Raw genomic sequence first — 72,089 nt, forward strand, 5'->3', positions numbered from 1 at the left:
TTTGGGGGGGTTGGAAATGAAGGGAACTCACTATAGTTTTTCCTGCTACTCTACCATTTTGTATCTGTTGTCCATATACACCCATCTAAACCAGACCTCCAGAGGCCATAGTCTAGAGGAGCTAGGCTACTCAGTTTTGAATCTTCCTAGAGGGTGCCATCATGTCCTGATGGGTGAGAGTCCATTATACCTTTTTTTTTTTTGTGAGGCAGTTGGGATTAAGTGATGTGCTAGGGTCACACAGCTAGTAAGTGTCAAATGTGTGGTCTGAGATCGAATTTGAACTCAGGTCCTCCTGAATCCAGGGCCAGTGCTCTATCTACTGTGCCACCTAGCTGCCCCCCCCCCTTTTTTTGAGACCATTATATCTTGCCAGACCCATATTCAACTATGGTTCACCCTGGTTATCTTCTTGTCATGGGCCTTGCTAACACATGTTTTCTCTGTTTCTACACTCCTGTTTGTCTTACTTTGGGAACTAAAAGGAAATCAATACTCCTATTGCTTATGGAAAGGGTATGTCAATTAACTGCCCAGTTTTTCTGCTAACCATTCCTGTGACTTCCTAGATAAAAAAAAATACCATTACTTAGCCACGACTTTTCTGTTAGAATTTGAGATCCTGGAAGGCAGAGACCATCACACTTTTCATTTGTATTCCTTGTACTTAGTACTCTGGCTTCCAAATTGTAAGTGCTTAATGAATACTTTTGTATTCATTCATTAAAAAGAAGCAGAATCCATAAAAGTGATGCTGGAATAGAATTGTACCCTAAACCAACCACTAGGAGGTGCAGTCCCCCTTTTGTGGCACCTTACCCATTTGACAGAGCTTAGCTAGCAACCCATTGCCTTTGTGAAGAGTAGTTTTCTCTTGAAGAGTCCAGGGAAATAGGTGAAAAGAAAGGAACTTCTCAGATCCGAAGCTGCTTATCACATCCATCCTGCAGACTGCTTTTGGCTCATCATTTCCTTTGTTCAAAGACAAGGAAGATTTCTATCAATATCTCAGCTTTTGATAATTTGGGTATTTTTTTCGTTATTAATTTATTTTAAACTTAAATACACAGTAAGAAAAGAAAAAGAAACTAAAACTTAAATACACAGTAAGAAAAGAACAAGAAACATTATGAACTTAAATATAAAATAAGAAAAGAAAAAAAGACATTACCATGTGCACAGCAGAATGTAAGAGAAGATTCAAAATGTACAGCAATAAATTGCCATTTCAAGAAAGCCTGTATAATAAATACTATGCATTGTGTTGAGAGCTGTCCATTCTTTTTTTGCTTCCTTGTAAGTTTTCTTTTGTTCTCTACCGTGTACTTTTTACTTTGTTCTTTTTCCCCCTTCTAATCCTCTACCAAGGCTACAATTAAGTGTGGATATATACAGATATACACATACATGTACATATATGCACATATGCACACACATGCATAAATATTTGGACACACACAAAGATAAACATATACATACACATACCCATACATACATACACATACGTACATATACATATACTTAGATATCTATAATCATACTCATATATAGACACATACATTTCTATGCATCTATGTAAGACCTCACTATAATTATTTGTCTTCTGTTTCTCTGAGGGTGGATAACCTCTTCCTTTATAAGTCCAAGTCTTTCCATATTTTTCCAAGTCCACCAACTCGTCATTTCCTACATCATAGCAATATTCCAGTCTTATACTATCCAGTTATTTTAAATAGTCCAAAACAACATTGAATGTGGCAGACACATAGTGTAGTTTCCCTGTTTTTCTCTTTTGATTAAATCTATTAGCCTTAACTTTGTCCAAGATCATGATTACCGCCCCTACTCCTTTTTCCCTAACAAATTCTGTTCCTGATCTTTGTTTATATTTGTGTGTATCTCTTATTTCCAATCCCTCCTGACTCCTCTACTTCCACTCACTACCTTGCCCTCCTATTACTTGACCTGCCCCCACCTCCCAAGGATCCCTCCCTTATCTTCCCATTCCCATTCATTTAAACACCCTTATATACCCCCCTTTATCTTATTCCCTCACCCTCCCCTCTAAAAATCCCTCCCTTATCTTCTCCACCCTCCCCATCCCACTTTTTCTTTCTGAATTTAGAAGACTTCTTATCATATATCTATATCTATCTATCTGTATGTATGTATGTATGTATTGTACCCTATTGAACCCATTTCCTGTAAAAGTAGGTTTCCAGAACTACAAGCACTCCTCCCCCATCTAATTCCTCTGTGTTGGCTCTTCCTCTCCCACCTTAATTGTGTAATTACTCCTTTTAACTGTTCTTAAATGGTTTTACTTTTCAAAACCATTCCATACTCAGCTCTACCTCAATCTTTCTTACGAAGTACCCAGTTACTAATAACCATCTTAAACATACATTTTACATTTCCTCATATAAAAGGTAAACAGTCTGTCCTTACTGAGTCCCTTGTAATTAGTCTTTCATATGTATCTTGTATTCTCTTGGATCTTATATGTCAAATCTTCATTTAAAGGGGCAGCTAGGTGGTGCAGTGGGTAGAGCACCAGCCCTGGAGTCAGGAGGACCTGAGTTCAAATCTGGCCTCAGACACAAAACACTCACTAGCTGTGTGACCCTGGGCAAGTCACTTAACCCCATTGCCTAGACAAAAACAAAACAAAACACATCTTTAAGTTTTTTTTAAAACAAGATCCTAAAAATCTGACAATTCATTAAATATCCTTTTTTTTTTTCATTCAGGATTATGCTTAGCTTTGCTGGGTATGATATTTTTGACTGGGACCCCAGTTCTTTTGCTCTTCTATATATGATGTTCCAATACCTGCAGTCTTTTAGTGTTGCTGCTGCTAGGTCTTGTGTGATTCTAATTGTGGCACTGCCATATTTAAGTTGCTTTTTTTCTTGTTGCACATAATATTTTTTCCTTGAGCTGGGGATTTCAGAATTTGATTATGATATTCCTTTGGGTTTTTCTTGTAGCATGTCTTGCAGGTGGTGATTGGTAGATTTTTTTTTTACTGTTTCTACTTTCCCATCTTGTTCTAATGCTTCAGGACATTTTTCTCTATTTCTTGGATTATTTTATCAAGATTCTTTTTTTTTTGATCATAGCTTTCAGGTAGTCTGATTATTCTTATATTTTTTCTTGATCTGTTCTTGATCGGTTGTTTTTCTTATGAGATGTTTCACATTCTCTTCTATTTTTTTCATTCTTTATATTTTGTTTTATTGTTTCTTGGTCTCATGACTTCACTGGCTTCTCCTTGCTCAATTCTAGTTTTCAAGGAGTTATTTTCTTTCTTAAGATTCTGGATCTCTGGAAAAAAAAGGGGTGGAGTCAAGATGGAGGAGTAAAAGCAGTGATTTGCTTGAGCTCTTCCTCAGACTCCTCCAATACCTGTAAAAAATGGCTCTAAACAAATTCTAAAGCAGCAGAACCCACAAAAAGACAGAGTGAAACAAATTTCCAGCCCAAGATAACCTGAATGGTTGATTGGAAAGGTATATCACGCCAGGCTGGGAGAGGAATGCAGTTTGGCGGGGGCACACAGGCAAAACAGGTCTCAGCGAACCTGGAGCAGCCCTCAAAGGACTGAATCATGGGCAATGGTGGCGGTTTCTAGACTTCTCAACCTACAAATGCCAAAGACAACTTAGAAGGTCAGTAGGAAAAGTCTGTGACCTTGGTGGGAGTCCCTGTGCATGACCCTGGGGTGGTAGCTGCTTCTAGAAGTTTGGGCCCACAGACTGAAGGGGAATCCAGTGGCTGATCAGAGGGAGATTGCAAGGATCTCTTTGCAAGTGCTGAGGCAATATTCTCTTGCTTTGCCCAGCCTTGGATCTGGGTCACAGTTCTGGGTGGTGGTCTTGTGGTGAGGAGGAGTGCTGGCATGGTAGAGCTTGTAGTGGGAGTGAAGAGAAAATCCTCCCCACAGTTCCAAGGCAGAAGAGTGCTTGTGGTCACTCATAGACCAGAGCACAGGCCAGGAAAGGAGTAAACACTTCGTTCTTGATCATACCATCTTGGGAAAACTGAAAATTTACAGGTCCCTAGAAGTATCTCTGAAAACAGCTATACAAAACCCCTGAAGCTTGGGACAGTACATTCTCCACACTGGAAGCAGACCCCTACCTTAACAAAGAGTTTATAACTCAAGTAATTGGCTGGGATCATGAGCAAACAAAGACGCAAAAAAAGTCGGACCATAGAATCTTTCTTTGCTAACAAAGAAAATCAAAACATATAACCAGAAGAAGACAACAAAGTCAAAGCTCCTGCATTCAAAGCCTCCAAGAGAAGTGTGAATTGATCACAGGCCATGGGAGAACTCAAAAAGGATTTTGAGAAGCAAGTAAGGGAAGTAGAGGAAAAACGAAGAGAAATGAGAGTGATGAAAGAACATCATGAAAAACAAGTCAACAGCTTGCTAAAGGAGACCCAAAAAAATCCTGAAGAAAAAAAGATTCTGGATCTCCTTTTCTAATTGGTTGACTTTCTTTTTATAATCTTCTTGTTTTTCTTGGATTGTTTTTTTTTTTTTAGTTTTTCCTCAGTCTTTCTCATTTGATTTTTAAAGTCTTTTAAAAGTTCTTCTATGAATACTTTTGGGGCAGGTGACCATTTGACATTACTCTTTGGGGGTAGGAGAGGATTTCTTTGCTTCAGTATCCTCCTCTGAAGATGAACCCCAGTCTTCTCTGTTCCCATAGTAACTTTTCTGTGGTTGGATTCTTTCTCCATTGCCTGCTCTTTCTTTTGTAGCAGCTTATTTTTTGTTATCACTTTTTGTCCTAGGGCATGGGAGATGGTACCTTTGGCTTCAGATCCTCCTTCAGTTCTCCCCTCTGGCCTGCTACTGAAACCAAGACCTCCAGCCTCCTGTACATGCCCACAGGGAGTGGTGTCCCCACCCCTATGCTTCTGCACTCACCAGGTGTGTGGTGCTTCCTTCTTGCCCAGGACCACATCTCCACAGCACAGCTGGGTCTGGCATTTCTTGTCAGTACAGGTTCCCTCAATCTTCCCCCTGCTCAGATGCCCAATTCCCCTTAAGTTCCTGTGGCTGGGGCTGAGGTGGCCTCCCAACCCACTTAACCCCAGGGATTGCCGCTTGTTGTTTAAGTGGAACTAGTCTGGAGGTGTTTATTCTTCACAGAGATGAGACCTCATCCTGGGATTTTTCTTCAGGTCTTCTCCAGTTGTCCTAGGAGGACCACTGTTCTTCCCTTACTCTTATTTATTTTTACTGCTCAATGTTTGAGCTTCAGGTACTATTTATTCTTGTTTGTGGGGGAAATTTGGAGAGCTTGGAATTTTTTTTTTACCTACTACACAGTATCCTTCCCAGTATCCTTTCCAACTTGGGTACTTTTTGCCAGACTTATGACAGTCCAACACCAATCCCCCCACTTTGCATTATTCACTCCAATCCCCAGTTTCAGCCCCACTGCACTTGAACCAAATGTCTTGTCTCTAAAACAAGGAAAGTCCTTCCTTCTCATACCACATACATGAACATCAAATAAAACCATAACAATTTTTTAAGAGTTCTTATAGCTTTATTGACATCTTTTTTTAAACATCATCTGTATTTTCTTTTTTTCTTCTTTAGGCAATTGGGGTTAAGTGACTTGCCCAGGGTCACACAGCTAGTAAGTGTCAAGTGTTTGGTCTGAGGCCGGATTTGAACTCAGATCCTCCTGACTTCAGGGCCAGTGCTCTATCCACTGTGCCACCTAGCTGCCCCAATCATCTGTATTTTCCAATGTATCCCCATCCTATTAAAATTTAAAATAATAATTCATTTTTTCCTAATTAAATGTAAAAACAATTTTAACATTTGTTTTTCAAAATTTTGAACTCCAAACTCTCTTCCCCTTCTCAAGATGGCAAGCAATTTGATATAGTCTATACATGTGCTATCATGGAAAACATACTTCTGTGTTGTGAAAGAAAACACAGACCAAGAAAAAAACCATGAAAAAAATAAAGTGAAATATAGTATATTTTGATCTGCATTAAGACTCCATCCGTTCTTTCTCTGGAGGTGGATAGCACTTTTCATTATGACTCCTTTGAAATTATCTTGGATCATTGTATTGCTGAGAATAGCTGAGTTATTCACAGTTAATCATTATATAATATTGCCGTTACTGTGTACACTGTTTTCCTGGTTGTGTGCATTTCCTGGCTCTGCTCACAGCCAAGAGTTTTATCAATAGTTTTTATCACATTTAATAACTTAAAAAGGAAAGAGCATTTATGACAAAGATTGAAGCAGTTTGAACCTCAGAAGGAAGCAAAGAGTTTAATGTTAGTAGCTAGTTCACTATATATTTGACTTTCTCCCTGAGAGATGGGAAAAAGGAGGGGAAATGTGTTTTATTCTTTCTCTTCTCAAATCTGGTCCAGGACATAGTTGTATACAGATTGTTGTCATCATCTCAGCTTAAAGATTACATTAAAAAAATACTCAAGTGAAGAAATCTGGGAATCAGATGGAATAAAACTTACAAGGAACACTTGGGAGAGAATCAAAAGAGGGCGATATTCAAGTAACATTTTTGTGAGGATACACTATAGGCAACTTGGAAAAAAGGAGGAATTAGAGGGGTAGTTCAGAAGGTAGATCTCAGTCCCCAAAATAAGGCATGATACTGTAGTAATGGGAAACTTCAACCCTTGGACATTTACTGGAGCTTTCTCATTACCAAAAGCACAACAGCTGAAAAATTCATAAGCATAACAAAACCAAAGAAGCAATAATAGGAAAATCTCATTCTGAATAATTACAAAATTCACAAACTATCTGGATATTCACCTGTTGAAACACACAAAAGACATATGGATTATATAACAAAGCACTTCTTAAAGAAATAGAGAACTTATATAGCTGGAGTCAGTGCTCATGGCTGGGCCATGTTAATATAATAAAGATTGACAATACTATCAAAGTTAATTTATACTTTTTCATGCTACAGCATCAATCAAATTACCATTGGGATACTTCATAAAAGTTGATTAAAAAATAAAAAATTCATTTGGAAAAACAGAAGATCTAGAATATCAAGGGAAATAATGAGTAGGGATGAAGGGGGAATAGCACTTCCTAAATTATGTTATAAGGCAACGGTACTCAAAACCATCTGCTATTAGTTAAAAAATAGAGTGCTAGATCAATAGAATAGATGAAGCAAGGATGAATCAGAAAAAGTGGAACTCAGTAACCCATTGCTTCGTAAAATGGAAAACATAAATTACCTAGGAAAAAAGTACTTATTTTATTTTTAAAAATGGGGAAACTAGAAAGCAGTCTGGCAGAATGCAGACTTAGACCAACACCTTATACCACATTAGAAACAGCTAGGTGATGCAGTGAGTAGAGCACTGGGCCTGGAGTCAGGAAGAACAGAGTTCAAATCTAGCTTCAGACATTTACTTGCTATGTAACCCTGGGCAAGTCACTGAGCCTCTGTCTCAATTTCCTCAACTACAAAATAGAGCTAATAACACCTACCTTGCAGAGTTATTGTGAGGATCAAATGAGACAATGTTTGTAAAGTGCTTGGCACTAAGTAGATGCCTTATAAATGCTTTCTTTTGTTATATCATCATCATAATTATTATTATTGTGTTTGACAATATATTCTAAATCGATGTGCAACCTCAATATTAAAGATCATATGTTTTAAAAAAAATTGGAAGTAGATCACATATCTCACACAGTTATGAGTATTACAAATGTTTTGTTAACTAAACAAGAGATGTACACAATTACAAAAGATAAAGTAGATAACTTTGATTAAATGATATTAAGAGGTATTTGCATAGATAATTCACCTAGGATAAGAAGAGAAACTATTGCATGGGAAAAAATAAAATTTCTGTGATAAGAGTTTGATGTCCAAGACATATAAACAATTAATATATGTAAGACTGATATCCAATACCCAGTAGATAAAGTGGTCAAAGGATATGAACAAACAATTCTTAAAAGATCAGTTGCAAAATATTCACAACCACATGAAAGAGTGCTCTAAATCACTAAATATAAGAAAAATGCAAATAAAAACAACCCTGAGGTTTCAACTCACAAACTGGCAAATTGGCAAATTGACAAAAAAGGCAATAAACCTTCTCCCTTTCTTTTTCTCTATGCTTGTGTCACTGAAATTTTTGTGTGTGTATATATATATATAACATAGGTTAGGGGGTAGGAGAGGAGAAGTCCTTGAATGATGTGCAGTTATTTTCTTCTCGAGTCTGGTCTGTTCAGTTAGAAACCTGATGACCATTTCTTGAGGTTGTTGTAATGGAAATTTGTGTTCAGGTATGGTTAGGGCTAGATTTTATGAGGGTTCTCTGGGATTTCTGAAGTATCAGAAAGTTAAGAGTGCTCAGAGCCCTGAGGTGGCTGATGGGACTCTGAACTTAAGGAATCATTGGTTTAAAGATTTAGGGTCTCAGGGACCTCATTAGCTTCCAGTGACTCAGAGGGAAAAGGGAGTGGTTCAGAGGACCTGGGATTCAGTGAGGCCTCAAGAGATTCAGTGAGTTGTGGGTGTGCTCTGGAAGACGTGGCTGACTCCTAGATTCAATTCAATTCAACAATAATTTGTTAAGTGACTGCTGCTATGTAGCAAAGAACACCTTGCATTCTACTGAAAAATCAAGACCAATCCCCCTTTGCTTCCCCTCTATCTCTAGCTCTATTCTCCCTTATCCACCCCCTTCCCCCAGTGATGCTTAGGAGAATCATCTCTGTCCATGATTAGCTGAGTTTTTCATACAATCACAGCATTTGAGATGTGGAAGTGGCCCTCAGGGTTCATACACAAAAGGAATTCCCATTCTAATACACCCAATAATGGATTGTCCAGCCTCTGCTTGGAGACCTCCAAGTAGGAAATAAACCAGCCCTCCAGGAAGTTCATTCCACTTTTTTTCCTTTCCACATAATCTCATTAATTTCTCCTGATACCATTTTTGCATTATCTGGAAGTCAAGTTCCTTGAGCATCTAGAGTTAAATGTTGCTGATGTGATGATTCTGGGAAAGAGAGATCTATGAAATGAAACAGGAAGTCTGTTTATTAGGTGTCTGATGGGGGAAGAGAAAGTATAGTATGTCTATATGTAAGCCTATGTGTTCCTCTCTGGGTTTACTCCTCTAAGTCCCATGGAATCAGACCCCATACCTATGTCCCCTACTTCTGGCACAAACCCTTCCTTCCTTCTCCCTGTCTCTGCCTGTTCTCATGTTGAATTTTGTGTATTTCAACGTTAAAATCTTTATGTGCATGTATTCAGCCTTTTTTATCCCAATTCAGGCAAAAGTGAGATACATGAGATACATGAGATATTTTTCCTTCTGATATTAAATCCCAGGCACAGTATCCACAGCAGTTGAGCCACCAGGGTTCAGGGGAGATTCAAGAGAAGCACTGGGTGACTGTGAAGGAGGGACAAGAGTGGGCACAGTCAGCCTAGACAGAACTGAGGTAGATGCAGGCAGCAGGCAAAAGCTACCAGGAAGAGACTGTGAGGAGAAAAGGAGAGCTGAGGCAGATCCTGGATATCCCACCAAAGTACTGGCCATTCCCTGAGAAACCCCTAACAAAGGTCATAGAAAACATGAAGAGACACCTCAGTCTCATGGAAGGCACATTCTTTCATAGGGAGACTCTTCCTGACAGGGAGCTCCTCAAAGGGTGTCAGCTAGTCTTGTCCTGCAGGGGATTTACCAAACCAACCACCCTGAGACTCTTTTGGAGAGGAGAGAACTGCTCAGCCTCCCAGAGAACTTCCTGCTCAACTTAGAAAAGGGAACAAGGATGGAAACAATGGAGTTTTTGTCTTCTCATGAAGAGTTTATGTTTACCCAAAGCTTGGAGAAATTGGGCTTCAGTGTTAGCTTCTTGGCTAAGGGTGGAGGTAGGGGTTTTAACCTGGAGGCCAGTGCCAATAACACCAAATCTTCTGACTCTAGAGAGGTCCATAAGTCACACTCTGAGCAGACTTACAGCTGCACCACCAAGTTCAGCTACATCCCATTGACCCCTTGCTGCTTTATACAAGCTAGTCTCCACCTTTGCAGGTTAGCTTTGCAAGAGTTAAAGCAACTGGAGGGACTTCTGAGCCTCTACAAGGGTGCAGAAACCTTCCAAGTACTGAGGCAGAAATGTGAGGTGTTTTCCCAAAGGTTTGGCTCTCATGTGAACCAGGGCCTACTGCAGTTGGGAAGAGTATTCTTGTGGAAAGCTATAGCTGAGGGCTTCAGGCCAGAGGAGATGCATGATGTGAAGTGACAAGCTTCAGAGGCATTTGATGTATACATTGGAGGCAGCTATAGGGGGGTGACAGTTGCAGCCAGGGTGAATCCATCAAACTCTTAGTCCTAAATGAAATAGCAGCCACTGCTATAGAACAGGAACACACACACACACACACACACACACACACACACACACACACACACACACACACACGTATGTGTATATATACATGTATATGTTTGTGTGTGTGTGTGTGTGTATATATATATATGTATATATATATTTATATATATATTTATATATATATATGAGACAGTGCTCATATGTTACCTGCTACAGTGATGTCATTTGGTTTGATGTAAACACCCATGTCCATTACTTTGCTCACCTCTAGGAGTGGGATCCTCCAATGATCCCCCCAAACCCCAGTTATACCTACAACATCCAGGAACTGAAAAGAGGAATTTTCTTGATTTCCAAAGAAGAATCCAAGGGCAGAATCCTGAAGATGTCTGAGGTGAAGGTCCAGATCCAGGATATGTGGAAAGCCTTGCTGAATGAAAACTTCATCTTCAGTTTTAGGAATACCTGGGAGATCATGGCCATGATCAAGCTTGAGACAATGCATAACAACTGGACCTGGAATCTAAGAAACCATATGTTGAATTTGCAGAACCAAATACATCAGATTCAGAATGATGAAACCCAGGATCTCACAAGTTCTCTTGAGACTAGCATTGCAGAAAATATGAAGCCATCAGGCAAGAGCTTCAAAATATTTTGATGAAGACCAAGAGAATGAAATCCTGATACAGTGGAAGGGAAACTTTGAGAACAAATTGAGCAATCTTCAAGAGGCACTTGTTTCAGAAAGCTACAGACTGTCCAATGATCCCCTCAGTTTAAAGAAAAGTCAAGATAAACTGGATAAAAAGAAATTAGAATATGAAAAAGCTGTTGTTAAGAAGCAGAGATGTGGCTCTGTCGCTAATGGGCAAAGAATTAAGTGAGGAGGAGCTGAGAGAGACATTCAGTCTACTTTGGTCAAAGTGAGCCTGTGAAGTATTCTCAAGTTGCCCTGTTGCTGAAGACCCCAACTTTTTTTTTTTGTGAGAGGCAATGGGGTTAAGTGACTTGCCCAGGGTCACACAGCTAGTAAGTGTTATGTGTATGAGGCTGGATTAGAACTCTGGTCCTTCTGACTCCAGGGCTAGTATTCTATCTAGAGTGATAAGACCATAATGCAAACTACTGAAACTATCATCTCACTGGTCACTGAAACCATTGAATCCAAGTCAAGAATTGGGAGGGATTATAATATGATATATAATATTAATATAATATAAGTTACTTCTGTGAAATACTGTATTTGATAGAAAAGAATGTTGAATCTTCATCCAATGAGGCTAGGTATATATCTGCAAATGAATACACTAGGTCTCTGTGCCAAAGAGTAGCAACTAGGTTTTGGGAAACACACAGCATTTAAGAGAGTGAATGGTCCTGTCACATATTTAGAAAACAAGAGGTAGGACTGCTTCATGAACTTTAAGATTTCCTGCCAAAGTGCAACTTCCATCACAACATTTGCCAGTTTGCTGTGGGGCAGGCTTATTGTTACCCTTCCTATAGCTATCTGGAAGAAGGTGGCCCTTGAACTGTCTGGGCGTCTTAGGGCTAACTGTCCCTCCTTCATTGGCAGTTGAGCCAAAATGATTCTGTGCCTTGCGAAATCACCTGGGGAGTCATTTGACTCTTGCAAGAGGAGACTTAAGACGCATTGAACACCAGGAGATGACTGACACTGACTTCCTCAAAGAAGCCATGAATGAATTATTGGAGTAGTTTGCATTATGGTCTTATCACTCTAGATAGAATACTAGCCCTGGAGTCAGAAGGACCAGAGTTCTAATCCAGCCTCATACACATAACACTTACTAGCTGTGTGACCCTGGGCAAACTGAGGAGGTAGGAAAGATCTGTGAAATGAAATTCATGGAGAAAATTGTACCTGAGATTTAGACCGTGATCTCTGACCAACTTGGTGGCTGCTGGAAGCAGTGTCTTATATCCCACCTCCTCTCCCCTGCTGGAAAATTATCCCTAAAAAAAAGTTTTAAGGAGGTAGGTTTTCAGTGTTTGCATTGGTTTTGTGACATTTTTCTCTCTTTTTCTTTCTCTTTTGCAGGGCAGTCTGTACAAGCACAATCCCAAATCATGATGGGGAACACAGTGTTCCCTTCCATTTTCTCAGGGCTGTCAGTGGTGAAAATGGTACCAGACTGGGGAATTTTCACTTGATTTCTGTACCAGCACCATAGCAAGTGATATTCTCTGTGTTCTTCCAGATGGCAGGCATATTCCATTTAAGTGTTGCTGTCAGGCAGGTGGTGAATGTTCCACATGGAACATCACTCCAGATACATCAGCCCAGCCATACTGGAAATGGGTGTTCTGCATGTCACTTCAGATTAGAACAAAATTAGAATTAGACACAATTAGAACAAAAATTTTATCTCAGATTCAAGGGCAAATTCAAGAGTAGAATCACCAAGCAATATTTGTTGAGTAACCTGAGTAGACAGTTTTTAGTGATACCAAGAAGCCCAAACCTAGAGCATTTTAGGAAAATATCCTTTTAGATAAATATTTTTAAATAGAAATGAAATAGAAATGATACCACCATAATTCAAATTATATGATAAAGTAGTCATCATCAAAATTGTAAGTCATGGGTTAAAAAAAGGAAGTATGATTACTAGAATGGACTAGACAACAGAGTCAGAAACAAACTGATCTTGATAACCTAGTCTTCATTATACCAAGAGCGTGAATTATTTGTAGAAGAAGTCCCATTTGCAAGAATTGTGGGATATTTTGAAAGGAATTTCACAGAAATTAGGTTGAGATGAACAGGTGATGCTTGTTACCATAATAAACTAAAAATAGGTATATAACCTCAATAATAAATACTCTTAATATTAAAAGATCAAAAGAGAAACTGATCAGGTACCTTAATATCCATGCTTAAGGGTACATTTTCTTAAATAAACAGGGAATAGATAAAATCACGAAATATAAAATAAATAATTTGATTATCTGAAGTTGAAAATATTTTACACGAGCACAATTAACATACCAAACATAAGAAGAGATGGGGAGGGGATGGGGAACAACTTTGCATCAAATATCTCTGATAGGCAACTAACCAATATAGAACAACAAAAGCAATTCCCTAATGGATAAATACCCAAAGAGTATGAAAAAACAGTTTCCAAAAGAATCATTGTAAACTCTTAATGATCGTTAGAAATGATGTACAACATCATTGTTAATAAGTGACATGGAAATCAAAACAACCCTGAAATTTTATCTCATACCCATTCAACTGGCCAACATGACAGAAGATGGGAATAGTCTGTGTTCAGTGCTACCTGTGGGAAGGCAGGTACATGGAAGCTTTGGGGTTGAAGCTGTGAGCACTTTCCAGCTTTTAGAAAGAAATGTGGAATTTTACAAATAAAGTGGTTAAAATATCTAGACTATTTGACCCAGAGTTTCCATTGCTAGTAATATATTCTAAGGAGGTGGGTTTTCAATGTATTCATTGGTTTTGTGACATTTTTCCCCTCTTTTTCTTTTGAGGGATAATTTTCTGGGAAGAGGGAGGATTTGGGATATAGAAGGAAAATCCAAATGACATAAAATAGAAAATATCAATAAGAATCTTCCTTTTAAAAATAAGCAAAACGCTAATCACAACAATTCTCACTTTTTGCCACATGCTGAGCAAATTGGGAATGATAGCAAAGGATAGGAAAAATCAATGCTAGATATACTGTGGAAAGAGGAAAACCAATACATTGTAGGTGGAGCTGTGAATTGGTCTAATCATTCTTGATAACAATTTGGAATTATGTTAAGAAAGTAACTAATACGTTCGAAAGTCTTTGACCCACACATCGCACAGCTAGACATATGCCAAAACAAAGTTAAAAAGATATACCATATCCCATGCATATCAAGCTATTTCTAATAGTACTCTTTGTAGTGGTAAAGAACTAGAAAAAGTAAATGTATTAATTGTTCAATGGTTACACAGACTTTTTAACACAAATGTAATGGGATACGATTGAGATATGAATAGCTATAATGAATAGAGATGCAGTGATAAATATGAACTTAATCTTCCAGAGCCAGATCAGCTACATCTCCCCTTCAGGGTTTGGGATGTCTTTCTATAATGCTATTGCCTCAAGTCCTCATTCTGGTGTATTTTTCTCCCTCCCCCTACTGTTAGCCTCCCACAATAAGTGCACCACTGATATTCATAACAACAATGATAAAATTCACATTGCAGATATACCAAGAAACAGAAGTACAAGGATTTCCCTATGGGTTGCTCTCTACCCTATTCCACCTTGGTAACTGGGGAGAATGTGCTCAGACTTAGTTTGTACATTTCTTTCTGTGATGAATGAAAAGTTTGAGATACATAATTTCTGGGCAATTAACAATCATTTTATTTGTTATGGCTAGTGAATAATTAATAAAAGCATGGTCATTTGGCTTTCTCTTGTAAACCAAAGATGATGATTCATGGAGGTGAACCAATGCTTCTATGCTCTTCCTTGGAAGAGTGAGTATTCCTGACAGTTGGAAATCAGCTCTGACTAGTTAACAATTAATGAGAGATTGAATAATATAATAAGAGGTGGGTTTATTCTAATGAGGGGCTGGGGATGTGATTTTGATTATGTCACTCTTCCTCATCTCTACCCAGAATACCTCCTTCTCAGGCAATCTAGAAAAAGGGATCTACTTCCATCCAAGCCTGCCAGAATAGAACACAATGGGTTGGAATTCACCTAGATTAGATTCTCTTTGTGAGATTTTCTAGCTGGGTAGGGTATAACCCAAGTATATAGCCCAGGATTTGGGCAATCTGATCTATCAGCAATGTCCTTCTGAAACTGGGCCTTCCTATTGGAAGGGAAAAAACCCTGGTTCCTCTCCCCCCATATATTAGTAATTGGTTATTAATATAAGAAATAATAATTTCTTTAAATTTACTGCACCAAGTTGACTTCAAAATGTTAGATATATAGATGAGCCTTTCCTCTGCTACTGCTTGGCTAAGGTCAAGTCAGGAGCTTGGGGTCTCATGCCTCACCATAGAGCTTCTAGCAAATCCTCGTATGAATTCCAGTTTTCAGCCTGTGGTATTCTACATTCCTGACCTTTTTAAACTTCATAATGTTATACCCTCTCCAGTTTCCATGTAAAACAAGAAAAGGCAAATGCATAGAGAAAAAGAACTAAGGCCCATAGTCACAGGCCAAATGTTGGCTTTGAACAGGGAGGGCCTAAGAAGGCTTCTAAATTTGCAGTACTGTCTCTCTTAGCATAATACAATGTGGTAGAAATGAGTTAGAACAGGACCAAGGCACAGGGTGACTAGTGCCTTTGAAAGGTACCACAGATTTGGCTATGCAACCAATCAATGATCATTATCCTCATTACATTAGTTTTAGTGTTCTTTACCTTTTTGTGTTAATCATAACATATATTTATTACAAGAATTTGTATGATTGTTAATTGGTTTAATAAAGGGGGGGGAAGAGAAGATGAAATGAGACCAACAGAGAAGGAAGACAAAGTTGGAGAGGGGAGAGACACAAACATAGAAAGACAGCAGAAGAATGACAGAGAGGAAAAACAGGAGAATGACCAAGAATGGCAGACAGGGAAGAAAGAGAGAGGGTAATGAAGATAGTGATAAGGACAGAGAAAGGGAAACTAGAGAAAGAGAAGAGAGAAACAGAGATAGAGATATACAAATGGGCAGTAAGGGAGAGAAAAAGGGGAGAGAGATGAAAAAGAGATAGCAACAGAGAAAATAGAGGTGAAAAGATGAGAAAAAGGAGATAAATTCAGAGGGGGAGAAAGACAAAAGGAAGAGAGAGGGAAGAGAGAGAGGAGAAATGAGACTGAAAGGGGGATGAAGAAAACAGAGATGGGAACAAAGGAGAGAGAGACAAAATAGAATGAGACAGAGATGGGGAAGAAAGAAAGGAGACAGCAAGGAAGGATGGAAATAGAAAAAGAGTAAGAGAAGGGAGAGAGAAGCAGAGAGAAGAGACAGGCAGATGTGAGAAAAAGACAGATATACAGAGAGACAAAGACAGAGAGAAGAAAGAATGAGCTGGGAGGAAGCATAGAGTTATTCTACTTTGGTGGTTTCCCAACCTTTTCAAAAATGACTCCTATTTGGTTAAAAAAAATTACTGAGCCCTGCACAATAGTAGTTGTGTTTTTAATATCTACTAATTAAGAAAATACATGATGGTAAATAGCTATAATGAATTCAACATTGCTGCCAACCAAATTTGTATCATACTGATGATAACAAGATCTAAATATTTTTTACAAATAGTAATACAGGTGCTTAACATTATTTGGGCTACAGAAAATTTATTTGCAGATCCATTATACTTAGTCATTTAATGGACAGTAACAAGAATGATAACTGCCTGACAATTATCTGGGGATTTAAATTCTGCATGTTGTGGTAATATGTTCTTTCATCTGATTTGAGAAAGAGCTACAGCAGTAGCTCCATGTGTGTGCTTCATGAGTCACAGAGGGAGTGGATAACCAACCTGTTCTAATCCCCTGAAAGGAGAGAAGCTCTAAGGGAGAAAATGACTCAATGATGGAGCAGGACTCAAAGAGAGGCAGAGATAGAAAGAGACAAAAAGCAAGACAGGACATCAGTGACATAGACAGGAGAATAGTGAGAAACCGAATCAGTGAGCATGAGAGTGGAACAGAGATAAAAAGTAATAAAGGTATAGAGAGAACTGGTAAAAGATACAGAAAAGGAAGGACAAATGTAGCCAAGTGGAGAGAGTGCCAGACATGGAATCAGGAAGACCTGAACTCAAAGCCTATTTCAGACTCTTTCTATCTCTGTGATGACCTTGGTCAAGTTATTTAATCTTTCTTTGCTTCTATTCCTTCATCTAGAAAATGTGGATAATAAATAACATCTACCCCACAGGGTTGTTGTTGTAAGGATCCATTGAGTTGACATATTAAAAGCACTTTACAAGCCTGGTGGTTTGGGGACCACATCCCCCTTCATGCCCCACGTGAGGACATTTGGTTGATTGAGTTATGACTAATCATGCAGCTGAGCCACACTCTTGTATTTGCACTTGACCTTTAGAAAGTTATTGTATTTATAGACAAGGATATGGAGAGAATTAGAATGAAGAACTTCCATTCAATAAACATTTATTAAGTGCCTGTTATGTTACAGGCACTGTACTAAGCCCTGGGGATACCAAAAGAGGAAAGACAGTCCCGGTTCTCATGGAACTTATATTCTAATGGGGAAGACAACATGCAAACAAATATGTATATACATATGTAAAGAAAGCTATATACAGGATAACTAGGAAATAATTAAAAGTGGTATTTTAGTTGAGACTTAAAGAAAGTCAGGGAGGTGAGTAGTCAAACCAGGGGTCTAGCAGCTTACCTAATGCTGAGCTGTGGTCCAGGTACTGGTGTCTGGCATGTTCTGAGGCCCATGGAGTGTTTCTGCTTGTCCCCAGGGCTACACTGAAGCACATCTGGCTGCTGGAGGTTGTCTGTTTGCCTGGGGCTATGCTGAAGCACTTGGAGGTTCTTTGAGCTGGAGTCTGTCCATTTACCTGGCTATGTTGAGGCATGCGGGGGGGGGGGGGAGTCATGGTGTTGGCATTTCCCTGCCCCACTGCACTGGGCTCAGGATCTCCCACTGGTTTTCTGAGGTGGGGCTTACTGCTAGCTTGCTGGGATGCTTCCTGTCCTGGACTGGGCTCCCTCTTTACACAAGTGAGACAGTCCTTTCTTCCCAATCTTCCAACTTTCTGGGACTAAAAGATTGTTTCATCCCATCTTTTTGCAGGTTATGCTGTTCTAGGATTTGTTTGGAGGTGCTATTTTATGGTTGGTTGGAGGTAAATATGGGAGAGTTACGGTGATTTACTGCTTACTCTGTCATCTTCCAAAGAAAAAGGAAAGGACCTGTATGTACAAAAATATTTATATAACAGTTCTTTTTGTGGTGGAAAAGAATTAGAAATTGGGAGGATGTCTATCAATTGCGGAATGGCTCAACATGTTGTGACATGAGTTTGTGATGGAGTACTATTATACTTTAAAAAATGATGAGGGCAATGAAAAACCTAGGAAGACTTATATGAATTGTTGCAAAGTTAAGTGAGCAGAACCAGAAGAACATTGTACCCAGTAACAGCAATATTGTAACATTGATCAATTGTGAAAGACTCAGCTACTCTATTCAGTACCATGATTGAAGACATTTCCAAAGGGCTCATGAAGAAAAATGCTATATACAGCCAAAGAGAGAATTGATGATCTCTGAGTGCAGATAGAGGTGTATTTTTACTTTATTTTTCTTGCTTTAAAAAAAATAATGTAGCTGATAGGGAAATATGTTTTGTACGACTTCATATATATATAACTGATATAATTTTGCTTACCTTCTCAATGAGTGAAAAGGGGGAGAGAGAGAAGGAGAAAATTGGGAACTCAAAATTTTAAAAAATTAATGTTAAAATAAAGTATAATTACATTTTTAAAAAAGGAATGCTTCCTCCTACATCTGGCACTGATCATCTGTTCTCAACCAAGCCCACTCTTAGGGTGTATGATTTTGACACCTGAACCCCAGCTTTGAGCACGTTCCCTCCCCAACATGTCACTTATCCTTGAGCATAGGTGAGTTTCTTGCATGCAGGAAAAAACTGTCTCTGTCTGTATTGCCATTGCATGTATGTATGTTTTGTTTGCCTGCTGCTGTGCCTTATAACAGTAAAGTTTGCAATTGTATCATTTTTCCAAGTACTAATTTTCTAGAAATTCTTCAACCCAAGTATTTGCTTTAACCCCAGGTGAGAGGCCAAATAGTACAACAGTGTTTTTTAATAGTTAAAACCATTTGCTGAAAGGAAGGTCTGGTCTTAAAGCTGAGAGGACCCAAGATTAAATCCTGCTTCTGGCTATATACTGGCAATGTAACCTTGGGTAAGTCATTTAGTCTCTCATTGTTCTCTGGCAACTCGCTAAGAATAAATTGAAATTTTATGTATCCTTTTTTAAAAGTGGAAATATTTATGGAAGATTAAGATAAATTTCACTTTCAGGAATAAAAAAGAATAATAAGGAAGTAACAAAAAACATATCAAATTTATTAGCTAGAACAATAGATTTAAGTAATGTGAATTCTTCCATTAAAGGAAAAATTGTAATAGAATGAAATAAGAAACAAAACACATCAATGTTGCTTATAGGAAACACATTTTTAAAAATGTGGCTAATTTAAAATTAAAAGCTGGTATAAAATATACCATGTAACTGCAAGTGCAGAAAAGCAGGAGGGATCATAATAGATAAAGCAAAATTCACTTTAAAAAAATTCAAAAGAGACAAACCAGGGCGCTATATAAAAGCAAATGTAAAAATGAATAACAAAAAATGTAGCCACTTTAAAGTTATATTCACCAAGTAGTTCAACAGTTAAATTAATAAAAGAAAGATTGGCATGAGCATTAAAAGGAGTAAAAATACCAAAATGATGGTTTGCTTTAACAACATATTATGGTTATGACATATTAAAAGAAAAAATTAACAATAAAGAAGTAAAAATCCTAAACACTGTCAACTATTACTGAGTTCATTCTAAGAAAGACAAACAAAATTAAGCTGCATATGTATGTTTATTTTTCTCAAAGCTTGTGGAACATGCATATAGAGATACGCATGGGAATTCATTGTAGACAATGAACCAAGGATGAACAGACAAAGGGGATTTTATATCTTCAGAGCAATTCCCTCTCACCTCTCCCTCCCTTCCTGGCTCAGGATGCCTATGTCAGCCAAAATTATAGTCTTCATATGTGTTAAACATAGTATGAGATAGGAATTTTTTAAGTGAATAGATTATAAATACAGTAAGATAGGAGAATGTCAAAGTATCAGTTAAAATGATAGATCCAAGATCTCTGTGTTTCTTCCATCATTAACGTGATATAACATAACATAACATAACAGACATAATGTCTCTATAGAATACCAAGATAAGAAAAGTCCCATTATTCAAGGTAGTGTCTGATTCAAGGCATCTTGTCCTTGGAAGTCATAAACAGAAGAATGCTCCTGGTCAGCTTCATCTGGTCTTGTTGCTGACACAGGAAGGTACATTTTGAGTTCACTCAGAAAGCAAAGCAAAGCATGTCTGTTATTATGCCAGAGCATGCAAAGCATTATGGTAGGTTAAGCTCAGAGTGGGCCAAAATGTCTCTCCTGGTGGGCCAATCCAGGTTTTAAGCCTTTCTCAGGTCCTGAGAGGTTCAAAATGGTTTGGGGAGGGGTCCACAACATCTACCTGTTTCTGGAAATGCCTGATGACATATGAGGAAGGTGACTTGCTTTCCACTTTGGAACATATATAGACCAGTAGCTGGCTCTAGTCTACTACCCTTTGATGAGGACACAGACCACTGATTGGCTGTGTTATCAGATCTAGGGTATCCAAAAGCACTAGTCAACTGGGCCTTGCTCTTTGTCCATCTTCTTCCCACCTGGCTTCATGACATTGAGAGAGACAATGCTGTAAGGGTAGAACTCTCAGGCCCACCTCATCTGAGATGAATATTTGTCCTATGGTACAGGCCTTGGTTCTTTGTCTCTCTGTGTTTGTCCTTTCCTATTTTTAATGGAGATTAGAAATAGCTATGAACTTGTGATCTGAAAAAGGTCAGGCATATTAAACATCTGATTTTGGAAATTGGAATCCATACCAGAACATACCAGGTGAGGTGTGTACTCCTAACCAACTTAATTGACCTAGGTCAACAGGAGCACAGATCTGTATCTCATCCATTAGTCATACCACATCTGGCATCTGGAAACTTGCTACTATGATTGATATAAAAAATTAGTTAAGTCTGATCCCTCTCTCCCCACATTTCAAGGTGGTTTAGGTAATGTGTGTCCCCAGTTTGGGGGAGGGGGTTGGTGAGAGGAGGAATGTTTGTACTTCTGTTTTTCCTGTTATCTACAAAGTGAATATCCCTTTGCAAAAGCAATTCTGTGCTAATTGGAGCAATTGGTGTGCTTATCACTGCCCACTAACTGTAGGAGTGGGATAGACCCAGAATGAGGACTTGAGACAACAGCATTACTGAAAGTCATGCCTAAATGTGAGATATAGCTGGCCACCCCATAGAATCATGAAGGGGAAGTATAACTTATCTCATTCTGGGACAGGAAGTCCAAAGTATCATCACAATTTTATTCATCATAGTTATTGGTTTTGGGATTTGTTTGTTTGTTTGTTTGTTTTTATGGCTATCCCATTCTATCATATACCACAATTTGTTGCCGTTCCCTAATTAATGTGCATTTTCCTTTTTGAAGTTCTTTGCTACTACAAAAAAGAATTACTATAAATAATTTGATAATATGTAGGGTACATTATATCTTATCTTTGCCTGTCTTATGGTGTATGCCTAGCAATAAGAGCTCTGGGCCATAGGATATGGTAAGAAATGTTTGTTCATTTCTCATCATAATTCCAAATTGTTTTCCAGAATGGTTAGACCATTTCAAAACTCTACCCACAGTGTATTAGTTTTCCTCTTTCCACAGTACATCTAGCATTGACTTTTCCCATCTCTTATAATCGTTGTCAATTTGCTTGGTTTAAGGTAAAATGTAAGAGTTGTTCTGACTAGCGTTTAGCTTATTTTTAAGTATAGATTTTTTATAGTTTTTTTTTTCAAAATCACCTAGATTTCTGCTTTGTATATTACCTTGTCTCACCTCTCAGAGGATCATTTCTTGTAACAAATTTTTTAAGAAAAAGGGGAGAGAAAAAATTCAAAATAACCAATGAATATATTGAAAGTATCTGAAATTATATACCTGTGGATCCCCACCCACCTCTCCTAAGGATTGGGTAGAGGCATATCTTTTCTTGGAGCCTTGTAATTTTAATATTCATTTTAGTTTTTTTATGGTTGTTTTTTCCATTTACATTGTCATAATCATTATATATATGCATATATATACACATATGTAGTTTTCAACACTCAACTTCACATTACATCAGTTCATACAACTCTTTCCATGCTTCTCTGTATTCAGCATGATTGTCATTTTTACAGCATTATAATGTCATGATTGAAATATGTGAATAAAGGAAATTGAGGCAAAAAAAATTTCAAGCACAATCAGTTTATTAGCCATAGCTAGCAATTTGCTAATAAAATGGGTCCAAGATCATCTCGGTTGGTACAAGGACCGTTTACTGAATTTACAGAGCACTTTTATAGACATAAATAAGAAACATTAGAATGGGGGAACATAATAAATGAGGAACATTAATCCCAAATTGAGGGACATGATATTGATTCTGACAGGGGTTTACACCTTCTAATTGGTTGTGGGTATTTTGGGACTTTCCATTATCACCATGGAAGCCTATCTCTTGTAACTATCTTTGACAAGGATAGTGAATTTTCATGAGAATGGGACACTTTGACAGGTGAACAATACTTGGGGTGTTTTCGGTCCTCATATGACTTGTATTTTGATCACTGAGTCACTATAACTTTTCCTTGAACTGAGGAAATCTTTGGACTTTCTAACGCTTTCTGAAACAAGTGCCTCTTTAAGATTTCTCAGTTTGTTCTCAAAATTTCCCTTCCACTGGATCAGGATTTCATTCTCTTGGTCTTCATCAAAGTATCTTTGAAGCTCTTTCCTGATGGCATCATATTTTTCTGCAATGTTAGCCTCAGTAGAACTTCTTTGGAGATTCTGAATTTCCCCATTCTGAATCTGATTGGTCAGTTGGTTCTGCAAACCCAACACATGACTTCTTAGATTCCAGGTCCAGTTGTTATACATTGTTTCAAGCTTGATCATGGCCATGATCTCCCAGGTATTCCTAAAGCTGAAGATGAAGTTTTCATTCAGCAAGGCTTTCCACAAATCATGGATCCAGACTTTGACCTCAGACATCTTCAGGATGCTGCCTTTGGATTCTTTTTTGGCAGCCAAGAGAATTCTTCTTTTTAGTTCCTGGATGTTGTGGCCTGGGATTGGGAGGGGCCACTGGAGGATCCCCTTCCCATAGATGAGCAAAGTAATGGACATGAGTGTTGACATCAAACTGAATGACATCACTTAAGCTGGTAATATCTGAGCACTGTTCCTGTTCTGCAGCTGTGGCTGCCATTTCATCCAGTCTCTGCTGCAGTCACCTTCTTGCTTCCGTGTTTTGATCTTTGGCAGTGATTTCTCCCACATTCTGATGCACAAAGAGACAGCCTGGGGAAATGTTCACTTGTTTCATTCTCAGAAAGGCCTGGACAGCAATTTGCAAGATATCTTGCATTTCTGAAGGATTCTCTCCAAATATATTGATCAAGGTTAGGTTTGCAAGTCCAATAACAAAAGTTGCCAGCTCATTGTCCCTATTTTGTGATTTAACAGTAAGTTCTGGGGCCCAGAGTCCTTCAGTGTCAACCACAAGGACAAAGCCAAAGCCCAGCTCTTCCCAGAGAGTTTCTTCCACCTTCAGCAACTGCATGTAAGCTCCTCGTGTGCATCGCCCTACACTGACATTGAATTGAAGGCCAAACATAGCATTGAGCAGAGTTGATTTCCCTGTGCTTTGGAGGCCAAGAACAGAGAGAACAAAGAGCTTTTGGTCTCCAATTTTCTCAATCTGTCAAAAACTGCTGCTACCCACTTCAGGGGGACATAGGAAGCATCCCCATCCATCAGCTCAAGGGGGTACCCAGAAACCATCAGGTCAGCAGCAATTTGAGGAAGGGAGAAGAACGCAGTGTCCATTTGGGATGAAACTTCTTCCAAAGCTTCATAGATCTGGCCAACCTCTCTCAGGAGATGTTCAGTACCCAAGGAAGAATCCCTGATCTCCTTAGAGACAGTTTCGAGTTCTTTTTGGTGGCACTTAAAGGAAGCACGCTTTGACCTTTTTTGTCTTTCTGCCAGCACCAGGGACCACAACTGGTTGTACCTCTTGTGGAGTTTTTCCAGGTGAACTCTGGTAAGGTTGTCCATAAATGTACTTAGCCACTCCAGCAAGTACAGCTCAGTGGTATTGTCTTTCTCTGAGTGAGACTGGAGGATTTTAAGCACAGATCACATCAAGTCATTGAGAGGAAATGCTTTCTTTAGCTGTGTTTGTCTTATTATTTGCTTTTCTGTCTCAATCTCACTCTTGTGCTGTTCAAGGCTGCAGTTCCCCTTCTCTCACAGGTGACAAAGCTCCTTGTCCTTCTTACACCACTGGTGCCAAAGTTCTCCTTGAAGGGGCAGTAATCTCTCCTTCATTTCAGACAATTTCATCTCTTTCATGAGGGCCAGCAAAGCCTGGGCCTTTCCCTTTGCCTCCTGACACTCTTTCTTGTCCACATCTACAAGAAAGCCATGGCGGCAAGCAACTTCAGCACAGTCTTCTAGACTGAGAAAGGGACCTGAAGACTTCAGCAAGTGATTGATGACCCTTGTGAGTTCATCCATTAATTCAGCCTCATTTCTAGTCCTAATCCCAATCCTCACTTTCTGTCCAGAATCATTGAACACATTCTCATCTTTGTCATCAAACAAATAGACCAAAGGTTTTTTGACTTCCACAGGTCCCAGACCATTTTGACAGTCCTCTCACTTTTCTCAGAAGAAGACATAAGGACCACTGTGACTGAAGCAATTTCTTGTAGAAATCTGAGCTGTGTCTCATAATCTTTGGCATCTCCATGGAGATTGGTGAAGGCAACACACCTTTGAAATGTGTCATCATCTCTCCCACCAGGGCAGAACCAGGAGATCTCTACCATACCTCCCATTAAGAGGCAGGATTTGCTGCTTCCTCAGTAGTGATGGTGGAAAAAAACATCATGTTTGTGCTTACTGAGCAGAGAGTTCAACATCTAAGATTTGGAAGAAGCAGAATTCACAACTCTTATGAAGGACACGATGGGGATGGGTGCCTGGGAGATGAGTTGGTTATTAAAATTAATGACTGTGTCTTCTCCTGATGATTTCTCCACCTGTCTCCAGCTTCTCTTAATTTGGCTAAGAGACCAGAGGGGGAATTCTATTATAGAAGTACAGGGATTGGGCACCACAAGGGGGAGGGCAAATTGACAAATGGAAAGTTTGTTTGAAATGTATTGTCTCATGAAATCATCTGCACAGTGAAAAATCATCATCTGGGTATCCATTGGGTGGATGTGAGGTGGGCCTGTGGACAAGAGGGGAGAGGGTATCTTCCTGTCATCAAACAAATCATCATAAGGATCTGAATTGTCATCCTCAAAATTTGTCAGAGTTAGTGTCCCACTGCCTATTGTGTCTCCATCATCTTTACAGACCAAGTATCTCTGTTTGTAATCCAGCATCAACAGCTTCTGCAGGAAATAAAATGGCAGTTGCTTCTCTGAGTCTTGCTGACTGTCATGCACAGAGGCCTTGTAAATCAGATGGAAATCTGCTCGGCCCATCTTCCTTGGATAGTAATGCTCCAGACCAAGTCTCTTAGCTAAGTCTAGAAAGTTAGAATTTTTTATCACTTCATAGTGAGTGATGGTACTTGCTTCTGGTTCACATGTCTTTTTCTTTCTCTGAGAGACACTTTCTAGTTCTCTTTTCCCCTGGTCCATCTGTATACAGTTCTCAGTAGCTTCATGTTCTCCACTCATGAGGAAATTCAGGTCTTTCTCCAGAGTTTCCCAATCATGACCAGCTCTAGGTTTCAAAAGGACACAAAGCACTTCCTTGGACCATGACTGTCCCATGTGAGATTGCATAAGCTTCAAACATTGCATCTTTTCTTCTGCAGACACAACAGTAGGTCCAGGAGTTACTGTGAGCCCTGTGACCAGTAGGAATGCTTCAGCTCTATAGTCACATTCCTTATTAAGGTATTGATATTTTTCATGGGCTTCTTTCATTTCACATAACAGGAAATTTAATTCTTCACATCCTAGAAGACAGCAGAAAGTTTGGTTTTCCTCCTTGTATCCTGCACCAGCTGCAATGGAAAATAGCAGCAGGTGTGTCCCTGACTCCTCTGCCTTTTTCATTGCCTTCAGAAAGGAGCTGAGAGATGCGCTGATCTTTCTTTGAGCTTCTTCTACCTTTCCTAAGGACTCTGAGTTGTGATTTATTTCCAGAAGGTCATTCTTTGCCTTTTCTGAGACCTGAATGAAATCAGCAAACTCCATGACATGAATATCCTGTTGCTCCTTTGCTGAGTGGAAAACCCACTGCATGATTGGTGGACTCTATGGGAACTCCTCCACTTGATAGATGTGAGGATACGGAAGGCTACACAACTGGGATTTAATGAATTTGGTTTCGTGAACTGGGAAGTCCTTGCAAAAATTGACAATGTCCACCAAGAACTTCTGCAGAGCTAGATCTGTGAGACAGATATTAATCCAGGTGTTTGAGTTCCTGGTTTTCTCACTCAGCTTTTGCTTGAAGTCCATCAATTTCATCAGTTTCTCCTCAGGCTCAGTGATTTCCCAGGATTTCACTTCCTCTACAAAAGACCTGGCATCCTCCAGTGCACTTAGTAACTCCCCTCCATCCTGGGTCTTTGCACATCGATTAGTCAGGGCTGTGTAAATGTCTGTGAGGCAGCAAGTCACTCGAAGGGGATCCTGAAAATCCTGTCTGTGGTTAGACAGAATTATGTCCCAGACAGGCACTAGCTCATACCCTCGGTCAATGACACACCAGGTATGGTTACTGGCTACAAGACCAGCTTTCCACTGGGGGAGAGAATCCACCTCTGGGGGGCCTCCTGTTTGTTATACAGACATTTGGAATCTTGCTTGCAAATTACTGGAGCTTCTATTGTGAGAAGCCATTTGGGACTGAGAGTTGGATGCATTTACCATGGCTGCTGCTCTTACTCCAAAACCACTGTAGCTCCCTCCAATGTACACATCCAGTGCCTCTGAGGCTTGTCACTTCACATCATCCAGCTCCTCTAACCTGAAGCCCTCAGCTACAGCTTCCCACCAGAACACTCCTCCCAAGTGCAATGGGCCCTGGTTCACATGAGAGCCAGACCTTTGGAAAAATGCCTTACATCTATGCTTCACTGATTGATAGGTTTCTGTACTATTGGAGTGACTCAGAAGTTGCTCCAGCTGTTTTAACTCTTGCAAAGCTGACCTGGATAGGTAGAGCTGGTCCTGTGAAAAGTGGCAGGAAGCCAGTGGGACATAGCTAAACTTGGTGGTGCAGCTGTAAGTGTGCTCAGAGCATGACTTATGGACCTCTCTAGAGTCAGAAGATCTGGTGTCATGGGCACTGGCCTCCAGGTTAAAACCCCTACCTCCACCCTTAGCCAAGAAGCTCACACTGAAGCCCAGTTTCTCCACGCTTTGTGTAAACATGGACTCTTCATGAGAAGATAAAAACTCCATTGTTTCCATCCTATTCCCTGTGCTGGGCTGAGCAGGCACAAGTTCTCTGGGAGGCTGAGCAGCTCTTCTCTTTTCTCCAAAAGATCCTCAGGATGACTGGTTTGATAAATCCCCTGCAGGGCCAGGCCACCTGACACCCTTTTGAGGAGCTCCCTGTCAGGAAGATTCTCCCTATGAGACAGTGTGGCCTCCATGAGACTTGAGGTGTCTCTTCATGTTTTCCATGACCTCCATTAAGGGTTTCTCTGGGAGTGGCCAGTACTTGGGTGGGATCTCCATGGCCTGCCTCAGCTCCTCTTCTTTCTCCCTCATGATCACCTCCTGACGGCTTTTGCCTACTGCCTGCATCTGCCTCAGTTCCCTCAAGGCTGACTGTGCCCATTCTTGTCTCTCCCTCACTGTCACCCAATGTTTCTCTTCCATCTTCTCTGAGCTCTGGCTACTTGACAACTGAAGAAGTTTCTCCAAGGCCTGTTTCTCCCAAGTTTATTTTACCTGGGATTTCAGTGTTAGGATTTCTCTTTGCTGTAGGTGTTGTAAAGCTTGGGCAGAGGTCACACTCAGGCATTCCTGGAGCTTAGGCACCCAATACTGGGTATCCAGCCCCAATTCTTTCAGCTTCTCCTCCACCTCTCTTCTTCCTGCATCTTCATGGTGTTGTTCATCCTCGTTATCCTGCAGGAGAGTACAGAACATCAATTAGTCAAAACCTGCTTTTACTTTGGGAAGAATGGGGCACAGAAAGCATGTGGTGAGAGTATAAAATATAGAAGGAGCTCCAAAGGAAATATATTCACTCTACTATCCTGCCCCAGATGCATCACTGCATGTAGATGATATATATGGAAGCACAAAGACCTGGTGATTTGGGTTTGTGGCTTTTGGAGTCTAGCAAGACTGAAGCTATGTGGAGGATAGATGTGAGGAGAAGAATGTGAAATCACTTAAATAAATCATGTAGCTCAATCCTCTCTCCCCATTGACTAGCAAACATCTCTCATTTCAGTGAAGTGAAAATCTCTCCTTCTATTTGTGGTAGCCTTCCCTGTCTTCTCCCTACAACAGGCTCGTGTTCAGCTGATTTGGAAAATTTTTACTCAGACCTAAGTATAAAAATATGAACTCTTTAGCCTCAATTTCAAGGCCTTAAATGACCTGTACCCTGTCTACTTTTTCAATATTATTCAACATTACTACCCCTCCATCACTGTACATTCCACCAAAATTTGTATGCAGGCTACTCCCTGATCACATGTAATTCAATGTATATAAATAGAATGATCTACTTCCTTATCTATGACTATTGAAATTATTTTTTCCTTTAGAAGTTCCCTTAGTTGCTCTTTCCTCAGTGAAGCCTTGCCCATACACACTTCTGGGTCACAGTTCCAGGGCAGAGAGGAACATTTCTGGTCAATCACGAGGGATCAGGGCACCTGGTCTTAGTTCCAAAGCAAAGAGGAGCACTAGCACTTGTGACTGCAGGACAGCAGGGGACCTGATCAAAGTTCCAGGGCCAAGCACTTGAATTTGTGGCTACAGTGGTGCAAGGACACTTCCTGGGTAAAGAGCAGAGCACAGACCACAAGATCAGGGACTACACCTCTCCCTAGAGAATGCTACCTTGGAAACACCAAAAATTTGCAAACCTCCAGAACTAGTTCTGAAAATAGCAGCATGAAAAAGCCTGAAGTTTGGGACAGTGACTATCCAAGCCCAGGTCACCAAAGTCCAATTTTAAGACAAAATTTAAAGTCAAGAAATAGGCTGGAAAAATGATCAAACAACAGCAACAACAAAAAAGGATTTAACCCTAAGAAGCTAATATAGTGGTAGGGAAGAACAAGACACTAATTCAGAAGACAATGTGAAAACAACTATAAGCAAAGCCTTAAAGAAATATGCTAATTGGACACAAAACCAATGAGAATTCCTCAGAGACCTAAAGAAATAAATGAGTGGTAAAGGAAAAATGATAATTGCGTAAGCAAATTAGGAAAAGAGAACTAACAGCATGGTAATAAAGGCACAATAAAATACTGAAGAAAATCATACTGCAAAAAACAAAATTGGCCTAATGGTAAAAGAGGCACCAAAATTCATTGAAGAGCTCCTTTAAAAAGTAGAATAGACTAAATGGAAAAAGAGGTACAAAAATTCACTAAAGAAAAGAAATTCTTAAAATTACAATTGAAAAGTGGAAAAAGAGGTATAAAAGCTCCCTAAAGAATTCCTTAAAAATTAGAATTAGCTAAGAGGATGCTAATGACTCTATCAGACATGAAGAAACAATAGAAACAAAGTGAAACAAATGAAAAAATAAAATGCGAAATATCTCATTGGAAAAACAAGTGACCTGGAAAATAGATTGAGGAGAGATGATCTAAGAATTAATGGGCTACCTGAAAGCCATGATCAAAAAACAAAAAGAACCTATGATGGGGTGTTTGGGTACCTGTGCTTGAACCCCAATTTCTCCCAGGCCTCAGAAACACTATCCCTGACAGTTTCTCTCCAGCCCAAAGACCCTATCTCTGGATAATTGCACTGGGTACCTTTGTGCCAAATTCAGATGGTTTAAGTATGTTGAGAGGGTGTGAGGAAGTTTGACAGTATTTTAAGAAGAAAGGCAATAGCTCAACCAAATTTCAGATAGCTGTGTAAGAAGAACAGGCAATACTTATCTTACTTCTGGTCATTTTCTTCTTACTCCTTTTTGGCCCTTGTCTGCTAAATCTTCTTGCCAGATTTGTCTCCCCTAGGCTCAGTGCCTTCCACTTCCAGATGACTGCTCAGGCTGGGTACCAACCTCTGTCCAGGACCTGACCCATCACCCACTGGACCTGGTGTTGGCCAAGTTCCAGATACTGGCTAACGAACCAACTCCTTGAATGGGAGACTCCATAAGGCAGGAACAGCTCTACATCCAATCGCAGCAGGAAGCACTTTCAAAAGTTGAGACCTTCATCCCTTACCCCAAAAAATTTTGTGTCTCATATGTTTAAGGGGGGAATGTTGGGGTGCTTGGGTACCTGTTTCTCCCCGGCCTCAGAAACACTATCCCTGACAGTTTCTCTCCAGCTCAAGGACCCTATCTCTGGCAGACTCATGAGTGGGCCCAGTGAGGCAAACTATCTCTCCCTGTTGCAAGAACAAGCTGACCTCTGTAGAATTTCCCTTAGTATGAACAGGACTATCTTGTACCAGCAGAACTATCAAGTACTGATGCTCACAGTTACTGTATGCAGTCCAGAAGTCAAGCTATAGAAGTCAACTCCCAAAACTATCTTGATACAGACATAACCAACCAAAAATATACCCTTTAGGAACCCTCTTTCCCCCTCCCTGTGGTTTCCAATAGTGAATGATGTAGCTGTATGTTGTCACCTAATTAGCCTACTTGGCTCATAATTCACTACTTTTTCTGTACAAGCTTTAGCATCATTTCTGTTAGGTTACAGGTTCCCTAAGGAGCTCTGCCCACCATGGCAGAATTCCTTAAGGACTTCTGCCTGCTGTATAGTGTAACAATAAATCTTTGCCACCTTGATTAAAAGAAGGCTTGAGTCTGTGAATTCATTCCAGATGACCCTGTCTTATGCTCTGGTCCTTGAGGGGTCTAAACCTCTCAGACAACAACACCTAGACATCATATTTTAAGGAATTATAAAGGAAAACTGCAATGATATATTAGATTCAGAAGGTAAAATAAAAGTTGAAAGAATACAGTGATAACCATCTGAAAGAGATCTAAAAATGGAAATTCCAGGAATATTATAGCCAAATTCTAGAGCTTCCAGACCAAGGATAAACTATTGCAAGCAGCCAGGAAAAAAAAATTTAAATAGTATGGAGCCACAGTGAAGATCACAAAAGCTTTAGCAACTATCACCTTAAAAGACAAGAGTGTTTAGAGTATGATATTCCAGGAGGCAAAGGAGCTAGGATTACAACTGAAAAGTAATCTACCTTGAAAAACTGAGTATAATCCTTCAGATGAAAAAAAAAAGGAAATTTATTGAAATAGAAGACTTTCAAGCATTCCTGATGAAAAGACTAGAGATGAATAAAAAAAATTTGGCATTCAAACACAAGATTTAAAAGCAGCATAAAAAGGTAAACACAAAACAGTAGTCATAAGAGACTCAATTAAGTTAAACTGTTTACATTATTATATGGGAAAAATATACTTATAACTCCAAAGGACTTTATCATTATTCAGGCAATTTGAAATAGTAAATAGAGGGCATGAATGTGAGTCATTATATTAGGATGATCTTCCAAAAGTAAAAAAAAAAAACAAGGGGGGAGAAAGAGGGATGCATTGGGAGAAGGGGAAAGGGAGAGGTAGAATGGGAACATTTTTCTCACATTAAAGAGATGTTCAAGGAAGAGCCTTTACAGTGGGTGGGAAAATGGGGCCAATGGCAGGCAATGCTGGAATCTCACTCTCATTGGAATTGGTTGAAAGAGGGAAGAATATATATACACATTTAGTTGGGTATAGAAATCTATCTTACCCAATAGAGAAATAGGAGGGGATAAAATAAGAGACATGGGCGGGGGGAGGTGATAAAAGGGAGGGCAGCATACCATTTACAGAAACTAATAAATATAAATAAATAAATAAATATAGTAACCTTGTATTTGACAAATGTAAAGAGAAGATTTTGGGATAAGAATTCATTATTTGCTAAAAATTGTTGGGAAAACTGGAAAGCAATATGCCAGAAATTGGGGGTAGGCTAATATCTTACACCATTTATCAAGATAAAATAAAAATGGATACATGACCTAGATATAAAGAGAGATATTACAAGAAAATTTGAAGAACATGGACAGGCAAACAACTTATGAATAAATGGAGAGAGCAGAGTGCAGTGTGAAATGGATAATTCCAATAACATTAAAATTAAAAAAAAGGTTATGTACAAATAAAACAAATGTAGCCAAGATCAGAAGGAAGGTAGAAAATTGAGGGAAAAAAATTAAAGCCCTACATGAACTGATGCAAAGTGGAGTGAGCAGAACCAGGAGAACAATCTACACAGTAACTTCCATGTTGTAAGGATAATCAACTGTGAAAGACTGAGCTACTCTGATCAATACAATGCTCCACCACATGATATAAAATGCTCTCCTCTTCTAGGTAGAGGACTGATGCATAACTGTATAAGCATATTGAGTATATTTTAAGTATTTCTTGCTTTCTCAAAGCGTGAGGGAGGGGGCACAGAGAGAGAGAGAGAGAGAGAGAGAGAGAGAGAGAGAGAGAGAGAGAGAGAGAGAGAGAGAGAGAGAAGGAGAGAGATAGAGAATGTGGAACTGAAAATAAAATTTTTTTAAAAAGAATGTGGGGAAAAGTTGGTGGAAATTACCTGGTTCTCCCAGATTCCCAACAAATAATTTAAAATAAAACCTTAAAGTGAACTTCAGAGTGGCAGAAATAATTAAAAGTCAAGGTACAGCAGTTGTCCAACCTAAGACAACTTGGAAGGACTAGAAAAGACCTGATGTCCCAGGGAGGTGGTCTAGCCTGCTTGAAGTACAGATATCTCTGGGGAGATACCACCAAATCAACAAACAAGTCCTGGAGGCAGCTGTGTAGGACATAGCTTTAGCTTCAGCCACTTTTAACCCACTGACAGTGTTGGGGTCAGGCTGCTGATAAGGGAAAGATTGCAGGGCCCTTCACAGGCTGGTGCTGGATGTAGGGCACATGTGTGCTGACCATGTCCAATCCCAGGCTTTGGTTGTGGGCAAGGAGGAACAAGTACACACTGGTGAGTATAGTTGCGGAGAAGTGGTGGGCTGTGGTCACTCACAGGAGGGTGGCGTCCCTGATTCTGTTTGTAGGGCAAAGGGGTAAGGTGAAGCTTGCTGGAGGGATCACAGGAAGTAAGAGCATTCATGGTGACAGCATTGCTGGGGGCCCAACTTGCATCTCAGAGGCACAGAAGAGTGCATGAGGTTACTTTCAGACCAATGCTAGAGGAGCAGTGACCATACCTGACCTTGGATTATAAAACATTGGAAGAACCAAGAGATCAAAGGCCCCTAGATAGAGCTCAGAAAATAACAGCAGGAAAAACCTGAAGCCTGAGACATTATCCCCCACACCTCAGGACTAGAGACTGACTCTAACATAAAGTTAGCAGCCAAGAAATAGGCCATTAAAAAAGTGGATAAGCAAAGGAGAAAGAATAGGACCATAGATAGCTACTATGGTGATGGAGAAGATCAAGGATCAAACTCAGAAGACAGTGAAGTCAAAACATCTATTCCTATAACTTCAAAGAAAAATGTAAAGTGGTCACAAACCCAAAAAGAGTTCTTGGTAGAGCTTTAAAAGGAATTTAAAAATCAGAGAGGTTGAGGAAAATTGGAGGGGGGATAAAAAAAATCAAGAGAATTATGAAAAGAAAGTCAACTAATTGGAAAAGGAGATATGAAAACTTACAGATCATTCCTTTTTAAAAATTTGAAATGGGCAAGGGGAAACTAATGACTTCATAAGATAATGACACCAAGAAATAATAAAACAAAATCAAAAGAATGAAAAATTGAAGAAAATATGAGAAGTCTTATCACAAAAACAACTGCTCTGGAAAACAGATCGAGGAGAGACAATCTTAAAATTGTTGAACTCCCTGAAAGTTATGATGAAAAAAAGTTTAGACACTATACTCCAAAATATTATTAAGTAAGATTGCCCTTAAGTTTCAGAACTAGAGGGTAAAATAGAAATAGAAAAAATCCACCCATCACCACTTGAAAGAAAGCCCAAGGTGAAAACTCGAAGGAACATCACAGCTAAGTTTTAAAGCTTCTAGGTCAAGGAGAAAATACTACAAGGAAAAAAATGACTTAATACTGAGGTATTAGTCAAGATAACACAAGATTTAGCAGTTTCTACATTAAAAGACTGAAGAGCATGGAACATGATGTTCCAAAGAACAAAGGAGCTAGGTTTGTAACCAAGAATAACTTACCCAGCAAAGCTGAATGTAACCCTGCAAGGGAAAAATATGTATTTAATGAATTAAAGGACTTTAATGTATTCTTGAATACATTACTGAGCAGAAAGTTGGACCTGTAAGAATCAGGAGAAACATAAAAAGGTAAACATGAAAGATATATAAATAAGAGATTTAATAAGGTCAAACTGTTTATTTCTTATGTGGGAAAAAGTCATCAGTAACTCTTAAGGATATTGTCATTACTAGGGTAGTTTGAAAGAGCATACAGAAATAGAAGGTTTGGGGTTGAGTGTATTATAATGGGATTATCCTAAAAATTGGGTAGAAGAGGTAAAAGGAGCAATTATCTCATATGTACAAGGTGTGAATGGAAGAACTGTTACAGTGAAGGGGGTGGAGGACTGGTAGTGCTAGAATCTTATTCTCATCAGAACTGGGTTAAAGATAGAATAATATACATCTGGAAGGGTATAAAAATCTTCTTAACATACAAAGAAATGGGAGGGCAAGGCAATAGAATAAGAGAGACTCTTAGAAAGGTGTGCAGATTAAGAAATAAGAAGGCAAGGAAAGAGAATAAAAGAGGGTCCTTTAGAAGGAGTATTGATGAGGGAGGTGGTGATCAGAAGTAAATTAGATATCTGAGGTATGCATAGTGTGGTTTTACATATACACAAACACGTATGTGTGTGTGTGTGTGTGTGTGTGTGTGTGTGTGTGTGTGTGTGTGAAATGGTGGTCTCTAGTGAATAGTAGGGAGGGAGGGAGAGAGACAGTTCAGAATTTAAAATGTAACAAAAAAATTTGATTTAATTAAAAAAGAAAAAGAATGTGTGGTCCTTACTTTTCACTTTGTATCCCAAGCTCTATGTGCTTTGCCCATAGCAAGTGATTATTATATGCATTATTCATTCATTCATTTAATGCTGTTTACGCTTTGCATATATGTGCATATACAAGGGCATGCACAGTTGCGTGTGCTCACACACACACACACACACACACACACACACACACAGTGCCCAAAAGAGTATTACTGTAGTTTTAAGGTTAAATACCTTATGTGTGTATAAATGTATGTGTGTACATATACATATGTAGTTAGCATTTACATAGCACTTTGAGGTTTGCAAAGTGTTTTCCATATTTTAACTCATCTGATCCTTATAACAACTGTATGAGGTAGGCTCTTTTACTATTCATATTTTATACGTGAAGGAGACAAAGAGAAGTTAAATATGACTTCACCAGGGTCAGAGACATAGGAAGAGTCTGAGTCAGCTTTTGAATTCGTGTCTTCCTGACTGTATGGCCATTACCCTCTCCACTGGGCCACCTTTTTACCTCTCTTTCTATATCTCTTACTAGATCTGTATCTCTATATCTTTATTGCTTTCTGTCTCTGTTCCTTTCTCATGCTTACTGACTCTGTGTCCCTCTGTTTCCCTGTGTATGTTAGTGGGGCTCTGTCTTGCCATCTCTGTCTCTCTATAAGTCTTGGCTCTACCTCTACCCCATTTTGTGAGTTGAACAAGTCACTTTCCCTCTCAGGAAGCCTGTACCATCAGAAGGTTGGAGTAGATCAATTGCCTGCACCGCCCCCCCTCCCCATGCCTATTAACATGTCATGGAGTTATTGCCATGGCTGTTTCTCAAATCAGATGAAAGACAGTATGTACCACACTCTGCAGAATTTAAAGCTCTAAAAATCACTTTTGTCATTCTTGTTCCTCTCTCAATAATGACTCAGTATAATAGATATATACATACAAATCTTCTGTAGTCCAAATAACGGTAGGCAATTGTATTATTATTTGTCAAATATATGTCAATGTTGTTATCATCAGTAAGATAGAAGTTCATTTGGCAGTATCACTGAATTCATTGTAGCTTTTTGCCAACATATATTTTCTTTTCCCCTCCCCTAAATATAGCTTTGCTTTTATTTCTTTGTTTAGTATTTTATTTTTCTCCAATTACACATAAGAACAATTTCTAACATTCGTTTTTAAATTTTAAGTTCCAAAGTCTCTCCCTCCCTCCCTCCCTCCTTCCCTCCTCACCCTCCTCATTGAAAAGGCAAGCAAATCGATATAGGTTATACATGTGTAGTCACATAAAACACATTTCCATATTAGTCATGTTTTGAAACAAAACACAGAACAAAAAAAATGCCTCAAGGACAATGAAGTTAAAAAAAAGTATGCTTTAATCTCTTTTCAGTCACCAACTGTTCTTTGTCTGGGAATGGAAAGCATTTTTCATAAGTCATTCAGAGTTATCTTGGATCATTGTATTGCTGAGAATAATTAAGTTATTCACAGCTGATCATCTTACAATATTACTGTTACTTTGTACACAGCATGTTTCACTTTGCATCAACTCATGTAAGGCTCTCCAGGTTTTTCTGAGAGCATCCTGCTCATCATTTCTTATAGCACAATAGTATTTCATCACAATCACATAGCACAATTTGTTTGGCCATTCCCAAATTGATAGACATCCCTTCAATTCCCAATTCTTTGCCACAAGAAAAGAGCAGCTATAAATATTTTTGTAATATTGGTCCTTTTCCTTTCTGTTATTTATCTCTTTTTGGATACAGACTTAGTAGTGGTATTGCTAGTACAAAGGGTGTGCCTGGTTTTGTAGCCCTTTGGGCATAGTTTCAAATTGCTCTAAAGAATGGTTGAATCAGTTTACAACTCCATCAACAATGCATAAATGTCTCATTTTCCCCACATCCCTTCCAACATTTGTCATTTTCCTTTTTTGTCCTATTATCCAATCTAACAGATATGAGGTAGTACCTCGGAATTTTTAATTTGCATTTCTCCAATCGATAGTGATTTATAGCATTTTTTATATGGTTAGAGATAGCTTTGATTACTTCTTCTGAAAATTGTTCATATCTTTTGATCATTTATCAATTGGGGAATGGCTCTTATTTTTATAAATTTGACTCAGTTCTCTATGTACTTGAGAAATGAGGACTTTATCAGTGAAACTTGTTTCAAATTTTCCCCCCACAGTTACAATTGCTAACTGTATTTCCCTTCATCCCATCCACCCCCATTTATTCTATTCTCTCTCTCCTTTCACCCTGTCCCTCCTCAAAAGTGTTTTGCTTCTGACTACCACCTCCCCCCCAGTCTGCCCTTCCTTCTATAACCCCTCTCTTATCCTTTTCCCCTCCTACTTTCCTGTAGAGTAAGATAGATTTCTATACCCAAATGAGTGTGTGTGTTATTTCCTCTTTGAGCCAGTTTTGATGAGAGTAAGGTTCACTCACTCCCCCCCACCCCAACCTTCCCTTTCATTGTAAAAGTTTTTTCTCGCCTCTTTCATGTGAGATAATTTACCCCATTCTACCCCTCTCTTACCATTTATCCCAGTGCATTCCTCTTCCTTACTCCTTAATTTAATTTTTTTTAGATATTATCCCTTCATATTGAACTCACATCTGTGCCCTCTGTCAACATATACTCCTTCTAAGTGGCCTAATAAAGAGAAAGTTTTTTATGGGTTACAAGTAGAGTTTAACCTTATTAAGTTCCTTATGATTTTCTCTTGATTCTTGTATTTGCAAGTCAAATTTTCTATTCAGCTCTGGTCTGTTCATCAAGAATGTTTGAAAGTACTCTATTTCATTGAATGTACATTCCCGCCCCCCCCTCCCCCACCAAGGATTGTACTCCATTTTGCTGAGTAGGTGATTTGTGGTTGTAATCCTAGTTCCTTTGCCCTTCAGAATATCATATTCCAAGCCCTCTGATTCTATAATGTGGAAGCTGCTAAATCTTATGTTATCCTGACTATGGCTCCATGATACTTGAATTGTTTCTTTCTGGCTGCTTGCAATATTCTCTCCTTGACCTGGGAGTTCTGGAATTTGGCTATGATATTCCTTGGAATTTTAATTTTGGATCACTTTCAAGAGGTGATAGGTGGATATTTTTTCGATTTCTATTTTACCTTCTGGTTTTAGAATGTCAGGGCAGTTTTCCTTGACAATTTCTTAAAAGATCATGTCTAGGCTTTTTTTTTTGATGATGATTTTTAGGTAGTCCAATAATTTAAAAATTATCTCTCCTGAATCTATTTTCCAGGTCAGTTGTTTTTCCAGTGAGGTATTATACATTGTCTTCTGTTTTTTCGTTCTTTTGGTTTTATTTTCTTGTTTCTTGATTTCTCATAAAGTCATTAGCTTCCATTTGCTCCATTCTAATTTTTGAGGAATTATTTTCTTCAGTGAGCCTTTAAACTCCTTTTCCATTTGGGCAATTCTACTTTTTAAGGAGTTTTTTTTCCTACAGTGATTTTTTGTGCCTCTCTTTCCATTTATCCAGTTCTGCTTTCAAAGCATTCTTCTTTTCATTGTGTTTTTGTACCTCTTTTACCATTTGGCCTATTCTGTTTTTTAAGGTGTTATTTTCTTCAGTACTTTTGTGTGTATGTGTGTGTGTGCATGTGTGTGTGTGTGTGTGTGTGTCTCCTTTACCAAGCTGTGACCTTTTTCCCATGATTTTATTGAATCACTCTCATTTCTCTTCCAAATTTTTCTTCTACCTCTCTTACTTGATTTTCAAAATCTTTTTTGAGCTTCTCCATGGCCTACCACCAATTCATATTTTTCTTTGAGGTTTTGGATGTTGGAGCTTTGACTTTGTTGTCTTCTGAGTGAGTGTTTTGATCTTCCTTGTCATCATAGTAGCTTTCTATGGTCATATTATTTTTTTTCCTGTTGTTTGCTCACTTTCCAGTATATTTCTTGACTTTTAACTCTTTGTTAAAATAGTGCTGTGCTTCCAGAGTGGAAGGTGCCCTGTCCCAAGCTTCAAGGGTTTTGTGCAGCTGTTGACAGAGATACTTCTAGGGACTTGTAAGTTTTTAATTCTTCCAAGGTAGTATGATCTGAGAAGTGTTTGATACTCTCCTGGCCTGTGCTCTGGTCTGTGAGTGATCACAAGCACTCTTTTTTACCCTAGAACTGTGGCAAGAGTTCCCCCTTCACTCTAACCACAAGCTCTGGTGTGCTAGTGGTCTTCTTTCCCTGAGATTGCCACCCAGAACTATAATCCAGATCTGAGTATGGGCAAAGCAATAGAATCCTGCCCCCAGTGCCAGCAAAGAGACCCCTGTGATCTCTTTATGATCAGTTGTTTGACCCCCTTACCATCTGTGGGTTGAGAGCTCTCAAAGCAGCCACTGCCATTGCTGATTCAGTGGCTCCTATACTTGTTTCTTGATTTCTCATAAAGTCATTGGCTTCCATTTGCTGTATAGTTTTCATGTGCAGCTCACAACCTATGTATCTCTCCCCTTAGTTCTATCTTCTTATCTCTTTTTCTCACTTTCTCCTGCAAGCATGGATTATTATCTCTGTCTTTCTAGCACATAGCACAGTGCCTGGCATATAGCAGGTACCTAATAAATGCTTAATGATTGATTAACTGTTCCTCCTTTGGTCTCTTTCTGTTTCTTTGTTACTCTGAATCCTGGCTCCACTATCAATGCAACATAAGTCCTTTCTCTTCCCTGAGTCTTAGTTTCCCCATTTTCACAATGAACAGATTGGCCTAGATTGTCCCTGAGGTCCCTCCTGTGAGTCCCTTTCACTCCTCCTGTGGCTCACTTAGTCTCAGCTTCATCCCCTGTCTCTGTTTCTCCCCTCTCTCAGGATGCCTGCAGCCCTTCACTCTCCACCAACCTTGTTCTCCAGGCCACACGTTGTCTGTTCTCCTCACAGATGTGGGGGCTTATCTATCTCAGCCCCTCTTTCTTTGTAGATGCTGGTGCAGCTAGCCTTCCAGAGGACTGAAGCTTCATCTGCTTAGAGTCTAATTATTCTACAGAACAGGAGGGCTTTGAAGGGTGAGGCAGGGAATCCTGAAGAACAGGAAGTAAAAGCATTTTCAAACAAACAGAAGGGCATATTAAGAGAAATTTACAGAAAATAAAAAGGGAGGAAAGTGGAACTTGCCCTGTGACCATTTAAATTATTGCCTATAGTGCTTATTAGCCAGATTTAGGGACACAATAAACATTTTTTTAAAAGATTAAAGAAATGTAGACCATATTTAGAACCAAGGACATACAACTCTAATAATAATAATAATAATAATAATGATAATAATAATAGTAATATCTTTATCTTTCCCAGAACTGTGAGTCAATTATTATGGAGAGTTCCCTCCAACAATAAAAAGCTACCTCTAATCTACAATTTTTATTCATGTAGAGTTGCCCTGGGAAACTGAGAGTTTAAGAGACTCATCTAAGGTAACACAGCTAGTTTGTATCTGAGGCAGCACTTGAACTCTGATCTTCTGGGCTCCTCAGCTGACTCTCTACTATACTTCAATAGTTCTCATATGTTTAATGATTGTGCCCAAGCTGATAACTACCAAATCTATATTTCCAGCCTCGGGTCTCTCTCCTGACCTCCAACCCCACATCATAAACTGCCTACTGCTCATTTAGAATTTCATGTCCCATACACATTTCAAACTCAACATTTTTTGAATTGCCTTCATTATCCTACCCCCCAAACCCACCCCTCTTCTGAGCCTCTATTTTTTCTGTTGAGGGTACCACTATCCTGCCAGTACCCAAGTTCACAACCTTCTCCTGTCACTCACCCCATATGTCCAGTCAGTTGCCAGATCTAGTAGCTTCTTCCTCCTCAATATCTCTCATATGAGTCCCCTTCTCTCTACTTGCACATCTACTGCCCTAGTTCATCACTCATTGTCTGCACTATTAGAATAGCATCCTAATTGATCTTATAGACCCATCTGTTCCCCCTCCTATCCTTTATCTCTACAACTACCAAATTGATTATTCTGAGGTCCAAGGCTAAATATGCCACTCCACTACTTGATAAGCTGTACTATATCTTTATTACCTAGAGTTCAAATATAATTACATATGGTTAGAGTTCAAATATAAACTCTGGTGTCTTTTTATTTAAAGGCTCTAGATTAAAAATAAAGTCTTTGAGTGATTGGTAAATAGGGCCTGAATGGCCTGTTGAAGGCACAATAAAGGCTAGAATAAGGCATTAGGTCCACAACTTTATTGTCATTTTTAATTCCTCACTGTCACCTCATATACCACACAGTTGCCAGGTCTAATGGCTTCTTTCTTTTTATGCTGGCTTGTAAATTTTATATTGAAAAGTGTTTGGTCCCAACACACAAAATGACACTTTGAACCAGAAAAATATATTCAAACAAAAAAAATTAAAAAAGCACTTCTTTCCTCCCAATCCTACTTTGCCCAGTCCAAAAATAAATAATGCAAGATAAGATTGGGAGTTCTGATGTCCTTTTTTTTTTTTCTTAAACAGACAAATCTAAATTGGTAAATCTTTCCACCCAGATTCTTGTGTCCTAATTCTTGTAAACCATTTAAGCATATCATTTACTAATTATATATATATATATATATATATATATATATATGTGTGTGTGTGTATATATATTACATACATACATATATGTATATACATATATATACATACACACACACACACATACACACATATATATATATATAAAACACAATTGGATTGACTATTTTTATTCTGGTGCACTTTGCAGGGTTACAGGGCTTGGCAGTGTGCTCCTTCCTGAGGCCCTCTATAAGGCTCAAAGCCAGTGTTTCTGCTATAGGCACAGTAGGAAATAGGACCAGGGCAGTGCCCAGGTGGCCCAAGTATATTGGGGGTTTATGAGAGGGAAGGGAGTTTCCAGGAACACTGATACCAGCACAATCTCCAACATGTCACTGTGGCCTTTCAGGGCCACAACAAGAGAAAGAGTTTTAACTGGAAACTGCAGAAGGAGAAGGAAAGAGGGATAGAGCCTGGGTCAATACCTGCCTTGAGACTCCAGGAGATGGAGGCAGAAGCCAGTGACTACAGCAGAAGGTGGACTTGTTCTCAGCTATCCCATCTATAATTGTAGGACAATGACAGCAGCATCCAGACTATGGAGGGACAAGGAACAAATGGCCTGCCCACCCTATCAGGGTGCAAGAGTACAAGAGGGGACAGAGCCTCTCCTGGTACAAAATCACAATCCAGGAACTGAAGTTGTAGATATGAGTAAACAGAAGATAGCTCTGAATATAATGAAGAAATACTATGAGTTAAGAGAACCCCAAGAGTTGAACCCAGAAGAAGAAAATAACAACACAAAAAGTATAAGGCACCTAGATGGTGAAGGAGATACAGCACTGGGCCTAGAATCAGAAAGTCCTGAGTTCAAATACGGTGCCAGGTACTATCTGTGTGACCCTGGGCACATCATTTACCATCTATATGCTTTCTGTTATTGTTCAGTTGTTTCAGTCATTTCCAACTTTTTGTGACCTCATTTGCAGTTTTCTTAGCAAAGACATAGGAGTGGTTTTTCATTTCCTTTCCCAGCTCATTTTACAGATGAGGAACTGATGTAAATAGGTTTAAGTGACTTGCTCAGGATCACACAGTTAGTAAGTGTCTGAGGCCAGATTTGAACTCGAGGAGATGAGTCTTTCTGACTCCAGACCCAGCACTCTATCCACTGTGCCACCTAGCTGCCTTAGTTTCCTCAAATGTAAAAAGATCATGATAATAGCACCTACCTCCCAGAATAGTGGTGAGGATCAAATAAGATAAAATTTTTAAAGTGTTTAGAATAGTGTTGGGCACACTGTTGGTCCTTAATAAGTCCATTCTTCCTTCCTTCCTTCCTTCCTTCCTTCCTTCCTTCCTTCCTTCCTTCCTTCCTTCCTTCCTTCCTTCCTTTCTTACTTCTTTCCTTTCCTTGCTTTCTTCTTTCCTATTGGCAAAGCCTCATGGAAAAGAATGGTTAGGCCATAAAGACTACAAGAATGACCCAAAGAAATAAAGCCAGAACAAATGAAGCAAAATGAAATTAGAGCTGCTGGGGGGGGAAATAAATTGGAAAGAGAATAGAATAGAACAGAAGATGGAGACCATTGCTTAAGCAGTGCACTCCCTGAAGAAATGCCAAATGCAAGGCCTAGATATAATTTTGTTCTATTTTGTCACTTTTAAGAGATAAAAGAAATAGAAATGAAAAACAGAGTAAAAAGGGTGTAGGAACTTATTATTTCTCATAGTTGGAGTGCTTGAGAAAAGAAGTACACGAAGAAGAAAAATCAAGAGGGGGACATGGACATCTCATGTATCTCATCTCTGAATTGAGAAAGAAAAGGTCCAATACATTCACATAGAGTTTGTTGTACAAATATATAAAAATTCAATAGGAAAGCAGTGGAGGAGATGAAAGAAGAAAGAGGAAAGAAAGGAAAGTGTGCAGCAGGAATAGGGGAAATTGGAAAGGTGTCTCAGGTATATGGGACTTAGAGGAATAGGTTCTTAGAGAGAAAAATACAGTCCTACATACAAGCACACTGTACTTACACACATTCCCTCCTCAGAACCTAGTAAACAAAATGTTAGGGTCATTTTTATTTTGTTTTCCAGAAGACTTCTGTTTCCCAGAATTATCCCATTCAGCGACAACACTTCAGGTCAGATACTCAGATGCATTGCCTTCAACATCATTCAAAAGTGGCATGAGAGGAAATAAAATAGCCTACTGGTCTTGGTCCATTGGGTTAAAGAAAGTTCCTGTTCCACTGTCTTTCTGACTATATTCTTCAGAGGTTTGAATGTGTGTATGCTTTCAGGGACAGCTCTGAAATGGTTACATATTTCACCTACAGTTCATTCTATGACCCTCCCATTTTGACTGGGGAAGTTACTTAGAAGTGGACTAAAATTGCTTTCCTGGATATTAACATGGTATAACTGGCTGTCTAGGACTTTCTGACTGAGGGCAAATAGGAAGCTCCATTCAAGTGAAGGATGGTGAGCTTATAGTGTAATTTCATAGAGAGAGCAGGAGTAGATGTTAGTAAGAGAATTTTTTCATTTCTCCTTGCAACTTGGACAGTGGGGCAAGAGAAATTAGTGCTTCCCTACCAAAATCATCCAGCCTTCACTCCTAAATCTCTAGTCAAGGAAACTCACTACCCTTTGAGGAAGCCTATTCCCCTTTCCATCTATCTGAATTATCAGCAAGTCTCTGTTTTACAGCAAGCCTAATTCAGGCTCTTAGTAGCTTCCATGAACTGCCTACCCAAGTTCTTGTGTCTTAGACAAAACAGAACATATCTTATTCTTCTCCCACAGGACAGACATTCTAACACTTGAAAATATTTAAAAGTCCCCACCTCTACATTTTCTTCAACCAGTCTTCCTATGTCATGATCTCAAGGTGTACCAACATCTTGATCTCCTTTTTCTGTGTGCATGCCAATCTGCCAATGTCCATTCCCACATTTCCCAACTGGCTGCACTCCTTTGGACTTCATCATCCTCCCCATAAACTGCATCTTCCTGCAAGATCACATTAACCCTGGAAGTCACACCTCCTCATTCCTCCCTGACCCTAGGGCCCCTCCCTCCCTCTGACTGGACAGGCTGAGGATGCACAATGGAAAGCTCCTCCCAGAACCTCCATTCAAGAGGGTGCCCAGGCCAGCCATCAATTCATTTCTCACATTTCCTCCCTGCCTGCCCTCTGTTGGACTTGAACTTTCCCACAGCACAGGGCACCCCATCCCCACTTTTTTTAGTTTCTTTGTTACAACTGTCTTTCCCCATCTGTTCCTTAATTCCTTTGCAAGAGTGATGTTAAACTTCTCCCAATTTAAACCATTACTGCTAAGGTTTGCTAGGAAAACACATTTGGGGGTATTATCCATGTGATTATTATAGATTATTAATACATATGATAATTAGAGAGAAGCTCTGGCACAGATGAAGGAGTTATATGATAACCTCTATAACCTCTAGTTGTACTGGGAAAAGTAAGATCATGAATACAGTTGATTACCTTGCCAAAGTCAAAGGTATTATAGGGGCCTTGGTCCTGAGAAATACCAAAGGGAAAAGATGGTAGGGGTGTACTAATAGCTACCAAGGCAATTTGAGTCCTTGGCATACTGTTCTCCCCAGGAGCTATTGATCTTAAACAAAATGTAGTCACTCTTTAGGAGGTGAAGGTTACTGGTCTAGGGTGGTCCAGCCTACCAACCTTCTCTTTGAGGCTTCCAACGTACACTGAGCTTTAGCTACAACTACAAAGTTCCCTGTCAAGGATGAGGCAACCCATACTTTGGTTGTGAGATGGTGCCATTCTCTGTGATGGCCAATTTCCCCTGGGTCTGGATTCCCTTGGTGTGTGATGACACACCCAGTGTCCATGAAGTCCAATAGCTTTGAGGTACTACAAAGCCTGCCCTACCTTACCATGTAGTTTACTAATAGCATGAAACCTTTTCCAATCCCCCTGAGAGGAGTGGACTGGGGAGGAAATATAAGCAGGATAATAGAAAGCAAACAAAGCAAAAAAACATCAAGAAACAATAGGAGGGACAGGTTTCACATGGGAGCAATGCATCCAGGAATCCTTTTTCCCCAATCCTGATTGCAGTCAGGGGAGTTGGCAGCATTGGAATGGGCTTTCCGAAGTAGCTAGGTTCTATTGGTCCACTGGAAATTCTTGACATAGACCTCATCTCTAGGATGAAAATCATGTATCGAAAAGTCCAATGGCCCGGCCTGTACTGCAGCTCCAGGGTTGTGAAGCTCCCTCAGTCTATTTTCTAGTTCTGTATATAAGAAGCAACAGAAGTATCTCCTCCCAGCAACAATGTATACTGCAGGGAGTAAGGAATCACTTTTATAAGAGGATGGCCAGAAAGCATGTCAAAAGCAGAGAGATGTAATCCCCCCAGGGTCTGTAACAAAGAGAGAATAAAACAAGAGGAAATAGAACAGATCATTTCAGGTGTATTTCACAACACAATTTACCAATCAGGGTCCTAAGTTCTCTGTTCATAAGTTCAACCACACCTGAACTCTGCAAGTGATAAGGATTAAAAAACCTAGGAGTCACCCTGAGACAAGAATAAATTTGGGAGAGGACTGTGGTCAAGGAAATGAGACCCTTTGTCTGAGTGAATGCAAGCAAGCAGGGCACGGTTTCCTTAAGAATAATTTTAGCAACAAAACCCACAATGCCTTAGAACCAGGAAAGACCTCAACCCAAGGAGTGAGCTGATCAAAGATAATGAAGCAGACCCTAGAGTGGCCAGACTTGGGCCAATCTGCAAGTGCTTATAAGGAGTATAAGCTGCAGGATGGCTGCTGAAAGTGATGGCATGGAATGTATATTGATTAAATTCCTGATAAGGGAGGAAGCACATATACACACAGCAACAAGGGTAATATGGAGGGCAACCCACATATCAACAATCCCTTGTGTACCAAAATGCCTCCTCACACCCTATGGGTGGACAGACATACCTAATGGTAAAATCTAGGAGGGAGGAGTGCTTTGCCTTTTGCAGTCACCCAGATCCCAGGTACCTACTTGTTACAGAAATGCTGTTTCCATTTTGCAATCTCAGAGTCATTGTAAGATAGAGACAGGTCAGCATTATCAGAGAGAGAAAGATGAGCCACATATGTGGGACCTTCAAGGGCAACAAGTTTTGCAACAGCAGCTGCACAGCTGTTTCTTCTCAGAACAGAATCAGTTCCATTAGTGTGGGCAGGACAGTGGACAGTGGCCAGAGCACTAGGAAGCCATAGGAAGAATAGAAATTCATCAATGTATGTGCATTGGCAATGACTTAACCACAAGAAGTCAGAAAATCCTCTGCAGCCATAACATCCCAGCAGCGTGACAAACTCCAAAGGTGTAATGGATATAGGTTTGATGATTTGTTATGCTGCGTCCATCAGCAAGATGGCAAACTTGTGTAAGCACAATGAATTCAGCAGCTTGGGTGCTGAGGTTAAATGACAAAGAGGCTGGCCAAACAGTGTCATGGTCAGAAACCATAGCAGAGACCATGTAGTAGAGACCATCCCTCATAAAAGAGGAACTATCAGTATATAAAATGTGGCCAGGATTTTGTAGGGGGTGGCAGCAAAGTCATTGTTATGCCTTTTGGCCATATCTACCACAGAGGTGCAATCACGGAGAGGCTGCCCTGAGGTAGGTGTGTCTGGGAGCAGCATTGTTGGGTTAAGAATGGAGCAATGTTTGAGAGTTACCTTGAATTACCTGGCACAGTAACCTCTTATCTGGTGAATCCCTGATAAGGAAAAGCTTGAGTCTGATAGCATAGCAAAAGAGCTTTGATCTGGGGGGGGGGCACTGAAGTATAAGAGGGATTCACAAAACTAGATCACGTGCTTTCTCTGCTAGCAGGACAGTGGCAGCCACAGCTCATAGGCTGAGGTGGGGGGTGGGATGGGGGGAGAGTATGCTTCTATAGCAACAGTGTCAAGTTGGGTGGAATACTATGCAACAGGGCAAAGAGAGAGTCCCAGCAATTGAGTTACTATACCAGAGGCTACCCCTTTAGTTTCAAGATCAAAAAGAGAAAAGGGCTTACTGTAACCCAGGCATCCCAGGGCTAGAGCTGAGGTCTACAAGGACAGTAAGGCATTATGGCTCAAGCTGCAAGGACTTTGGAACAGAAGCTGTGGTTAGAGAAACTAGAAGCTTAGTGATGTCACCAAAAGATGGAATCCATTGTCTACAATATCTGGCTGCTCCCAAAATGGCCCACAATCATCTTTTGGTTGTAGGAACTGTTGCTGAAGAGCCAAAACATGCTTTGGGGAAACAGAGCAAGTGCCCGCAGACAGAATGAAACTGAAATACTCCACCTGCGGGAAATATCACTGTGTCTTTGATTTGGAAACTTTGTCACTCTTTAGATGAAGCTGAAGGAGAAGACTGTGGCTGTTATCTCAGCAGACTCCAATCCTGGGTGCCACTAATTTGATTAACAAATGTACTGAGCCAAAAAGGAGCCTTCAAAAGTGATGGAAGCTAAGTACTGTTGCAAGATTTGAGAAAAAGAGTAGGGCTTTCTACAGACCCTGGAGGCAGATGAATCCTTGTCCACTGTGTGTTCTTCTAGGTAAAGGCGAACAGCTACTGAGGATGTGATGAATGAGAATGATTTAAAATACCAAACAAACCTGAGCAAAGATCTATTACAGTAAAGCAGGTAGCTTCACAGGGAATTGAGGAGATGATTGAAGTGGAGTTGGGTACTACTGGCTGCCTGGGTATAACATAAGCATTAATAATGCACAAGTCTTGTATAAAATGATAAACAGGTTTACTATCAGTCCCTGCTTAGGTTTTTTAACAGAAAGGATAGGAATATTACAGGATGATTTACATGGAGGAGGTAGACCCATGATGAGGGAGAGAAGCCAGCAAGTTGCCTGAGCTCTCTCTGGTTTCCTTAGGAAACAACAGTAAATCAAGCCTCTGAATGGATTCTAGAGTGACAGAACCTACAAAAAGGCAGAGTGGAACAATTTTCCAGCTTAAGATAACTCAGAAGGACTTCTGGAGAGCTCTGTGTCACTTGGGTAAAAGGGGAGTACAGCCCAATGCATACAGTGTTGGGGCAAGCCAGTGGGAGGCTCTTAGCCACAGCACAGTTCAGCAAATGAGGCCACTCTGTCTTGGCTCAGCAGGCCAGTGGCACAGTAGGCTAGCTGTGAGGCCTCCAGCTCCAGTGCAGAAGGTAAATTGCCAACCCCAGAAACCAGGCAACAACAGGTGTGACTAGGCTGGGCCACCCCAGCACAGTGAGTAAGCTGCCAGCATCTGAAGCCCCAGTGCACAAAGCCAGTGACCAGGCCATTGGCCCCCAGCACAAGAAGCTTGGGACAGTGCCTCCTCTGCCCCAGGAATAGAGCTCAACTTTAAAAGTTATGAAATAAGCAAAAAAAAAAAAAAGAGCAAGAACCAAAAAAGAACCTTGATGATAGAAAACTACTACGATGACAGGGAAGATCAAAAGACAAACTCAAAAAAGGACAATTTCATAATGCCTACATAAGAAACCTCAAAGGGGAATATGAGTTGGTCTTAAACCCAAAAAGTCTTCTTGAAAGAGCTCTAAAAGGATTTTAAAAGTCAAATAAGAGAGGTAGAAGAAAAATTGGGAAAAGAAATGAGAGGTATGTAAAAGAGAGTCAACAACTTGAAGGACAAAAATTGAAGAAAACAATTCCTTTAAAAATACAGTTGACCAAATGGGAAAAAAAAAGTCAACTGAAGAAAGCAACTTCTTAAAAATTAGAATTGGCCAAATAGAAAAGGAGGTACAAAAGCTAATTAAAGAAAATAATTTGTTAAAAATTAGGATGGAGTCAAGTGGAAGCTAATGATTCTATGAGACATCAAGAATCAGTCAAACAAAATCAAAATGATGAAAAAATAGAAGAAAATGTAAAATACCTCATTCAAAAAAACAACTGACCTGGAAAATAGATCCAGGAGAGATAATTTAAGGATTATTGGACTAAGTGGAAGCCATGATCAAAGAAAGTCTGGACAGCATCTTTCAAGAAATTATCAATGAAAACTGCCCTGATATCCTAGAACCAGGGGGTAAAATAGTTATTGAAAGAATCCACAGATTCCCTCTTAAAAGAGATCCTAAAGTGAAAAACTCCAAGGAATATTGTAGCTAGATTCTATAATTATCAGGTCAAGGAGAAAATATTGCAAGCAGCCAGAAAGAAACAACTCAAATATCATGGAGTCAGGATTACACAGGATTTAGTAGTTTCTACATTAATGGATTGGAAGGCTTGGAATGGGATATTCCAGAAGGCAAAGGGCTTTGGATTACAACCAAGAACCAACTACCCAGCAAAACTGAACATAATCTTTCAGGTGAAAAGATGGACAGTCATTAAAACAAGGGACTTCCAATCTTTTCTGATGAAGACACCAGAGCTAAACAGAAAATTCAGTCTTCAAATATAAGATTTAAGGGAAGCATTAAAAGGTAAATGGGAAAGAACAAAAAACATACCATGTTATTCAATAAGGTTTAATTGTCTACACCCATACATGGAAAGATGATACTGTATCCTTATTACAGCAATTAGAAGGGGTATATGTAGACAGGGAATATGGGTGTAAGTTGCTTTTGATGTGATGGTATAAAAAAACTAAGGGGTGAAAAAAGGATTGTACTGGGAGAAAAGATGAAGCAAAATAGGGTAAATTACATCACATGAAGAGGCAGAAAAGACCTATTACAGTAGAGGGAAATGAGGGAGTGGGGTGAACATTGTTTGAATCTTACTCTCATCAGATTTGGCTCAAAGAGGGAATAACATACATACTCAGTTGGGTATAGAAATGTATCTTACCTTATAGGGAAGTTGGAGGCAAAAGGAAAGAAAAGGGAGGGGAGTGGATAGAAGGGAGGGCAGAAGTAGTAGGGAGAAGGGGAAATAAAGGAGAGGGGAGGCTGATAGAAGGGATGGCAGTTTGAGGGAGGTGGTGGTCAGAAGCAAAGCTCTGGGTAGGAGGGACAGGGTGAAAGAAGAGAGAAAAATATAAACGGGGAGAAAATAGGATGAAGGGAAATACACAATAATCATAACTGAATGTGAATGGGATGAACTCTCCCATAAAATGTTAAGTGTAGAGCAGAGTGGATTAAAAACCACAATCCTACAATATGTTGTTTACAAGAAGCACATTTGAAGCAGAGAGATACACAAAGAGTGAAGGTAAAAGGCTGGAGTAGAATATATTGCACTTCAGCTGAAGTAAAAAAAAAAGCAGGAATAGCAATCCTGATCTTAGACAAAGCAAAACCAAAAATAGACCTAATTAAAAGAGATAAGAAAAAAACACTACATCTTGATAAAAGAAACCATAGATAATGACATAATATCAATGCTAAACATATGTACACCAAGTGGTATAGCATCCAAATTCTTAGAGGAGAAATTAAGTGAGTTACAGGAAGGAATGGACAGCAGAAGTATACTAGTGGGGGATTTCAATCTCCCTGTCTCAGAACTAAATAACTCTAACCACAAAATAAACAAGGAAAAAGTTAAAGGGGTGATGAGAATTTTAGAACATTGGCTATCACCACCTATCAGATTGGCTAATATGATAGAAATAGAAAATGATAAATGTTGGAGAAGGTGTGGGAAAATTGGGACACTAATGCATTGTTGGTGGAGTTGTGAACTGATCCAACCATTCTGGAGAGCAATTTGGAACTATGGCCAAAGGGCTATAAAACTATGCATATCTTTTGATCCAGCAATACCACTATTAGGTCTGTACCCCAAAGAGATCATAAAAAAAAGGAAAAGGACCCACATATATAAAAATATTTATAGCAGCTCTTTTTGTGATGGCCAAGAATTGGAAATTGAGGGAATGCCCATCAATTGGGGAGTGGCTGAAGAAGTTGTGGTATATGAATGTAATGGAATACTATTGTGCTATAAGAAATGATGAGCAGGCAGATTTCAGAAAAACTGGAAAGACTTACATGAACTGATGCTGAGTGAAGTGAGCAGAACCAGAAGAACACTGTACATATCAGCAACATTGTGTGATGATTATCTTTGATAGACTTGGCTCTTTTCAGCAACACAATAATATAAGAGAATTCCAAAAGACTCATGATGGAAAATGCTATCCACATCTAGAAAAAGAACTATGGAGTCTGAATGAAGATGAAGCATACTATTTTCGCCTTTGTTTTTTTTTTCCTAAAGGTTTTCCCCTTTTGTTCTGATTCTTCCTTCACAATATGACTAATGTGGAAACATATTTAATATGATTGCACATGTATGACACATATCATTTTCCTTGCCATCTTGGGGAGGGGAAAGAAGGTGGGAGGGAGAAAAAAATTTGGAACTCAAAATCTTACAAGAATGAATGCTGAAAACTATCTTTACATGTAATTGGAAAAAACAAAATGCTATTAAGTGAAAAAGAGAGAGGATTTATAGGGGAAAAACAATATCTTGATCCCTCAGAGAGTTAATAATAGGTGAAATACATTCAATAGCTTCCCTTGACAAAGGATATTGAGGAATGGATGGCAGGGGCCCTCCTTCACTCTTTATGGTGACAGGAACAGCAGAATTTAACAATCCTACATCTGAAGATGAAATAACATAGTTAGACATGTTGGGACAGAACATTGCCCTCCCTTAACCTGGGACTTACTCTCACATAAGTGCATATAGACTCAGTGGGAAGAAGAGCCACTTATAAGAATAATATATAAAGGACTCAAAGGTAGGGAATACACGAGGTTAGCACACACAGAGTACATGCACAGAGGGGCCACTCATGCCTCTGATGCTGCAGGACGAGAAAAGTCTCCTGTGATTCCTTTTGGTCCTACAGTAGTTTTATGGGGTGGAGTCTGTCAGGTGTTACCCCTGCTACCATCTTCTGGGTCATCTCTTCAGTTGCCATGAGAGCTCCTTTCCTGTTGAGAGAAATTTTATTATTATATTAGTAACCAATTATTAAATTGGAATCTAGGCTTTTCTCCTCAATTTCTCATTAATGCCAGCTCTTGTTAAGTCAGTCTCTGAAAGACATGACTGATTTACCCAGCCTTCAAGGACAGCATGCAGTCCAAAGTTGGGCTGGACCCACCCAAACAGGAGACCTAACTTCTGTTTAGAGTATAAACAGAAACCAATCTGGATGAGTTCTTACCCTGGGGAAAGGATCCCATATCCTTGTATTCCCCATTAGAGTTTAGGGTGATCCAGCTCATGAAGGAGAAAAACCCAGAGTGGTCTGGATGGAGATGAATTTCCTCTCCAGATAGCTGAAGGGGGCTGAGTCTCATGATCAAGCCACAGTCTCAGCAGGCAAAAAAATGTCTACAGTCAGGGTTGTTTTTCACTTGTCAAGGGAATTCCCTTTCAGAAAAAATTTAGACTTTTAGAGCCTTAGTTGGGTGTCTTTGGTTACTGAGATAAACCACTGACTATCAATTTATTGATTGCCAGCTAGTTTAATTAATAAACTGATTATTAATTAGTCACAAATTCTGTCTCTTCAGGTTTTTCATTTGTTATATTTGATGAGCACCACATAGGGAACAGGGCCTTGCACCCCAGATTCTTATCTGAAAACTCCCCTATGTCTTTTTGGGCCCAAGTAGAAAATTTGTCCACAAGACAGAACTTTGTGTTAGGACTCTGGCTGTGGCTTGACTTTCTCCCTGTCACCAGCAGTTGGATCTTCTCTGGGTACGAATCTCTATGTATTTATCTATCTATATGTATGTATGTATGTATGTATGTATGTATGTATGTATGTATGTACGTACGTATGTATGTATGTATGTATGTGTATATATGTGTGTATACATATACATATGCACACATATGTGTGTGCATATACAATATAGATAGATATATAGCTACATGCACACATATGTATATATACATACACATGTATGTGTGTATGTGTTGCCAACTGGACCAAACCAGCCTCTAACCTGTGAATGGCCAGAGCTGAACAGAGCAGGCTAGAGACAGGAGGGTCAGGAATCAAATGGAAGTTTAATTTCAAAGTGAGGAAAATGGCTTATAAGCAGGGAGGCAAATTAGACACATGTGTTGGAACCTCGCTCTAGTAGGGGGACCCTTTTTTGTGTGGGTAGACTTTAATACCTCTACCTTTGGCTATGTAGTGAGCTGTAGCCCTGACAATAAGGGGTAACAGCAACAATGAGGTAGGTTTGCTTCATAGTAGGACTTCATGACCGGGACATGGATACAGCAGGTGCTTACCGGGGCTCAGAAAACACCTGGTGCTGGTCAAAACAATACAATAATTAAATGAAACAATTCTGGGATTTTGCTGTGGCTGAGATCATCCAGAGGGTAAGCACAAAGAATTGTCCTATCAAACTCAGGGGACAGCTGGCTTCCTGGGACTCAGCTCTGGAAAACAGTATAACAGGATGTCTCTTAATATCTTCACATGGTGTGTGTGTGTGTGTGTGTGTACATATATATAATGCTCTATGTCTGTTTTTGAGTGTTTTCTTTGTGCTTTTTTTGCTACAGTTTCTAATTTTTCACTCTTACAGTGGGAGTAGGTGTGGGAGTTGCATCGACAGAACACGTTCTATTGAAAGAGATCTCCTGAAGTAGTCTAGGAAGATAAACTAGGGGAAATTTTATACGTATAAATTATAGGTGGCCACCTAATGTGTTTGGAGTATTTGGGGGATACTGAACTTCAAGCTGCATTACAGTATGCCCCAAATGTTTTGCAGGATTAAAGTTTTAAAAAGGAAATCTGGACCATTGAGCTGTGAGAAAATAAACTCTAAAATTATAGATCTTCAATTGTCAAGTCCCAGGGGAGACATCAGGTAGTAGATCTCCATCAGATTAAGCTGTGTGTAAAAGATTTCCGTGAGCAGAGGAAATAATTAGGTATTTTTATTCTAAATGGAAAAGAAATTGCCTTGAGCAGAGTAAGGAGGGAGGAAGAGTAATTTTATCTCTAGTAACTTTCATTTGTAGTCACTAAGACTAGGTGTGTTCTCATTAGTATTGGGTGTCTATGTGTATTTATTGTTTGATATGTAAGATTAGCTTGTATTTGCTTTAGTGTGATTTCAATTGCTCTAAGGCAGACAGCTGAGAGAAGGGTGAGGTCTTAATGAGCTAGACCAGCAAGACTTTACCTGGAGGCATTTCTGCCTCTTTTGTTGTGTTATCTAGGTTTAAAGTTTAAAGGGCAAGAGTAAACAGAAAACTTTTTTAAAAATTTCTTTCTGTCTTTTGATTGTGGTCAAAATTGAGAGACAGACAGAGAAAGGGGTCTTTCCCCAATTTGTAAAAATTGGCAGATTTGAAAGTAGAATCAGAAAAGAGATTTTTTTGGTGGGTTGGTGCTACCTTGAGTATAAACCAAGCTGGGTTTTTTTTGGCGGGGGGGGGGGGGGGGGGGGGAAGGGCGGATTTAATTGTTAATAGACTGATGTAAATGTCTAAAAAAACTCTTTAGAAATATAAAACATAGTGATAATTGATGAGGATGGGATCTAGACCCCAAAAAGGAAAAACTCTGGAGTTTCCCACATGGCCAAGTAGCTGGAGTTTGCCTGAGGCTATATGGGATCCATCAACTGGCCTTTCATTGTGGCTACACCCAATCTCCCAGTTCTGTTACTCTCAACCTATGCTAGCTCTCCATTGTCTTACCTCCCTATGGCCCCAGGCCACTTTCCACCCTTAATCCTATCTATGCTCCATACTCCCTTGGCCTTGTGGTCCAGGTCCCTAGAATTCTATTACCTCATAGACTACTTGAGCCACTCCTAGATCCCTCCCATAGTCTTTCTGTATGTAAGGTCTATCTTGTCTCCATTCCTTAATGGATTAGATTCTTAAAATCTAGTCACTGCCCAGATTTTTACAATCTAGCCAATAGCTCACAGGTGCTCAGATTCCTTGAGTCTGGCCAACAGGGTGTATCTTTAATAAACTTTGTCTTTGGTTGAAAGAAGACTTGGGTTGAATTCTTTTGGGCAGGATCTGTGTGTCGTGATTTAAGGATTCCAGCACCCCTAAACCCCTAAATGTCATCATTTTGGTGGCCTGTACAGGGAAAGCTGCCTAGCCCCAAGTTCTTTTCCACCCAAGACTGGAAGGTATGTAAGCACCCCTTCCCCCCCATAGTTGGTGTCGCTCTCCAAGCAACAAGGCTTGGAGGTGCTTTTTGGGCAGACAGTTATGAGGCTGTCTTGCACTCAGCTTGATGCTCTCAGGCTCTTGGTCCACTGGGTCAGTCTGAGGCCATGGACCTGGGTACACCCTCTGCAGCATAGAGGACAAGGATGGACACCCTATCCGGGAAGTTTATGCCCAATTCTGTCAATTCTCTTGGTGCTAGGGAATTGGGGAAAACTGCAGTTGCTTTTTGGTTCCCTGAGGCTTACATACTCCCTTCCCTCTGCACCTCTGAATGTTCCTTCATGGAGATTACAGGGAAAAGTTAGAACAGCTAAAAATATCTTGGCAGATTCTGGAGATTTTGTGATTGATAACTCCTTAAGAGTCTGCCCAATATGATGTATGTCCTAATAAACCTTGTGTATTATTATTATTATTATTATTAATAAAGCTGGCTGAAAGAAGGCTTGGGTTGAATTATTTCAGGCAGGATCCACGTGTTGAAATTTTGGGGTCCCAGGGATGGGGTTGGGATCTGGGCCCTTAAACTGAATCACCAGCACCCCAAACCTCTAAACCTCAACATTTATGGTTTTGTATGAAGGTGGCATGGGACCCTTTTAAGCAAGAACTCTTTTAAAATGTCCTCATCTGTGAATGGTAGAGTCCTAAAATCTTACTAGACTTGCTAATAGTTTAAAGTAATGAAGACAGGTCTTTTGGTCCAACTGACAATTGAGCAGGTATATAAAAAATAAATGGACAGTTTAAACATGTTGAGAAGGTGTGAGGAAGTTTGACTTTGTTTAAGTAGAAAGATTGAAAACTATGGTAGTAATGAAAAAAATTGCACCTTGATTAGAAAGTCAATGGAGAAAGTTATAGGGGGTTAGGAGAAATTTGATAAGCAATGTCTTTCTAAGTGTGATAATTGGGGTAGATTACTGTCACTTTTAAAATCTTTGGCAGTGGAGTAGCTGGAAATAGTGAATTCCATAGTATGAAATGCTTGGGATAAATAGCCCTTGTGTAAAATATAATACTAAATAATTGAAATTACAAATTGATATGCTGTATTATACATTTGAAAAATAGATCCAGATATAATTGAATTTATTGTGGTCTCATTTTAAATATAATGTGTCTTTCTCAATCAGATGCTTTTGGTAGTCAGAATTTATTATACTATTTGGCATTAAGACAAGTTAGAAAAACGTATGGATCAGGAAACTTGTTAGCTATGCGGTTGTAAGCCAAGTTACCTCAGTTTTTTGATTTGTAATGTATATAAAGACAATGCCTAACATTAATTTGGTAATTCATAGTATTAGAAATATTGTCAGAAAAACAAACTCTTTCTTTTGGATTTGAGATTTAATTATTAAAAGATTGATATAAATATGTTTTTAAAAACTCTTTAGGAATATAAAAGATAGTGATAATGGTTTTCTGTGAAGTTGGCATAGCAAGGACCCTTTTATAATGTCTTCATCTGTGAAAGGCAGAGTCCTAAAATCTTACTAGACCTGCTAACAGTTTAAAGTAATGCTGAGTGATTGCTTTTGTGGCAGATTCACAACTGAGTAATGTGTCAGTCTTTTAAGATTTCAAGAACTAGCCCCACGCTCAGGTTCAAGTACAATGATTTGAGTTTAGTGGAGAACTAGAAATTACAAAGGGAAAAGATTCAGTCTCCTACAGGTAAGGTTAGATAAGCCTCTGGTAGTCTTGTCTACTTGCTTTTCAGGGTGGTCTGTAGGAAGACCATATTATGATCTGACACTATATACACAAATACTACACACAAATAGTAGCTGTTTCTCTTTTGGTCAGCAACCCTGAGGGTCTTCCTCTCCCAGCGTTTTTTTTTTTTTTTTTGGATTACAGGAGCCATCCCTTGACTCCCTTCTTAAAGAGGCCTATTCACTGAATGGGCATTACCTCACTCAGAGTGAGAACCTGAAAAGACCTTAGCTTAAAAGAGCCACTGCATCCTGGGCCATCTCCAGTCCTCCTGATGAATATGCCACCACTGGACACAGATGGCTCTGGAGGAGAAAGTAAGGATGGTGACCTTGCACAGCACTCCCTCACTTAAATCAAAGTCAATTGCAAGTCATGTCATCATCTCCCTGATGTCATGGTGCCCTTGGAGAACGAAAAACTATCACAAAAAATTGGTTATGGTAAAAATATTGGTTATTGTGATCTGTGACTATTATATAGGACCTTAAATGAAATATTCCTTAAATTATTGAAACTGAGAATTATTTAATTACCTACTTCTGTGGAAACTCTTAAGGGTATCTGCCTGAAGAAAACTGACCACACCCTGTCAGCCTTGGATCAAAGTCCTTTGCCCATGCCAAAGACCAGTCCTTCAACTATGATTTTAGAGTGAGAAATTTTAACAGCAATGGCTTATAATACATAAGCACACTTGAAATTACCTAATAAGAACAGGTGTGACTTCAAACTGATGAAGCTTTATATGCATTTCTTAGTATTGTAAATGTAAAATTAAGTGCATATCTATCTTGTGAAACTTGGAAACCAACATAGTTAGAAAAACAGATTCTCTTGTAATTTGGATACTGTAATTCAGTATTAAGAATATTTTATTTTATTTGGGTTACAGAGATGTGGAGAAAATTTCCTTGTTGTTTTATCTGATAAGATGTTTTGACATGGTTACAAGTTTGTTTCAACTCTGCTGGTGATGTGGTTTTGTCAAAGCTCTCATTGTCTTTCCCTTTTTCCCTCACATTGTCTCCTCCCACAAGTCCCATAACTAGAAGCCTTTGATGAAGTGTCTGTTATATTAGTTGGTGATTCATTGAGGAAGCCATGTCTCTCAATAGAATCAAATGGGATAAGGAGAGAAATGATTGTTAATCACCAACACCTTGGGGAGATTCAGAGCTCTCCTCTTCTTCTAAATTCCTGGTTTTAAAAAGTTCAGTCTCTTGTATGACATTACTGATTAGAATGCATTGACTCTCTTCAGTCTTGGTCAGATTCCATCCAAGCTTACAAGGAATTTAATCTAAGGTGGGAAAGCCCATTGTGTTCTACTCAAACTTGGGTGAAGACAGATCTTTTTGTTTATGGGGAACCTGTGGCCTCAAGGCCACATATGGTCCCCTAGGTCCTCAAGTGCAGCTTTTTGACTGAATCCATACTTCCCAGAACAAATTCCCTTAATAAAAGGATTTGTTATGTAAAACCTGGACTCAGTCAAAAGGCTGTACTCAAGAACCTAGAAGGTCATATGTAGCCTTGAGGCCACAGGTTTCCTACCCCTGGTCTAGATAGCCCAAAGCTAGGCGTGATCTGAGTCTAGAGATAGTTTCTCTGTTCAAGGGTGAATGATATTACCCTCAGCCCCTCATTGAACACCTGCTATATAAACTGTGAGTCCAGGCCACCAGGATTGTCTTTGGTCTGAGGGAGAGGCCAAATGACCATCCTTTTATTAACATCCTGCTGGCCTTATGAATAAAATGATTAAATTACCCAGAAACTATGTCTCTTGAACCTTTTAAATCATCACAGTAGATCTGACCTAGCTGAAGATCCAGCAAATGAGACTGAGACAGAACGGTAAGGGAAGTAGGCAAACAACCAGAAGAGAACAGTGTCATGAAAACCTAGAAAGAAAATAATATCCAGGAGAAGAGAGTGATCAATAACGTCAAAGGCTGTAGAGATGTCAAAAAGGATTATGATTGAGAAAATGGCCTTAGACTAGGCAACTAAAAGATGATTTGGCCTTCCTTTCTGCTTGCCATCAGCTGCCTTTCTTCTTTACCCTCATGGGAAGAAACTATGGCATGAATGGGTATCATATTGTTGGTAGTTTAGAGTGGCTGCTAACCAGCAGTGCCTGGCAAACTGAGACTGGGTCTCATAGGCTGGAGCAAAGTCTTAGCTTCTGTAACAGCCAGAGTCCAGGAGTTATAGAGGACTGGTGGAAGGTCTTACTGGTGGTTGAGTGCCATAATCCACATGTGCACAGATGACGCTTGGATCTACCAGCTTATAGAGGATTCTTAGCAGCAACCTCAAGGTCCTGTGGAGCTCATTCTTACCCAGTCCACAGAGGACCTCAGAATGTGAGGTGACACTGTCACAGTGAAGAAGTCACTGGGCCAGAATTGACTGCTTCCTCATGATTTGACTGTATATTCATCCCCTTTGGCAGAAAGGGACACTGGAGAAGTTCCAGATAAAGATAGGTGAGGGGCAGCTAGGTGGCTCAGTGGATAGAACGCCAGCCCTGAAGTCAGGAGGACCTGAGTTCAAATCCGGCCTCAGACACATTACACTTACTAGCTATGTGACCGTGGGCAAGTCACTTAACCCCATTGTCTAGCAAAAAAAAAACCCCCAAAAACCAAAACAAAAACAGATAAAGATAGGTGAGACAACAGTGAAATTTATGAAAAATTGCTACTTGGTAGGGATGAAGGATGATATCAAAGAGATCTGAATACTGAAATCCTCTGCTACCATTTCCTTAACAGTCTTGGAGAGGTGGTATCCCCATGTGATCTAAAACTTACTCAAGAGTCAGTTGTGGGGGGTGAGGGCAGTTAGGTGGCACAGTGGATAGAGCACCGGCCCTGAAGTCAGGAGGACCTGAGTTCAAATCTGGCCTCAGACACTTGAAACTTACTGGCTGTGTGACCCTGGGCAAGTCACTTAACCCCATTGCCTAGCCCGCCCCACCCCCCCAAAAAAAGTCTGTTGTGGGGCAGGGTGAGTCCTGGGTGAGGTGACAGTGAATGGACTTGACACTATGAGGGTCCCTATGCCTGTAGTGAACTTTGTGAAGACTGAGATCAAGAGATACAAACATTGGTTTGTCCAGCAAGTTTCCAAGTAAATGGTCCCTACCAACTCCTCAATATTCTTATTTACCCTCTCTCTTTGGCAGCTAAGTCCTCTCAAGCCCACCGCTGTCAATCATCAGAGATAGGTCTACCTGATATTTCTTTCTTTATTCTCATTCAGTTTAGGGTTTTATTGTATCAGGGTAACAGAGGGAACCCCAGTTGTCATTTTTTCCTGTATTTGCCACTTAAAACCTGAACATTTCTAGCACCTTCTCACTTTTCCTCCACTGTTCTTACTGCAGATCTACTTAGTGCTTTCCCTCTTTTGATTATTTCCTATTTATCCTGTATATCGCTTTCTTTATGTATATTTGCTTGCATGTTGTTTCCTCCATTATAATATAAGTTCCATTGATGGGGTATGGGCCCAAAGAAAGACCTTTGTCCGAATTTGGGCCCCATTTGTCTATGGGCCCTAGAAAACCGTTGGACAGTCCTTGAATTCTCCCACTTGATCAAGGAGATCTCTGGCATTCCCTTGAGGCTGTAATTCCATTAATTGGCCTTTCATTTTGGCTACACCCAATCCCCCAATTCTGTTATCCTTAACCTAGCCTAGACCTCCCTATGTCCCCCACCCTTAATCATATCTAGGCTCCATTCTCCCTTGGCCACCCCTGGAGTTCTATTACCTCATAGACTACTTGGCCACTCCTAGATTCCTCCCATAGTCTTTCTGTATATAAGACCCACCTTGTTTCCATTAAGATGCTCTGATTCTTATAATCTAGGCACTGCTCAGATTTTCACAATCTAGCAAATAGGACTCTCAGATTCCTAAAGAGTTTAGCTAATATGGCGAATCTTCAGTAAACCTTATTTTTGGCTGAAAGAAGGCTTAGGTCAAATTCTTTCGGGCAGGACCTGTGTCGTGATTTTGGGATTCCAGGACCCCTAACCACTAGACCTCATCACCATGAGGCTGGGACTGTCTTTTGCCTCTTTTGGTATCCCCAGTGCTAAGTACAGTGCCTGGAACATAATAGCACCTAATAAATGTTTGCTGAATTGAAGTTCTTCCCTCTAATTCCCTCGATATCTTTGTGTATAAATACAGCAACCTTCTAAAAGTCAAATACAAGGGTGTGGCTCAGCTGCATGGTTAGCTGTGGCTCAATTACCTGTCCTTATCTGTGGTAATCTTTGTGCCAAAGAGTATAAAATCTGACAGTGCTTCCATTTCTTCTCTTTCTATTTGCCATGAAGTGATGGGACTAGTTGCCAAGATCTTAGCTTTTTTTTTAATATTAAGCTTCAAGCCAGCATTTATACGCTTTCACCCTCATCATGAGGCCCCTTAATTCCTCTTCACTTTCTGCCATCACAGTGGTATCATCTGCACATCTGAGGTTGTGGATATTTTTCCCAGTAATCTTAATTCCAGCTTTTGATTTATCCAGCCTGGTATTTCACATGATGTACTGTCAAGTCAAAAAGAAATGACCAAAAAGTCATAGAGGTTATGTAACCGCTGTTAATTCTGAAAAATATCAGAGCTCATAGAGGTCATCCCAACCACAGTTAACTCTAAGAAATAAAATAAATTAAAAAAAATAAAACCAAAGAGCCAACAGGGTCATAGACAAAAAAGCTTTCTTTATTCTGCTGGAGGAGGGAAACTAGACACATGTGCCGGGGCTTCCTCTAGACAGAGACTGCCTTTAGTGAGGCCAAATCTTAATACATCAATGGCTACACAGGGAGTTGAATCCTTGACAATGACAATGCTTGAAAGGGTCCTATGCCACCTTCATGGAAAACCATTATCACCATGTTTTATATTTCTAAAGAGTTTTAAAAGCATTTACATCAATCTTTTAACAATTAAATCCTCCTTCCCAAAAAAACCTGGCTTGGTTTATACTCTTGGTAGCACCTTTCTGCTTCAAAAAAAAATCTTTTTTTTCTGATTCTACCTTCAAATCTGCCAAATTTTATAAATTGGGGAAAAAAGCCCTTCTCTGTCTCTTATTTTTGACCATAATCAAAAGACAAAGAAATTTTTAAAAAGTTTTCTCTTTACTCTGGCCCTTTAAATTTTAAACATAGACAACACAACAAAAGTCAGCCCAAGTGCCTCCAGGCAGTCTTGCTTGTCTAGCTTAGGGCTTCTTAAATTTTTTCCACTTGAGACTCCTTTACCCCTGAGAAATTTTTTCATGACCATGGGAATATAGGTATATAAAATAGGTATACAAACAAAACATTTACTAATAATAAATCATAATATTTTACAACAATTCTTTGTTATACAAATAGTTTTACCATTTATTAAGGACAAAAACAAATTTGCATACTAATGAAATAGATGGGCTTGTTGATTTTTACATAATGAATTAAATCTTAGTGGAATAGTAGATAGCAGGACATAGAGTATCTTCAACTTTTTTTTTCAGAGTTGATTGATATTTTGATTTATAATTGTCAATGCTGAGAATGTGCGCTTCACATAAATAGTAGTACAAAATGGCAGAAGTATGTTTGGGCGATTTCAGAAATTGCTGGAAATTCTGTCCTAATCCAAAGCCAAAATTCATTTAACACTTTTGTATGTACAGTAAAAGCACTGTAATTCATAAAATACAATAGTCTTGAATCTGAGCCAAGGTGTTTCTGGCAGCATTTATTGGCATTGTGTGGCATGGTATGATGGCATGGGCGGTGCAAAGTGTGCATGTTGTGTGTATAGAACCAAGGCTGCAGTGAAGTTGCACAATATGGGTAAGTGCTGCCAGGAACACTTCAGATTCATTAAGCGTTTGATTTTGAATTAATTTTTGATCATTGCACATTTGGAAACCTTTAACCATTGCTAAATTTTTCGTGACTCCCTTCTCCCCCCATTCAGTTACCTGACCCACAGTTTAAGAAGGGCTGGTAGTTTGTTGATCCTTCACCCTTCTCCCAGCTCTTTGCCTTAGAGCATTTGAAACCACAATGAAGCAAATACAGGCTACATTGCATCAAACGATAAACACTCACGGACCTCAAAAAAACACCAAATACAAATGAGAGCACACAGAGTCTTAGTGACTAGAAATGAAAGTTACTAGAGATAAAATTACTCTTCATCCTTACCCTGCTAGAGGCATTTTTTTTTCATTCAGAATAAAAATTCCTAATTGTTTCCTCTGCTCAAGGAAATCTTTTACACACAGCCTAATATGACAGAAACCTGACAGTTGAGGATCTGTAATTTTACAGTTTATTTTCTCACAGCTCAATGGCCCAGATTTCCTTTTTGAAACCCTAATCCTGTGAAAAATTTGGGGCATACTGTAATGCTGCTTGAAGTTCATAGGCAGAATTCTGCAAATATCCTAAATTCTGTAGGTGACCCCCTATAATTTGTATGTACAAAATTTCCCCCATTTTATCTCCGTAGACTATTTCAAGAGATCTCTTTCAATAGAAAGTGTTCTATTGGTGCAACCCCCACACCCACAAATGATGTGGTATAGGGGTTCAGGGGTGCTGAGACCCCAATATCACAACACAAGGGTCCTGCCCAAAAGAATTTGACCCAAGCCTTCTTTCAGCCAAAGACAAGGTTTATTAGAACATAGTAATATTGGGCAGACTCTTAAGGAGTCTGAAACCTGGGTAAGCAGTGGCTAGATGATAAGAATCCCAGCAGTGGCTAGATTATAAGAATCTGAGCATCTGTGGGCTATTGGAAAATCTGAGCAGTGGCTGGATTTTAGGAATCCGAGCAGTGGCTAGATTTTAAGAATCTAAGCATCTTAATGGAGACAAAATGGACTTTATATACAGAAAGACCATGGGAGGGATCTAGGACTGGCCAAGTAGTCTGAGGTAATAGAATTCCAGGGACCTGGACCATATGGCCAAGGGAGAATGGAGAAGTGGCCTGGGGCCATAGGGAGGTCCACAATGAAAGGCCAGTTGATGGGATTATAGCCTCAGGTCAACTCCAGAGATTTGGCCATGTGGGAAGGTCCAGGGTTTTTCCTTTTTGGGGCCCAGATCCCAACCCCATCACTCCCACTGTGAGAGTGAAAATTAGAATCTGCAGCACAAAGAAAACACTCAAAAACAGACATAGAATATCACACACACATGTGTGCATATATGTGTATATATATGTATATGTATATATATATATATGTGTGTGTGTATATATATATATATTCTTACCCAGAGAAGATCCAATTGCTGGTAATAGGGAGAGAGTCAAGGCACAGCCAGAGTCCTAACACAAAGCTCCCTCTTGTGGACAAATTTTCCACTTGGGCTGAAAAAGATATAAGGGATTTTTTTTATAAGAATCTGGGGTGCAGGGCCCTGTTCCCTTTGTGGTGGTTATCAAATATGGCAAATGAAAAACCTGAAGAGACAGAATTTCTGGATAATTAGTAATTAATTTATTAATTAGACTAGCTGGCAATCAATAAATTGATAGTCAATGGTTTATCTCAGTAACCAAAGACACCCAACTAAGGCTCTAAAAGTCTAAATTTTTTCTGAAAGGGAATTCCCTTGACAAGTGAAAAACAACCCTGACTGGTAGACATTTTTTTGCCTGCTGAGACTGTGGCTTGATCATGAGACTCAGCCCCCTTCAGCTATCTGGAGAGGGAAATTCATCTCCATCCAGACCACTCTGGTTGGTTTTCTCCTTCATGAGCTGGATCACCCTAAACTCTAATGGAGGAATACAAGGATATGGGATCCTTTCCCCAGGGTAAGAACTCATCCAGATTGGTTTCTGTTTATACTCTAAACAGAAGTTAGGTCTCCTGTTGGGTGGGGTCCAGCCCAACTTTGGACTGCATGCTGTCCTTGAAGGCTGGGGTAAATCAGTCATGTCTTTCAGAGACTGACTTTAACAAGAGCTGGGCATTAATGAGGAAATTGAGGAGAAAAGCCTAGATTCCAATTTAATAATTGGTTACTAATATAATAATAATAATTTCTCTCAACAGGAAAGGAGCTCTCATGGCAACTGAAGAGATGGACCCAGAAGATGGTAGCAGGGGGTAACACCTGACAGACTCCACCCCATAAAACTACTGTAGGACCAAAAGGAATCACAGGAGACTTTTCTCGTCCTGCAGCATCAGAGGCATGAGTGGCCCCTCTGTGCATGTACTCTGTGTGTGCTAACCTCGTGTGTTCCCTACCTTTGAGTCCTTTATATATTATTCTTATAAGTGGCTCTTCTTCCCACTGAGTCTATATGCACTTATGTGAGAGTAAGTCCCAGGTTAAGGGAGGGCAATGTTCTGTCCCAACATGTCTATGTTATTTCATCTTCAGATGTAGGATTGTCAAATTCTGCTGTTCCTGTCACCATAAAGAGTGAAGGAGGGCCCCTGCCATCCATTCCTCAATATCCTTTGTCAAAGGAAGCTATTGAATGTATTTCACCTATTATTAACTCTCTGAGGGATCAAGGTGTTGTTGTTCCCTGTAAATCCTCTTGTAATACTCCTATCCTTTCTGTTAAAAAACCCAAGGCAGGTCCTGATGGTAAACTTGTTTATCACTTCATACAAGACTTATGCATTATTAATGCTTATGTTATACCCAGGCAGCCAGTGGTACCCCACTCCACATCCATCATCTCCTCAATTCCCTATGAGGCTACCTGCTTTACTGTGATAGATCTTTGCTCAGATTTTTTTTTAAAGCGTTCCCATTCACCACATCCTCAGTAGCTGTTTGCCTTCACCTGGAAGAACACACAAGGGGCCAGGAGTCATCTGCCTCCAGGGTAATAGCCCTGCTCTGTTTTCTCAAATCTTGCAACAGGATTTAGCTTTCATTCCTTTTAAAGGCTCCTCTTTGGCTCAGTACATTGTTAATCTTACTAGTGGTGCCAAGTATTGCAGTCTGCTGTGCTAACCAGTTAGAATCCTTTATCATCATCTTCATTGAAAGAGCCACAAAGTTTCCAAATCAAAGGTGCAGTGACATCTCCCCCAGGTGGCGTATCTGTTTCATTCTGTCAGCTGGCACTCACTCTGTTTGTCCAAAGCATGTATTGGCTCTTCAGCAGTAGTTTCTACAACCAAAAGACAGTCGTGTGCTATTTTGGGAGCAGCTAGATATTGTGGACGATAAATTCTATCTTTGGTGAAGATCACTAAACCTCTAGTATCAGTGGTTGGGAACCTGCAGGCTCAGGGCCACATGTGGCCCTCTAGGTCCTCAGGGGTGGCTTTTTCACTGAATCCAAACATCACAGAACAAATCCTGTTAATAAAGAGATTTGTTCTGTAAAACTTGGACTCAGTCAAAAGGCTGTACCTGAGGACCTAGAAGACCATATGTGACCTCAAGGCCTCAGGTTCCCCATCCCTGCATCTAGTTTCTCTAACCACAGATTCTGTTCCAGAGAATTGGCAGCTTGATCCATAACACCTTACTGTCTTTGTAGACCTCAGCTTGAGCACTAGGATGCCTGGATTACAGCTTTCTTTTTGGTTGTGAACATAAGGAGGTGACCTGTGGTATGCTAATTCAAATGTTTGGACCCTCTCTTTGCCCTGTGGCATACTATTTCACCCAACTTGACACTGTTGCTATGGGGGCACCCCCACTCCCCACTCTGATAGGTTAGCGCCCCCATGTGGTTAAAGCTCTTTTGTTATGCCATCAGACTCAAGCTTTTTCTTATCAGAGATTTGCCATATATGAAGTTATTGTGCCAAGTAAAGTAAGGTTATTCTCAAGCATTGCTCTATTCCTTACCCAACCACACTGCTCCCAGACACACCTACTTCAGGGTAGCCTCTCTATGATGCACCTCTGTGGTAGATATGGCCAAAAGGCATAACAATGACCTTTCTGCAACTCCCTACAAAATCTTGGCCACATTTTATATACTGATGGTTCCTCTTTTATGAGGGATGGTCTGTGCTACACAGGCCCTGCTGTGGTTTCTGACCATGACACTGTTTGGGCAGCCTCTTTGCCATCTAACCTTAGCACCCAAGCTGCTGAATTCATTATGCTTACACAAGTTTGCCGTCTTTCTGATGAACATAGCATGCCCAATCATCATACCTATTCACATTGTCTATGAGCTCCAGAGTGAGTTGGGTTTAAGGCTTGTTCTTTGGGAAAGAAATGTAGGCAGTAAACCCCAGAGAGGAGGAGATGGAGATGGAGATGGAGATGGAGATGAAGAGGGAGAGGGAGAGGGGAAGGGGAAGATGAGCTGAGTTACCCAACTGGAACTGGCCAGTGGGTCCCTATTCAGGCAGCTTGGACTACAACCAGGTTGTGTTTGTCCTTCATACTAGAAGATGACTGTGACATCAGGGAGATGATGACATGATTTGCAATTGATTTTGATTCGTCTGAGGGAAGGTGTGCAAAGTCATGAGCCTCATTTTCTCCTCCAGAGCCAGATTGGACAACAATAGGTCCCTGGCCAGCCATCACTTTTGTGGGCCCTCCTTGCTAGGAGTGAATGTAAATACTGTTTCTCTTTTGGCCACCAACCATGAGGGTCTCCCAGTTTTATTTATTTAATTTTTTATGCATTCATTCATTCATTATTTATTTAGTTTTATTAAAGGGGCCATCCCTTGACTCACTTCTTAAAGAGGCCTATTCACTAAATGGGTCTTGCCTCACTCAAAATGAGGACTTGAGAAGACCTTAGCTTAAAAAGGCCAAGGTCTCTCACTGAATCCAGAGCCATCTCTAGTCATCCTGATCTACATCTCACCACTGCATCCAGATGGCTCTGGAGGATAAAGTGAGGCTGGTGATCTTGCACAGCCTTCCCTCACTCAAATCAAAGTCAATTGCAAGTCAAGTCATCATCTCCCTGATGAAAACCACATCAGGGAACCTGAGACCCCTTTCCCATTTCCCCTATCCTTGGTGCTGACCTTCCCTTCGTTGTCCCTCTCCTTGACTGCTTTCCTATGGAATTTTTATATATTTGTACAACAAACTCTGTGTGCATGTATTTGACCCTTTCTTTCCCAATTCAGAGAAGGATGAGATATGTGAGATGTCCATATCCCCTCTTGATTTTTTCATCTTTCTATACTTGTTTTCTCAAACACTCCAACTGTGAGAAATAGTAAGTTCTTTTTTTTGGCTAGGCAATGGGGTTAAGTGACTTGCCCAGGGTGACACAGCTAGTAAGTGTTATGTGTCTGAGGCTGGATTTGACCTCAGGTCCTGTGCTCTATCCACTGCACCACCTAAGTGCCCCCAAGAAATACTAAGTTCTTACATGCTTCTTACTCCATTTAAAAATTCCTTTTTTTTTATCTCTTAAAAGTCACAAAATAGAACAAAAGTATACCTAGGTCCCTCATTTGTCATTTTTTCATGCAGTGCACAGCTTAAGCAATGGTCTCCATCTTCTGTTCTAATCTATTCTCTTTCCAATTTATTCCCCCCACCCCCACCCCTGCAGCTCTAATTTCATTTTGCTTCATTTGCTCTGGTTTTATTTCTTTTGGTCATTCTTGCAGTCCTTATGGCCTAGCCGAGACCTTCACAACTTAGCAGTAGGTAGGGACCTAAATTAAAATAGGCTAAACTTCTTTGGGCCACAGATAGGTTTTTTTAGTGGCTCACTTTCCAAGGAAAGGTATAACTAACGATTTAAATTATTTTGCAAATAAACCATATTAAAAAAAAAGAATTTCAATTATCAATTAATTACACTTATTACTTAAGATTTTTAGTTATCATGCAATCACATTAATGTTAAAAATTACTTTGCTAAGTGATACAAGTTTTACTACATTTTTCAGGCTTTCTTATTTTTTACATTTAATTAATGGGACATATTATACTTCTTGTCAACAATCAGTTTGTCATCAGCTGCTCTTCACTGCATGGTCATGCAGGACAAACTTATATTCTCAAAAACACTTTTTTTGGGGACATAATCCAGAAGCTGCAATCAGGAAACACTTCTTTATGCAGTCACTTTTAGTGACTTCCTAACATCAACAATTTCTTTAGAAATCTGAAAACTAACTTTAGTAGCCTCTTCATTTTCTGGTTTACTTTCTTGAAAAATCGTTACTCCCCGCTGAAATTTTTTCGACAATTTGGAAGCTTTAATTTGCTTTTCATTGGTATCCAGTTTGCTTGAGTCAGGATGTTTTGTTTCAAAATGGTGACGAAGGTTATATTCCTTCAGAATGTCTATTACTTCTCAGCAAAAAGACACAACATTTTGTCTGTCATGTAAGTAAACAAATATCTACTTGTCCACTCCAGGTTAAACACTCTATGTTCGTATTCAAGCTTCCCTTTTTACCATCCATTGTACAAAATCACCCCAAAACCTTTAATGTTAGAGCCAAAATATCTCCACAGCAACCGATCCCATACAAAGAAATACTGAACTGACTGGAGAGAGTGCAAGACACTCTTGTAACGTAGAGGGTGGCCGCGAAGCTGGGGAGGGGAAGAAGCCGTTGCATTGTTACTGCGCATTGCATAGCAGGCATTGGCTGCATTGGTACATGATTGCACTCCTTTTGTCCCTGTTCAGCACCAGTCATGGCTGACAACCCAGAGAAAAGACGTGCCTCGCTCCTCTCAGACTAGAGACAAACTGACGATGGTCAGTTCCTGCAGGTCATGGGATGAACAGGAGAGAGTGTGCAGTGGCAGCCCACTGGCCAAGTTACATGATGGCTACAGTAGTGACTAGCAGAAGACAGATTAAGTGGGGCACGGACGAAGCACTCATTACATCTTTACTTTCTTTACATCCTCTCCATTTTTTGTGGGCCACTCAAAATCCTTGGGCAGGCCTCAAGCAGCCAGCGGTCCATATGTTTTGTGGGCCATTCTTTTGTCTGAGGCTTTGCTTATGGGGAAGAAGGAAGGAAGGATGGATTTATTAAGGATGAACAATGTGCCTGACAGTATGTTAAGTACTTTAGAAATCTGGTCTTATTTGATCCTCATCACTATTCTAGGAGGTAAATGCTATTATCATGATCTTTTTACATTTGAGGAAACTAAGGCAGCTAGGTGGTACAATGAATAGAGTACTGGGTCTGGAGTCAGGAAGACTCATCTTCTTGAGTTCAAATCTGGCCTTGGACACTTACTAACTGTGTGATCCTGAGCAAGTCACTTAAACCTATTTACATCAGTTCCTCATCTGTAAAATGAGCTGGGAAAGGAAATGAAAAACCACTCCTATGTCTTTGCTAAGAAAACTGCAAATGAGGTCACAAAAAGTTGGAAATGACTGAAACAACTGAACAATAACAGAAAGCATATAGATGGTAAATGATGTGCCCAGGGTCACACAGATAGTACCTGGCACCGTATTTGAACTCAGGACTTTCTGATTCTAGGCCCAGTGCTGTATCTCCTTCACCATCTAGGTGCCTTATACTTTTTGTGTTGTTATTTTCTTCTTCTGGGTTCAACTCTTGGGGTTCTCTTAACTCATAGTATTTCTTTATTATATTCAGAGCTATCTTCTGTTTACTCATATCTACAACTTCAGTTCCTGGATTGTGATTTTGTACCAGGAGAGGCTCTGTCCCCTCTTGTACTCTTGCACCCTGATAGGGTGGGCAGGCCATTTGTTCCTTGTCCCTCCATAGTCTGGATGCTGCTGTCACTGTCCTGCAATTATAGATGGGATAGCTGAGAACAAGTCCACCTTCTGCTGTAATCACTGGCTTCTACCTCCATCTCCTGGAGTCTCAAGGCAGGTATTGACCCAGGCTCTATCCCTGTTTCCTTCTCCTTCTGCAGTTTCCAGTTAAAACTCTTTCTCTTGTT

General features: G+C 39.8%; 1 pseudogene; it reads right to left on the reverse strand.

Moving 5' to 3' along the window:
- Positions 1-22,936: 22,936 nt before the first annotated feature.
- Positions 22,937-33,746, reverse strand: LOC110200527 (interferon-induced very large GTPase 1-like; annotated as a pseudogene).
- Between the last annotated feature and the right edge of the window lie 38,343 nt (positions 33,747-72,089).

The sequence above is a fragment of the Phascolarctos cinereus genome, unplaced genomic scaffold (genome assembly GCF_003287225.1).
Source record: "Phascolarctos cinereus isolate Bilbo 61053 unplaced genomic scaffold, phaCin_HiC Scaffold_726;HRSCAF=1367, whole genome shotgun sequence".
Taxonomy (NCBI): Eukaryota; Metazoa; Chordata; class Mammalia; order Diprotodontia; family Phascolarctidae; genus Phascolarctos; species Phascolarctos cinereus.